The following is a 72,089-nucleotide window of genomic DNA, read 5'->3' on the forward strand; positions in this document are numbered from 1 at the left end:
ATGCCACCTTGCAGTCCCTCAATTATAGCGGTGGCTAGGGCCCAGTTCTGGCTCTATCATAAGTTAAAGCAGCCTCAAGGCTGCTTAGACTTACACCTGGCTGCTAGCAACCAAAAGGGGCTATTACAATAACCAGTAACAGTATGAGCAGAGAGACTGTAGCCACACCACCTTTCCCTTGGCCATGCTCCTTACGCTGGCAGCTGTGAATGGAAGTGGTGTGGAGCCCTCTGTACACTACCCAGGGATTCTCCTACATGGTGCAATTTACAGATTCACTAGCTTTATGGCCAGCTTGTACTGGCAGAGGGTCTATAGTCTGATGGAAAAATCAGGGCCTGAATTTTCGACCAAGCTCTGGTTCACTCCTCCAGCCAGGTCAGATATGATGGAACTATAGAGCTGGATGTCAGTTAGCATACTGTATGCACTGCAACTCGTGGCTCTCTACTAATCTTCCCAATGGGCTCATATCTTCATTGCAAAAGAGGAGTGACATTATAGGCACCCACAGGAGAGAGCAATCAGAGCAAGGCAAAGACATAATTGCTATTTCAGTTCTCTCCACTCCTGCTTAGGTCTAAAATATTATGATCAGCCCTCTCAAAAGCTGCTGACAAATCTAAAATATTCATTTATTGGTAGAGGAGATCATCAGCTAGTGCTGTTTCTAGCCTACAACCAGGTGTATAATCCAAATGACTAAAGTCATGGAAATGTAAGGATATTAAGTGTAGTGAGCCCAAGGGTAGAAGGGACTATTTAGCATAATAATAGGGGTGGAAAATACAGGCTGAAACCAAGATCTAGTGTGAGGCTGGCCCTGCATGAATGCACAAAGTGGAGAGAAGAGGTTCTTTATTTCCATACCCCTTCACCATCCCTGTTCTGGGATCAGCCACAGCATGTTTCGGGAGTGCAGGTAAAGCACTGGGCTCCCTGCAAAGGGAGTGAGGAGGAGAACCCCACATTTCCCAGTAGCCAGCACAGCGGCCTGGGTGCAGGCAGGTGAGGAGTTCATCCTGTATCCATTTAACAAGTGACAGAGCCTCTCTCTAATGTGCATTCACAACACAATGCTATGTCTTAAAAGCACAGTCTAATCCTATCAAAGGGGGAAATTAGGCTGAATTAGAGAAAAATCCTTCCTGATAATGAGTGTAATCACCCATGGGGAAATGGTGGGAAGATATATCATTCAGAAAATATAAAAGAAAGCAGGATTTGGGAGCTCTTTGGGGCAGGGACCATCTGTGTGTTCTGTGTTTGTGCGGCACAAAGTCCTGGGCTATGACTGGGACTCCATGGTGCTACAGCAATAGAAATAAATTATAGTAATTAGCTTTTTAGGAATTCTCATTCTGACAAATGAGGGGAGTCATCCTACGCTTTGCGAGGAAAAAGCTAGGGCCCAGATCCACAAAGGCACTTAGGTTCCAGTTTTGGCTCCACTGCGGTGCACAAAACTTCAGCCAAACCCAGTTGGTGCCTAAACTCACTCAGTGCCTGTTTTCAGGGCAAAAGATCCCTCAGCAGTTATGTTTCTGCCTCTGGGCACTTGCACTGCTGGCTCCCTCTAGGCATCCAGACACTTATCTCCAGTCTACACCACAGAGCAATTCACAAGCCAGGGGAAGACAGGCATTCAGCTGCCTAAGTCACATGTGAGGCCAGATCCAGGAAGCGTGCTCAGAAGCCACATATTGAACTGGATCCCTTTCAAAATTTCACCAGAGAAGGCAATAGTGCCAACCTTCTAACTTTGAGCCAAATGGCTCGACTACTCACCTGGGATGTGGGAGACCTCAGTTCCTCCCTCTCTGCCAGAAAGGGTGAACAGATATGAATAGGGCTTTCACATTTCTCAGGGGCATGCTCTAACCACTGAACTATGGGATAGTCTGAGATGGAGGCTCCCTCCATCTTGCCTGTTGAAGCTGTTTCACTATGGATAACTAACCAAGGAGTGATTAGAGCAAGAAGACTAGATCTGGGGGTTTCTCTCACCTCGCAAGTGGGTGCTCTAACCACTGGACTAGAAAGTAATTCTCATTCTCTGGCCCAATGACTGTTCCAGTGTGGCTAAATGCTTAAATGTGGTTATGGCACCCCAGGTCCAGCCACCTGCTCCAGTCATGCATTCATTATATATCCACACTGGAACAGTTTCAACAGGAGTGATAGAGCGAGCCCCACAAAATAAGTGAACTATATACATTTCACTAATGAAAATATCATTCATCTCACTGTCTAGGCTAATCAATTTTTAAATGTGTTGTATTGTCTCTGGAATTCTGTTCACACAGTTAATGGTTGTCTCTATCTTTGTTAAAACAATAGGTAACTCACTGAGGAGGAGTAATCTAGGAGACCAATTTACAGGAGTCTACCTGAATAATTTAATTACTATCATTAGATGATATCCTTGCAACTCCACCAGGTCCCAATAGCTCAGGAGGCTGCAAAGCCAGCTTTCCTAGCTTCAATAGCCCAGTGCCAGACCCCTCACTTGCCTATCTTATCTTTTCTCTTTCCACTCCACTTCGTCCTTCTGCTCTCATGACCTCCACCTCTCCTTTTCTTCCATTCTCACTTACCTTCTTCATCTCACTGCTGTTTAGTTCTCCTCTTCATAGCTGCAAATGACAACTATGCTACTTTTGGTCCCAAACATCCCTCTTTACCTCTTTCTTACACTAGTCATACTAACCCTGTTACTTTTCACTGCACCATCCTATCTCTTCTGGAAACTCCATTCCATTCATAACAGCTTGTTTAATCTTCCATGGCCTTTTAATGTCTTACAAAACTCCTTTTCGTCACCTGACTTGAAACCTTGGAGAGGATAAGGGTAGAAATGATTACATCTGTTTGAGAGAGAATTGAAGGTAAAGGACTGGCTGACAATGAGTCAAGCAGTTAGAGTGACAGGAAAAATGTGCTGGAATAAAATAATTAATAGATGTTTTTAAATATTATAGGAAGCAAGTAACTACTCACAGTCTGCTCTCATCACTGAGAAAAACTGGCAAGCCAGAAGAGACTTCTAACTGCTTAATTGTCTCACTAAATACCGGAGCAAGCTACTCTAGTTTAACTTAAAAAGGTAATCACCGCCAGACATGGACTCGAGCCACAAAACTCAGATTTGGATTTCAAATGCCCCCAAGTTTGGATCTAGGGTTTCAGATAGATGCAAAATACAAATTTAGCTTTCAAAATAACATCCCCAATGTTCCTAGACATTCAGAGTTTGATTTAGGCTCATCTCTAAGGATTACAAGTCTAAAATAATTTTCCTCTATCTTCTTGACTCACAATCAGCCTCTCACTTTTTTTATTAAACCTCTCCTAAACATATCTTGTAGCCTAGTGGATGGCATTTTAAAAAGTTCCAAAAGATTTTTATTTTAATACATTCTAGATAGCTTGTGATAAATAATAAATTACATGGTGCAGCATAAAAGTTTTATTGACTTTGGTTTGTGGTATTTGATTTCCTCACACATAAAGCAATGAGGGGGGGCATGTAGGTCATCCCAAATGTGCACCAGTAAAACCTTAATGCAATGCTATAATGATTCTATGTATGGCACATGATTTATAGGGAAACCAATATAAAAATGCTTTACATTTTTTTTTTTGTTAGTATATGTAAGCGGGGTCTGAATGAGCTTTCCCATGACATCTAGTAATGAACTAGGGGAAAAGACTTCGGACAGACCATATTTGCATGGACACACCTACTCTGCCTGGGTGTGTAACAGACTGAGCTGCTTTGCCAAAGTGATCAATTTGGGAAGATTTTGGGTTACAATTCACTTTAATATTGAATGCAGGGGTGATGAAATGTTGTTATCCTTATTGTATGTATAAAGAGCTGCAGAAGTGTACTTAGTCTGCCCTGATTGAGGGGGGGTCACCCAGGGATAGCAATACCCAAATCTAATGAAAAAAAGATGGGGTGAAGATGGATGTTTCTATGTAGTGGTGTAGACTTCGCTTAAAGAATCCTGGATGCTCTCCTCAGTGTTTAAACACACGCTGACACAGACTCAAGGGACAATCCTTGTTTCTGTTCTGTGATCACTGGAGCTAAACTTACTGATGATTAGATCTAGGGGCTAAGCCTTGGAGTTGGTGTCGGGCAGTGAAAGACACTACAGAAATTGCACTAGCAGTGTGGTTTCCAGCTGCCCAGTGAAATCACTGAGATGATCTAAGTGGCAGAACCTCAGAACATGACATTGCAGAAGCAGCAGTGATCAGCAAGAAGCAGCAGTGATGACTAGGGCCCTATCAAATTCTCGGTCCATTTTAGTCAATTTCAGTCATAAGATATAAAAAATCATAAATTTCATGATTTCAGCTACTTAAAATTGAAATGTCATGGTGTTGTAATTGTAGGGGTCCTGACCCAAAAAAGGAGTTGTGGGGTTGGGAGGGGTTGCAAAGTTATTGTTGAGGTCAGGTTGTGGTACTGCTACCCTTACTTCTGTGCTGCTGTTGATAGTGGTGCTGCCTTCAGAGCTGGTCAGCTGGAGAGCAGTGACTGCTGGCTGGGAGCCCAGGCCTGAAGACAGACCAACAGCCACTGCTTTCCAGCCGCCCAGCTCTGAAGGCAGCGCCAAAGTAACCTTGTGAACCCCTGCAGCTCTCTTTTGGGTCCGGACTCCCAGTTTGAGAAACACCAGTCTCCCCCGTGAAATATGCATAGTATTGGGTAAAAGCACACAAAAGAAAAGATTTCGCAGGCCGTGACGCATTTTTCGTGGCCATGAATTTGGTAGGGCCCTAGTGATGACAGAGGCAGAGCTGAGCAGCAGCAGAGGTGGCAGTGAGTAGTAAGTAGTGGCAGAGATAACAGCCATAGAAAGCAGCCAACAGTGGCAAAGAAAATAGCAGCTGCCCAAGGCACCAGAGTACAGCAGCAACAGAGGCATTGCTCGATACCCCTTTTCTCCTTTTTCAGGGATGGGAGGTGAAACCATGCGAAAGCACCTTTGAACTCTGGGTCTTCAGTGACCCAGGACAACTAGCTGTGAGTGGAGTTCAGCTCATGGAAAAGGGAGTGGGGTGTTAAAGGGATGTTCGTTCATCCAACTTTCACAAGGCAAAGTGGGAAACTGAAGGACACTGCCCAACGCACTATGGGGTGGGTGTTTGCTTGTGGTTACGTGCTTTTGAAAGTGGTTGTGGTGTTTTCCCAGATTAATGCCAGGTTCCCTTTCCCTTTTAATAAAAATTTTCTTTTGCTATAAACAGACTTTGGGGAGTGCTTGCGTGTGGGGAAGTATTGCCTCTTAGAGACACTCTGGGATGTTTAATTTTCCCAGATTAGTGGGTGCAGGCTCAAGCCAGTTCTGTTTTGTATTGTTAAGAGAAACCCTACATATTGAACAGTCCTTGCTGCTGCTGACACCACCTGGCAGAAGGATTACCTATATAAATACTATGTAAACTTTTACATCTGTGTCAAGATGTACTTTGGGCCAACATGTAATTTTAAAAGTGCATACATGTACTGTGTTCTACTGGTATTATGACAGTGTAAATATAATACAGGTGCATTCTAAAGTTCTATTTTGATCTTAGTTCTATTAACAGGAAATCATTCATTTTGCGGGCATTATTTCAATGATTTCAAAAAACCTTCACTAAAAATGCATTATATCACATAGCTGAAGCTAGTTCTGTGAGCAGTTCCTATATTAGCAATGCTAAGACTATTCAATTACTAGTTGCCCTTAAAACATTCTCCTCCTCACCTTCTTCTGTTAGGCAGGTGTCCTCCCAGTACAGTTAATCAGAAAGTCTCATTCTGGACTGGAGCTTTTCCTCATCCATGTATTCCTTAAACGCTAAAACAGGCTTCTGAGGGTGGGGAATCACTTCTGGCATGTTGTCTCTGCAAATGTGGCAAACAGTCTCCTTTGATTAAATGGCTAGGGCTGCATGCTGAGGTAGGAGAACTGTATGTCCCATCTGATCACTTGGAGGAGAGAGGGAAAAATGTACTTTACTAACAGAAATCAAAGGAGTCTGGAAATGCTTGATTTCATAGGGCCTGGTGCTCATGTGTAAATCAACCATGCTGTAGGCCTGCAAGGGCCAGCCTGTCACAAACCGAGCCTGGGTGTGAATGTTGATGACTCATACAAGTGCTGACAGTCACTTACCAAGACATATCTAGACATCACCGTAGAGCAGTGGCCTGCTGTTTATATATGCAAGGCACACATTGCATGCCCTGCATGCTCAGTCAGCTGGGTGCTGTCCAACTGGTGGCCCGTGGGACAATTCTGACTTGACCCTGTGATAAATGAAGGGGGTGGGGAGTAACTTCTTTTTATGGACACCCAGCCAGCCAGTTAGCTATGAAATCCCTATTGGTGGCTGTTCTCTACTTGCTTTGCCTGTAAAGGGTTAAAGAAGTCCACAAGTAAAGGAAGGGAGTGGGCACCTGACCAAAAGAACCAATGGGAGGGCTAGAACTTTTTAAAATTGGGGAAAAACATTCCCTTTGTCAGTTGTTGTTCTCTGTTGAAGAGGGGAACAGGGCAGAAGTTATGCTATGAGAAGCTTTAAGCCAGGTATGAAAAACCAGCAGCTTATACCTAGAACTACTTATTTGAAACCCCCCAGATGTGTTAGTAGATCAGGAATGTTTAGAAAGACACGATTAGGTTTATTTCTGTTTATTTCTTATGGCTAGCATGTTACCAGATTTGCCTGTTACTTTGGGGAATGCTCATTTATTCGGGTCACTTTTCTGGGGAAGGGGATTCTGTAAGTCTATCAATGTACTGCTTGTGTCATGGGTGTTTTCATATGGAGCTCTACTTCTCCCTTCCCGCAAGTCCCCTCCCAATGGAGCTATCCTGCAGGACCTAGGTTCCCGAGGGCTGGGTTTCTCCAGCTCCAAAACCGGATGAGCACACACCCACGCACACACACATTAACAGAGCAAGTCTGAGTGGACCAGGTCAATCAGCACTGTCAAGCTGACCCCTTATATGTCCCTGGACTCACTGGGCTGGATAAAGCAGCACTGTCAAGCTGACTCTCCTTATATGCCCCTGGGCTCCATGGACTGGGTCAAGCAGCACTTTCAAGCTGCTACCCTCATGTGTCCCAGATTCAGCACATTCCTATCCCCACCTGCACAACACAATTGTACTGGCACTAACCTACTTGATAAGCAAACCCTACAGTATTCTGGGCGCTGCAGGGATCTCTAGCTTAGGTAAAAGAAGTGTTGCTGCAGAGTGAATGGGGGAAGCTAAAAACACAAAAGAGTAAGGTTCAGCAAGAGAGACAGAAGCAACCAGCTTAGCCATATAAGTTATTTATTGAATACTAGTGATAACTACACAAGGAGGGCTAAACTAGCATAACGTACATTATTAAAGGTTAATACCTAAGGTAGAAAGGAAAAATGAAAAGAGAGAGAGAAGGAGATCTCACCGCTCCCTGAAGCTTGAACTCGTCAGGGTTCCCAGATGATGCTGGTAGCTAAGGGTCCTGAGGGTAGGAGGCAGGCAGAGTCCCCAGCACGATCAGTCAGGACAGTATGGAGTCCCAGTGGAATTGATGCAGAGTTTGGATCTGAGCATCAGAACACTGACTGGAGGGTGAGTAGGGATTTTTGTAGAGAAAATACAATTGTTCAAGGGAGAACAATAGATTTGTTTATAGGTAAGGCTGATAACTCAAGGGTTTTCTTTAGACTAGACAAAAGGAGCTGATCACTCTTGGCTATGGGTGGTGTTTTTTTCCAGGGAGCTCACAATGCAACTAGGTGGCTTCACTATTTGGATATCAGTTAAGGATTCATTACGAGAATTGATCTGATAATTGCTGAGCTAGGTGTGTGCAGACATTGGTTCATTAGCATCTGGAGCAGAGAGTCCCATGATGCAGTGCTTCCCTGCTTTTTCTGGTCCCAGAGTTCAGTGTGGTTCTTGGTTCTCCATTCTGTATGCTAATGGGGATATCTTAATCTTGTCACTCTTGTCAGGAGGGGTCTAGGTGTGTCTCCCAACGCCCTTCACTGCACTCTGCAAGTTTTTTCTTTTTTTCCTCTGATGGGTTTCGGTTTAAGCAGAGACTGGGGGCAGGGATGTCTTTCATGAGTCAGGCTGGATACTGCACCCTGGTTCCCCAAGAACACAGAGCGGTCTGGTATCAAGTAGACTCCCAAATGCTTTTGTTTTGCTTGTAACCTTTAAGCTGGGCCTCAAGAAGGTTATTCTTGATGTTTAACTTTTGTAAGTGGGATTTTTAAATCTAGCAAAAGCCTAAGATCCAGATGTATTTCCTTTCTTTTTGTTTTTAATAAAATTTGTCCTTTTTAAGAACAGGATTGGAATTTTGGTATCCTAAGAAGTTTGTGCATATGTTAAGTAGCTGGTGGCAACAGCTGATTTCCTTTGTTTTCTTTCTCAGCTCTTCCCTGGAGGGGGAGTGAAGGGGCTTAAGGGTACCCCACAGAAAGGAATTCCCAAGTGCGCCTTCCTGGATCCAAGGGGGGTTTTTTAGCACTTGGGTGGTGGCAACATCTACCCATCCAAGTTCAGAGAAAAGTTGTAACCTTGAGAGTTTAATACAAGCCTGGAGTGGCCAGTATTAATTTTTAGAATCCTTGCAGGCCCCCACCTGCACTCGAAGTGCCAGAGTGGGGAATCAGCCTTGACAGACTGCATGGAGGATGCCATTTTGTAAACCTTGTGCTACGTGCAAGGTCACACTGCATGGAGGATACCATTTTGAGTGAGTGGGTGCATGCCTTACTAAAATTGTCATGTGACTGTTGTAGAACTTTCCAGACCTTCGTATTTCCTCCTGTTCAGACAACCAAAGCAGAAAGATACGGTTCCTAAACATACCAGAGACAGCAACAACTGAGGTCTGTGACACTTCTATGAAGAGGGAGGATGATGTTCTCAAGACAACTGTACTGTGTTCAGCTCCAATCCAGGAAGTAGTTGAACTCCAGTCAGTCTTTAAGTGTCTTCTCCTAGGGTGGGATCCGCAAAGGAACGTAAGTATTGCTGTGCTCAGCATCTCAGCACTGTAGACGCATGGGAAGAGACAGACACCCTACAATGTAACCCACAAAAGCCAGTACGCTAGGCAGCACCACACCTATGTTAGCAGATGGGATATGCTGATGAGGTGTGTGCTAAACCCTACCTAACTCTTGGAGATAGGCCTAAGTCTAGGCTGCAGAGACACTTACTTCTGCTTAGCAATCCATGAACAGGAACCATTGGCACCAGAATAGGGGGGGGGTCAGGGAGCCATGGACCTTCCATTTTTTAAAGTGGGCAAGCCTGGCCCATCCACTTTTCACCACAGGGGACAGGTATCCCCACCTCTGCCCCTCTGCATCTCCCCAAGGCCCTGGCCAGCTGGCAACTGGAACCATGCTACAGACCCTCCACCTGCCTGAGGTGGGGAAGCCAAGAGCAGCCTCTGGCCTGTATACTCACCCCTGGAACCCCTCACCAGGGCAGGTGGAGGGGCTATGGCTCCTCACAGCTGCCTGGCCACAAGACTCTTACCCTGGCTGGGCTGTGGCTCCGGCTCCAAGGCCCCATTCCCTGGCTGGAGCCAGGTGGGGTAAGAACTGCACAGGCAGCTGTGAACCCTCCACCTGTCCCATGCAGGGGGGTCTACAGGGGAGGGACACAGGCAGGGGGCTGCTGTCAGCCCACCCCCTACCCACATCCTAGGCAGCTGGAGGGTCCACGGCTCCTGGCCTGCTGCAGCTTGGCCAGGGACAGGGCCTTGGGTGTAAGGGGTAGGGCCACAGGGTGGGACCTAGCCCCTAGCCCCCCCACTTTTGGGAAGGTTCTGCTGGGGCTGACAGGAACTAGGCATCTTAGGTACCTAAGCTTGTTTCTCTTGCTCTCTGGCCCAATCTCTATTTACATATTTATCCAATTGAATGGTCGTTAAGAATGTTTCTGCAATCCAGTAGTTAGGTCCCCCAACTGGGAGAATGGAGACCCTGGGTCCAGATCCCCTCCTCCAATGACTTTCATTATTAATCCAGTGGAACAGATTCAACACAAGAAACTGAGGGAGCCCCCTATGAGAATATCCCATAGCTCACTAGTTAGAGCACTTTTCTGAGAAGTAAGAGACCCCTTTTTAAATCATCTCCCTCTCTGATAAAGAGGGAAGAATTAAACCTGAGTCTCCCACAGCCCAGGGAAATACTCTAATCCCCACTCTACAAGTTCCAAGGTCACCATCCTCCTCTGGCAGTTGGCTTTTGGAGGGCTCCCAATCCAGTAGTGTAGCTGCAGCAACAGCAACACAGTTTAGCTATGCTGAGTACAGACCCAGTGACTTCAGGTGAGATTGTACTCCACCCACTAAAGCTATGGCACCACTGCCTGCTACTACAGCTACACTATTGTTTGTACACATGCTAGTTCTCAAACTACCAGGAGCACATGTACAGTAGCAAGAGAATAACCCCTCTACCTCACAGAAGTCAACTGCTTCAGAAATATACTTACACAAAGGGTTTCTGGAGACACACAAGAATTGTCATACTCAGGCTAATAGTCCATCTAGTCTAGTATATCCTGCCCTTTGACAGAGACCACTCAGTTATTTAACTGTAGGCAGTTTGAGATAATGTACATGTAAGGTAAGTTTTGAGTTTACCCATTGTTAACTGGATGCTGGCTTACACACCAGTTGGAGGGCTTAAAATGCCTTCCAAGCTTTAAGTGTTATCCATAAGCACAATGCTTTTCTGCACGCTGCTAAACTCAAATTGTCCCTGGCTTGCAAGGTAAAACATTCCACTTTAACTGAATTTCATGCAGCAGAAGTATTTCCATTTACTGGTTAGATTTTGAATTTGGCCTTGCACAGTTTCATTGAGTTTTCTTAGACTGGTAACTGCTATTAGTATTAATATTGCAATAATGCTAGTTACCCTAACTGTAAGCTTTAATTGTACAGCAGCAATTACTGAAGTGAGGGGTCTTTGTTCATTCTAGTTTGAGTTATGTATTTAAAGTTGTATGTTACACATTTAAAGAAGGGTTAGGAATGTTAGAGACAACATGAAAGGAATCTGTACCAAAAGTAATTTGAGTTCCTGCTTCAAAGCTAGGGCTTGAGGTGTTTCCTCTACATTGGAATGTGATAGTAACGCGAGACAAGTCAAAGACTTGGAAAGCATTACAGACAGACACTGAAGAGGAGTTCCATGTTTGTCGTCCCAAAGAAGTATACTATAAGTCAATTGATTCATTGGTGGGACAGCATTCAGATCTGAAGCCAATCAGCACCACCTTTCTTCCTAAGGCCATGTCTACATCTAAAATTTGGCAGCGTTGGTTGTTACAGCTGTATTAGTACAGCTGTATAGGGCCAGCGCTGCAGAGTGGCCACACTTACAGCAACCAGCGCTGCAAGTGGTGTTAGATGTGGCCACACTGCAGCGCTGTTGGGCGGCTTCAAGGGGGGTTCCGGGAACGCGAGAGCAAACCGGGAAAGGAGACCAGCTTCGCCACGGTTTGCTCTCGTGTTCCCGGAGCCACCCTGCAAACCGCAGGGAAGGAGACCTGCTTGCTCGGGGTTCCGGGAACAAGAGAGCAAACCGGGAAAGGAGACCAGCTTCGCCGCAGTTTGCTCTCGCGTTCCCAGAGTCACCCTGCAAACCGCAGGGAAGGAGACCTGCTTGCTCGGGGTTCCAGGAACGAGAGAGCAAGCCGGGGAAGGAGACCAGCTTCGCCGCGGTTTGCTCTCGCGTTCCCGGAGCCACCCTGCAAACCGCAGGGAAGGAGAACCGCTTGCTCGGGGTCCCGGGAACAAGAGAGCAAGCTGGGGAAGGAGACCAGCTTCGCCGCGGTTTGCTCTCGCGTTCCCGGAGCCACCCTGCAAACCGCAGGGAAGGAGAACCGCTTGCTCGGCGGTTCGGGGAACGAGAGAGCAAACCGGGAAAGGAGACCAGCTTCGCTGCGGTTTGCTCTCGCGTTCCCGGAGCCACCCTGCAAACCGCAGGGAAGGAGAACCGCTTGCTCGGCGGTTCGGGGAACGAGAGAGCAAACCGGGAAAGGAGACCAGCTTCGCCGCGGTTTGCTCTCGCGTTCCCGGAGCCACCCTGCAAACCGCAGGGAAGGAGACCTGCTTGCTCGGGGTTCCGGGAACGAGAGAGCAAACCGGGAAAGTGAGACCAGCTTGATTACCAGAGGCTTCCTCCTTCCACGGAGGTCAAGAAAAGCGCTGGTAAGTGTCTACATTGGATCACCAGCGCTGGATCACCAGCGCTGGATCCTCTACACCCGAGACAAAACGGGAGTACGGCCAGCGCTGCAAACAGGGAGTTGCAGCGCTGGTGATGCCCTGCAGATGTGTACACCTTCAAAGTTGCAGCGCTGGTGAGGGAGTTACAGCGCTGCAACTTTCTGATGTAGACAAGCCCTAAGAAAAGGAAAAGATGCTGCAGTCAGAACTGAGCTGCAGTCATATTACACAGCTATGTTCTCTGGTATGTTTATTTATGGAACTGAAGCAAGATGCAGAAAGAAAGCAAGCACTAGGGAGTTTAAAAGTTGCTATTTTTAAATGATCCACAAGTTAACCTGTTAAATTTATTCCCAACTTGAGGAAAGAACAGTGACAGACCTAGAGAGACACGTGTACTGGTATCAAGAGGTAACTCAGTATTTTGAGTTGCTGATATAGAATTATGTACATTTCAACACAGTAATAGTTCTGCATTGCAGCTAGTTTACATGGTCTTAACAGAATATTTGAGTCTTGTGATTAGACTTTTCATTAATATTTTCCACAGTTATTTACAGAGGCCAAGCAATAGCATGCTGTGTTTTCTTGCCAGTTAAGTTGTATAAGCCATTTACACAATGTTTGAAAAGTTACTTAATTGGATGTATCTGTCAGGTTTAAGCCCAAGGTTGCCAAGACTGGATTGCAGAAATGTAGATTCCTGCTGTTTTTTTTTTTTTTACCATGAAGTACTTAAGCTAAAATTCTATCATTTTGAGGCAGGGGGGAAAAAAAAAAAAAAAAAAGGAATACACTGAGGATATTCAGCATGTTCTTGTTGTAGTACAAATGGATTTGCCACCACATATACTGTATAATAGACTTCCCACAGCTTTCAGTATATTTGCAATTGCTTAAGTAATCCTGATTCTGCCCTTCAGAAAAAGGAAAGCCAAAGAATATTCTATTTTGTCAGACAACACTTTTACTGTTTTTCCAAACATGACAAATCATGTAAAAAAAAAAAAGTCAGAGCACAACAGTTTAAGTTTTAATTGCCACCATGTGTTCCTGCTGCAGATAATTTTTAAACACACTTTAATATTTTCAAAAAATGTCTGCCCAAAACCTTAAAGTAGGCTTCACCAAGCTTTACAAAAGCAGCAAAGCATGAATATAATTTAGTCCTTTCTAGTGTTCCTATAGTTACACTGCATCTTGTAAGTTTTTACATCTTACATTTCTAGTCAAACCACTCAAACTCAAAAGTAATTCAAGAAAAAGTTAAATTTCATTTACTTGTTCACTCCAGCTTTGTAGTATGAACAACTAATGCTCATTAAAGTTTAAAATGCTGTCTTAGGAGGCAAGGATACTAATACAACTTTTCACAAACATTGTTTAGTGGCTACCAGATGGACAAGGGCTAAATTTATTTAAGATTAAGCTTCCTTGGAGACTAGAAGAGGATGAAACAATTGCAGACTTGAGATGGCAGTGTGCCCCACTGTTCACCTGGGACTCAAGTCCCTCTGGGTTAACTGAAGTTTAAGGAAGCACTCCCACCCTGTCACTAGAGGTGCTCTGTAGCATATTGCTACTTGCCAGGAAGAGACTTAAAGAGCTCTGTGTAACTGAATACACCAAAAAAACACCTGTTAGGAGTCTGCAGGAAGAGCAGGTGAAGAAACAAGCAGTCTGACAAAGTACAAATGAAAAACCTGCATCTTTTCACCCATTGTTATTCACTTGACAATCACTGACAAGGATGATGTATGTATTTCTGCACCTGCACTTGTAAAAGCAGATAAAATATTTAATATGTAATTTACAATGTATTTTACCAGCTTAGCATACAGAATGAATACACAGTATATCAAAGTAGTTGACAGTTATGGACTTGTGTAAGCCCTGCAAAAATAGTAGTTCAGTTATCTGCTAATTTAAAAAAAAAGTTTGCAGTTTAGAAGTGATACAGTTGAATCTACCACAAAATACAAACAGCTGCAAAAATGTATACCATTCCAACAATGTATATAAGTTATTAAATAATGATCTGATTTAAAAGAATATAAATGAAGCCTTTAAGTAGGTCTTTTCTACATGCATATTATTCCTCATTAAAGAAAAATATGTAAAAAGGCCATTGGTAATTGCTTTGATAACCACTGTAGAAAATGCCAATTCTCTGGTCTCAGACTCCACTAGTTTAGCACTTGAGGTCTCTGCAGTGTTATAAGTGATTATTTTTCAATACTGTTAATTCTATTACTCCACTGGTAAAGAATGCATGACATGAAATATGGCAGTCTTCATGTTGAGGGGCAATAATCCACAGTTTTATACAGTTATCCAGAAGAACAGCACCCTCCACTGCTCTGTGCTTGTGGCTCATCATCAATAATTTGTACACCCCGCCTTCCAGTTCCTGACTGGCTGGAACCATTGCCTCTTGCTCTTTCATCTACTTGAGCAGTTTCTATCATTCCTGGAAAATAAGAACTCAAATCAGAATGACATTCCATTACAATTTTAAGGTATTTCGAGGCTCTGAATTCAACAAGCTATTTAATCTCAATGCACACAGCGCTGTTAACATGATTACATTTAGCAACACAAGCAAACTGAAATTTTCCAACATACCAAAAAAAATCCACTTTTATTTAAAGTGATCCACAGCTGATACCACAGATGAACATTTTAAAACAAGTTGCTACATTTAAAGTCCTAATCCATACTTAGATCCCAAAAATTCAGAAAACTCAGCAGCTCTAACTGGACTTCAACAGGACCATTTGGGTGCTTGGTAGTTGAGTTAGTAAGGCTATTTGGGCCTAAATAAATGACCTCTCAACCATATTAACTACTGCATTAGGGCTAGTACATAGGAACAAAACAATTATCGCTGAAAATTCTACAAATAAAGGAAAGCAACAGCAGACAGCTGAATGATGCTAGATCCGTTTCCTTCCTAATTTGGCTCCTTTGAAGGTTTAAGACACAGGTGTTCAAAGAATTTATAGATGCAGGGAATAAGGCACCTATATTCCAATCCAGACCATTTGGAATGTGGTTTAAAATCTGTGCAATAAACTCCAAGTTGACTCTGGACAGCAAGTGAAGAGAGAACATCAAATCAAGAATTCTGAAGCTAAGTTTCTGGGGGATGGAGGATTAGAAGGAGAAAATAGTCATAGGGAAAATGGAAGAGGAAAGTGCGTTTATGTACTTTCCTGTTTTCAACCAACCAGTGCTCAGATAGGGTGAAGGAGAAACCTTGGACAGAGTGCAGCAGTACAAGAATGAAATTTTGAACAAATACACTTTGAAACACTATATTCCAAATAGCCTGAACAAGCCTTAAACTTGGTTTTCATTTTTTACTTTGGACACTAGAGCCCCTGTTTTATTAACCAATTGAGGATTGAGTTCACAGTTGAAGGTCTCAAAATTACAACAGGTACAGTGCATAAGATAACATTAATCATGCTATAATATGCACATATCAAGTGTATGCAGTGTGCCTGATTCTCATCTTGGCACCTAATCTTAGTCTTTTCAATCCTGCAGCAGCTTGAATGTTGGCTCAAAGACTGAAGACATTCAACTATAGAAAGTTTGGCATCAAAAGATTCATAAGACTGATCAATTACTAAATTAAACTATAGTAGATTAGGTATCTGCGAAACCCAGTCTTCAAATCTATTATCTAAAAGGACTTTATTCTGATGAGGGCTTTTTCCATCAACTTGTACCAATGTAAGCTCACCACAGCAAATGCAATACCTACTTTTACAGAGGTCAAGGAAGAGTTCTTCAATTCCTTTGTTTTGTTTGGCTGAAGTATGATAGTGTTTTGCTCCCACTGATTCTGCATATCTGTATATAGTGCAAATACAGAAAAAGATTTTACTTATGAGACCACATGGAATGTTAAAGAAATCAAAAATTCTTTCAAGCCTTCATACTTTGAAGTGTATAATATTCTCTGTAAGACAAATATCCTCCGTACTTTGATTTGTATATTTACCACATTAAAAAAAAAACTTTGCTATTTCAATTTGATACCACTCCTGTATACTGTGTGCAAACAACCCAAGCCCACCTTTTAGCAAACAGATAACAGAAGCTTGGAATGATGACAGGGGACTTGATTACCTGTCCTGATCACTTCCCCTGAGGCACCTGACATCGGCCATTGTTGGAAGACAGGATACCAGGCTAGAGGGTCTGACTTGGTATGGCCATTCTTATGTTCTTTTCAATTACATAAAAAGGTTGTTACAAGGAAGAAAAATTGTTCTCCTTAACCTTTGAGGATAGGACAAGAAGCAGTGGACTTAAGTTGCAGGAAGGGTGGTTTAGACTGGACATGAGAAAATTCTTCTTGTCAGGATGGTAGTTAAGCACTGGAATAAATTGCCTAGGGAGGTTATAGAATCTTCATCATCATTGGAGATTTTTTTTAAGAGCAAATTATACAAACACCTAGTCAGGGATAGTCTAGATAATACTTAGTCCTGCCATGCATGCAGGGGATTGAACTAGATGACCTCTCAAAGTCCCTTCCAATCCTATGATTCTATGAATAGTGTAGATTCAGAAGCATCACTGAAAGCAATAAAGGGAGCATCTACTATTTTAAAAATGCTTCAGAAGCTAACTTCACTACAGAATATACTGCAAATTTAAGAGTGCTCTGTATAATTTTGAAGCTTTGTAAAATCCTTGAATACATACATGGAGTAGAACATGGATGGAATGTTAGCTATAGCAGTAATTCTGGCTGATAAAACAAAAGCTATAGTAATTAGCTACAACTGTTAAAAAAAGCAGTAGTGCTTTTAATGGTCTTGTGATGAAGGCACTAGTTACAGCAGAATTGATTAACTAAATTTAAAGTTAGTCAAAGTTTAACAAGGAGGAAAAAAAAAAAACTTACGTTTCTGCTTCTTGAACTGAAACATGCCTCTCTTTTTCCAAGTCTATTTTGTTACCTGTCAGAGAGAGAGACCAGTCTTCAGATCTTTGCAGTGTGTGCAGAACAGACTAAAGAAAAAAAAGTCTAGAAAGTATGGATTTCTTCCTATCACTTTCCAAAGACCACCTTCAAACATAACCTAACATCAAGCTGCTGTTCCTTAAAAAGGTTTTACATGTTAAGAGTTAACAGTATTTAAAGATTTTCCCCTTTCACCCAGATACTTAGGATAGGATCCAAAAAAGGTACACTAGCACCTTTAAGTCCCAATTTTAGGCTCCACTGTTAACCACAAAACTCCTGCTAAACCCTATAGGCACCAAATAAGTTTAAGTACTTAAGTTTTCAGGGTAAAAAAGTTTTTCCAGTGTCTATTTTCCTGCCTTTGGTCATGCACACTGGCTTTCCTCTAGGTGTCCAGATACCCATCTCCAGCCTGAGCTCCAGAGTGTCCATGAACTGAGGAAGATCATTTTCCTGCCCATCTCATATGCAGGGCCTGATCCAGGAGACATGCTCAGAGCTGCCTGCTGGATCACAGTCCATTCAAAGTGTGACCACCAGAGGAGGGGGTGCCCATCTTCTGACTTTTAGCCCAGTGGTTATAGCACTCATCTGAGAGATGAGACTCAGTGAGGGTAATTGAAGCTGCTTAGTGACAATAAGATACTAACAGGGAAGGGGGGGGGGGTCTCCAACCTCTCAGGAGAGAGAGTGCTCTCACATGAGTGGCTCACAGCTCAGTCACTGGGAGACAAGAATGGAGTCTGTTGAAGATGTTCCACTGTGGATAAGTAATGAAAGCAAATGGAACAGGGGAACTAAACCCTGGGACTCCCACCTCTCAGACAAGCATCCTAACCACCAGGCTACAGATTCATTCCCATTCTCACTTTAATTTATTCACAATGGAATGCTCCAACAGGAGAGATGGGGGAGCCCCACATCTGAAAATCCCATAGCTTAGTGGTTAGAGCACACAGAAGTGGGAGATCCAGATTAAAGTCCCTCCCTCTGCCAGAGGGGGAGAGGATTTGAACAGGGGTCTCCCACATGCTAGGCAAGTGCTCTAACCTCTAGGAAAAAAGTTAAGGCAGCACCACCACCTCCAGACATTTTATGTGGGTTAGACAGGCACCTAACTCATTCCCACAAGAAACACCTGATGTACTTAAGCCACATGACTCCAAGGCCATGGCTACACTAGAGAGTTGCAGTGCTGGTGAGGGGGTTACAGCGCTGCAACGTAGGATGTGGCCACACTTGCAAAGCATGGCCAGCGCTGCAACTCCCTGATTGCAGTGCTGGCTGTACACCCAGTCGAGCCTCGGGTGTAGCGATTCCAGCGCTGGTCAGCAAGTGTGGACCCCACCAGCGCTTTTATTGACCTCTGGGGTATAAGGAGGTATCCCAGAATTCCTGTCCACAACAAACCGGAAGAAAGGGGGAGCTCAGAGTTCAGCCAAACTGCTTATTTAAAAAACAAACAGCTCCTGTTTGCTGAGCAAGCAGAGGCAGGCAGGCAGGGGAATTACTTTGGAATGTTCATAGCTGTTTGCTTGAAGAGAGAAACAACACGCTCACACGGCAGAGGGGGAGGGGGAAGTCCATGTTGAGCAGATGCTTATCTGGTCTGACGGCTATTTAGGAGTGCATATTTTGCATTTAGTGAATGAGAGAGGGGTGGGGGAAGGGGTCAGAACTTTTAAAATGATTGAAGGTAGGCACTGTGTGTCTTCCAGTCCTCAGAACTTGCAAGGCAGGGAGCTGAGAACAGTGTCAGCTCCAAAAATCCAATCTCTGTCTCTCCCATGCTCCCTATCACATTCCACTCCACCCCCCTCTTTTGAAAAGCACGTTGCAGCCACTTGAATGCTGGAATAGCTGCCCACAATGCACCACTCCCAACAGCGCTGGCAGCTGTCAGTGTGGCCACACTGCAGCGCTGGCCCTACACAGCTGTACGAACACAGCTGTAACTACCAGCACTGCAGAACTGTAAGTGTAGCCATGGCCCAAGAGACAGGTTCAGGTTTACCAATCATTAAGTAGAGGTAAGTACTTGCCAATGGCCTCAGCTTAGGTTGCTATCTCCAAGAGGGGCAATGCTTAGAACAACCTCCTCTCTTAAGCTGGCCAATGTGAGATGCTAAAGTGGCTCCTCACCTAGCGAGGTAGCTTTGTGGATTGCTTTCTAAGGCACTCATCTCCTCATTCAATTTATAGGGAGCCTAGGCACCTAACTCAAGGTTCTGAATTGCAGAGTTGTTCCTGTAATCTTTTAAGTGCCTAAATGTTATGCACCAATGCTCAGTGTGTGACACCCAAGTCCATTTAATACATACTGAGGAAGCTAAAGTTAATTTATCTTTCCACACCAAATCTTGCATATACTTAAGAGTTTAGGTATCAATATACAGTATCTGTTGAGTTCACATTTGGTAGGAAGCTGATCTGTACTGTAAGACTGTTCCATTATCACAAAAGCAAGTAATCATGGCAATGTTTAAATTGCACATTTACAATAAATCAAACAAGTCTCATCCATTCAAAACAGACTGCTTTAAAAAAAAATAATAGCCTTACCAACTATACATAAACAGATTTCGTTTCCCAACATTTTTCTTAATTCCTTGACCCAGTTTTTTACCTGCATACAAATATTAGAGTTAGGTGTTTCTTAAAATGAGAATACATGTTATCACCACTTTAAGGTCATGGATCCAACTATACAGCTTTAAGACTAAGACAGATATCTATGCAAGTGTCTTTATAGACTAAAAAGGATGAAGTCAGAGCAGGTGATCTGGAATCCAGAGAAGCTATGCACCTCAATTATACTAAAGGTAATCCAGCATCGGATATCCCAGTCCCAAAGAGCAAGCTGCATATCACATATGTGATGTAAATGCACATGAGGTTGTCTTTTAGGTCAAATCTGAATTCTGTATTGACTGCTACATAGATGGATCAGTGATGGTTAGTGTGCATGGTATTCTACCAGAAGAACTGGGGCCTGCTCTGTTTATCCAATTTAAACATAATGGAGGACTGTTTTGGGAGGAACAGAAGCAGAAAAGATTACTACTTTTGCATGTATGGTGGGAGATGGACCAATAGAAAATATTTTGTCCACACAGACTAAATGGAGTGTATAAGCTTATGAATTTCTATTTTATTATGGTTAATGAAGGATGGGAGGAAGTTAACTGCAAGAAAGTAAAAAAAATTAGATCCCATGATACAGAAGTGAAAACATACAAAAAACCCCAAACAAATACAAGACACATGTTTCTCTTTAGACAGAATACATGATGGAAAAAACTTGATTAAAATGAAAATCCTTCAGAATCTTACCAATATTCTAATAAGTAGATCATTTAGATTTATGGACTGAACTCTGGAATATATAAGCAGCTCTATATAGACATAGAAGCTCCAAAACCTTACCTCTACTTACTGTTACAAGATATTAGTAACCAAGGGGCACATAGTGTAGTAACTTTAAAATTATGGTAAAGTAGTGCATTCCACAAGCAAGGCATGTTACATTTCAAATAATTGAGACCTATGCAATAGGCACATAGTACTTAATGTTATTGTTCCATCACTACCACATTAAGCACTGTAATTGTAACTATGTAGTAGAGTAGTTCTGACCTAATTACTTCAGAAAATAAGCAGTTAAACTCTAGTGACAGTGTCATAACAGCATTAATCTTAACTGTTTTACCAGGAGCAAAGAGGGGGAAGGAGGAAGAAAAAAGTTCCTGTTTCGGTAAAGTTGGAAGATTTTCTATTAGAAAGAAAAACAAAAATTTAGATCTTTCAAATTGATCAGTTATAAAAATTGACTGTACTGCAGTTTTTGTAAATAAGTTAAGGCAGTAATTATCTAAATTAGAAAGTATATTTAGTTACTGATGAAATAGAAACTTTGAAGTTGCACACATACTGTAGGGAAGCTTTGAACCTGTTTACTTTGAGGAGATGGATGAATTTGTCACAGTACCTTTTGAAAAGAATCTTCATCTGTTATATCATATACTAAAATAGCTCCATTAGAATCTCTGTAGTAAATTGGACCCAGTGCATGGAATCTTTCTTGACCTGCTGTATCCTGCATGTGGTAGACATTTGTGTTAGTGTTCATTAAGACAAAACTGACAACAGTCAAGGAAATCCAACTATTGAACAAGAGTAACACTAGAAATAAGTAAACTTAGTTCTTGGCAAGAATCCAGCCGGAATCTCAAATGTGTATTCATGTTATTTGTGCTTAGTATTTTAAACAGACTTGAATTCCATTTTAAAAGTGAAAAGCTGAAGTTTATAAAAAGGAGAGTGAATAGATAAGAGGCAGATATAAAACGTACCCATATTGCAAGGTTTACTCTTTTTCCTCCAATGTTTAGCTTCTTTGTTAGAAAAGATGCCTAGAACAGACATTAAAATATGTATGAAACAGTTTAGAGACAAGAGTCAGTTAATTTTTACATTTATGACTAATCCAGAGAGTTGTTTATATTTGAATTACTTTTGTACTTCTGGGTTTTAAAAAGGAAAAAATCCTGAAGCAAAAAAATCTGTTCAGACCACCATTAATCAAGCCAAGGTAACCATCAGAAGATGTGTGGAGGTGATAGACTCAAACATATAATATTGTCCAAGGCTGGGGATTAGCCTAGCTCCAAGAAACCACACTTTCAGCTTGCCTTTCAGAGTATCTCCAGGCAAGTCTAGAAGAATTTTATAACATCTCAATATTGCCTCACCATTGGGCAGCATTTAAGTAGTAACTGCCATTTATTCAGTTTGGAGTGAAGGCAGGTAAGATAAATTCAGGAATTTTGCATTATGTTACAAATGACCTAGCATCCCAAGCAAATTATGTAAGATTTAATGATAAAATCTAGTTTAATAAGAACAAGTAGTTAGGTCTTAACCCATAAACAATGGATAAAGATTTGAACATTAAACAAGTTACATCAAAAAAAACACACTAATCAGTCCTAATTAGTTTGACTATTAGCTAGCTATTATCCTTTGGCATCCATGCTGTCATAATATAATTCCCAATTCTGGACCTTAGCATCCAAAATATGGGTATTAGCATGAATTTCCCTAAGCTTAATTACCAGCTTAGATCTGATAGGCTGCCACCACCCAAAAATATAGTGTTTTGGGGCACTCCCCAACCTTCCCTGGGGACCCCAAGACCCAAATTCCCTGAGTCTCACAACAAAGGGGGATAAACCATTTCCTTCCCCCTCCCTCCTTCCTCCCCAGCTCCTTCCCACCCTGGGAACACTAGGAGATCACCCGATTCAACTCCGTGAATCTAACACAAAGAGGAACTTTACCATTCCCTCCCTCAGGCAATACAGACTCAAGCTTCTTTGAGCCTTAACTACGAGAAAACACTCAAATAGGTCTTAAAGCAAAGCTTTTAGTAAAAAAAAAAAAAAAAAAAAAAAAAAAGTAACAGGTTTATCTCTGCACTTTACATGGTAAAAGTTACAGGGTCTTTCAACTTATAAACAATAGAAAAAATTTTTCCAGCAGAAACACAATTTAAGCTACTTCTAGCACGTACACATATGCAAATGAAAAAGAAAACAAATTAAAAAAGACTATGACCGCCTTTTCTACTTACAATTCTGAACAGATAAGAGACTGTAGCAGGGAGATTGGCAGAAACCTGGTTACACCTCTAGCCCCGTCCAGGACTCAGAACAAAACCAAACCCAAAACCCACAAACAAAGGCTTCCCTCCCATGAGATTTTAAACTATCTTGTCTCCTGATTGGTCTTCTGGTCAGGTGTTTGGGGTCCCTGTTTGTTAACCCTTTACAGGTAAGGGAGACATTAACCCTTAACTATCTGTTTATGACACATGCCCACTTCTGATCCTCCATGAGAACACCCTTGCCTTCAGAGTTGTCTGTTTCCCTTGGTCTGAATCCTAGGGGTCTGATGAAGTGAATATTCACCCATGAAAGCTTATGCTCGAATAGGTCTGTTAGTCTATAAAGGTTCCACAGGACTCTGTTGCTTTTTACAGATCCAGACTAACAGCTACCCCTCTGTTAGTTATACCATAAGTCAAGTTTTTTTGTTTTGTTTTTTTTACCATTAATACTAGCCCCCCCCCCCCCCCATTTGGAACATACCAGGGCAACTGAGCCTGGGACAGATGTAGGCCAATGTAAAGAGTTAAGAGCTCAAGGCATGACAAGTTGTGGCACAGTGGCCTTAGCTACCATAGTGACTGAAATCTTACTTTGAGGGGGATCTTTTTGATCACTGGTTCTCAAACCTTTGTTCTGGTTACCCCTTTCACATAGCATGCCTGAGTGCGACTCCCTGCCTTACATAGGAACGGCTATACTGGGTCTGTCCAGCCCACCATCCTGTCTGCCAGCAGTGGGCAATGCCAGGTGCCCCAGAAGGAGTGAACCTAACAGGCAATGATCAAGTGATCTCTTTCCTGCCATCCACCTCCACACACTGACAGAGAGTAGGGACCCCAAGCTAACATGGACTTAACCACCATGTTTTAAAAGAACTAGATAAATTCCTGTTATAGTCCTAGCCTTCACAACCTCCTTAGGCAAGCAGTTCCACACGTTGACTGTGCACATATAAATAAATTAAAAACACTTTTTTTATATAACACCATTATAAGTGCTGGAGGCAAAGCAGAGTTTGGGGTGGAGGCTGACAGCTTGCAACACCTCACATAACCTCATGAGCCCCTGAAGGGTCCTGACCCCCCGTTTGAGAACCCCTGTTTTTGAGGTTTGGCAGAAAGAAATACTGTGTTGCAACTTTCCCCACATGAAATAGACTGGCCCTTCTCTTTGAAGAAAGACGTTTGTGGGCAAGAAAACAGGAAACTCCCATCAGTGGCAGCTTCTTTCATAGAAAAGCTACAGAATCCAGATTCAGACTACAGCAACCAATTCACATGGTTAAAATACTACAACGCCAGACTGCAGCCATATAAAATAATCTGGAAACCATACGTACTGTGAATCTACCAGATCACTTTAGATACTATGAGGAGGTAAAGGTACCCAACATTTAGATTTCAAACCAGATGGACATTCTTCAGATTCTTTTGAATTTGAAGTAATTTATTAGTCTTGGTTCTTGTCGTACCTCAGACTGGTAGAAATAGCATTTTAAGTTTGCATCAAAGCTAGGGACAGAAACTAAGCTAAAGTTAAAGCCTGAAACATTCCAAAAAAAAGAAAAAGAAAAAGAAAAAGAAACAGACAAGCAGCAATGTTGACAGTCACAGGAGCAAATATTTCATATAATTTACTTGTGACTATAAACCAAAAATTGGGACAGGAATATTTTCTTTGATCAAACGTAAAGTCTTAGCTACTCAATAACAAGATTTTCCCCCAGTCTGAAGCTAAGTGAAAGCAGGCTTCAAGTTATATTTTTATGATGTATTAGACAATATGCTAGAGTTACAATGCAATGCACAACTGCTTTACCCATGTAGTATAAGGAGTCAGGCAGCAGAGGTAACTCCCTTGGTTGGTAGGCTTCATTATTGGTTAACAGTGTTTAAGTAAATTTCTCAAGCAATGTCCCCTAGTCACTTAACATTTCTAGCATTTGTGACTATAAATATGCTAGTATATTCAGTGTAAGGGTATGTTCTTAGAATGTATACACCAGTGCATTTTAGTCTTTGATTCTTAAGAAAGAAGCTCAACTTTAATCTGTTAGGTTTCCAGTTGCAAGAAGTCACTTCACTTCTGTTTCATTTAACATTAAGAGCTGCAGTTATGAGAATTCTGCAGTGTAACTTGGAAAATAATAGATCCTTATTCATTTCAGTCCTTTTGTAGTTTTATGTTCGGTAAAGCTTTCGTGGACTAAGACTAGTTTAAATCTGAAAGTCATGAGTTTTAACTTCCAGTCATTCCTTTCAACTTTTTATTTCTACGGCAATTTTTTGGGTGTGGTTTCCAAAACATGAGATGAGCAGAAGTTATTGCCAAATAATCTCAAGCATCTCTGAAATAAACTGCAACAAATACTGTTATATTGAGTCTTGTGATACCTTATGACTTTAGTTCTTTATGCATTAAGAGCCTTTGATCTCCAGTGAATGCTTCAACCTATAAATTTACACTAAGTTCAGTTATGCTTAACTCATTAATCGCCTACAATTGTTAAGAAACGGTCTTCCATCTATGGGCACACTGAAGTGTTAAATATCATTCCCTTAAAGAGCAAGAGCCTCATCCCTGCTCCAGCACAAAGGGGCTGGATAAGAGTCTAAGCAGCATAAAAGAGGCTCTAAAATCCCCAGATCCAGTTAGGAGAGGATTCTCTCAAGCCCTGATGTAGGGGGAACGCCAGGGGCATGTTGGGTGCAGGGTGTCACTGTGTGCAGCACTGGAAATTCCAGATAGTGCTGCAACCTATATGGCAATCTAGGGACATGGTCATAACTTAGACAAGCCCCCAAATCCACTTAAATTACATCAGGGCTGCTCCAGCCCTGAGAGGAACCCAGAATCTGGAGGGTGCAAAGTTTACTTAAAGCTGTGTTGCCCCTCTTCATCTGGACTCTGTGTGCCATGCCTCTTTGTATTTACTGTAGTTTAGATTTGAGAAAATTCCTGAAGACCAAAAAAACAAACAAACTATTTCAGACAATAGTTTATCACTTCAGCTCAAGGTGGCAGATTAGCAACTTCCACCACTTCAGTGCTTTTTTTCAGATTTTCAGTGCTTATCACTTTAGCAATAGACATGCATTATTAAACTATTTAAGAGCTAACATGAAATCAAATATGGCTGACATGACTAATTAGTACAGGCCTGCACAACATGCAGCCAGCATGGGCTCACTGTGCAGCCCGGGGGGGGGGGAACTCAATAGGCAAGTGGCAGGTGAGGGAGGGGGGCTGATGAGGTGAGCAGGTGGGTAGTGGGGGGGGGGCAGGTGAGCCAGCAGCTGGCCCCAGCTTACCTCCACTCTGCCTCCTCCCTGAATGCTCTGCCCCACTTCTCTCTCACCCTCCTCTGCTTCCCGTGAATCAGCGGTTCGTGCAGGAAGCCTGGGAGGCCTGAGAAGCAGTGTGGCAGCTTCGCACTCAGGCCCCGGGAGGTGAAGATGGAGCAGAGGGATGTGAGGAGAGCTGCCTGTGCTACAGCAAGTAACCTGTGAGGGGGCGCGCAAGGAAACTGCTCCCCGCTCCAGCTCATCTCCGCTCCACCTCCACAGGCCTAAGCATGAAGCTGTTGCTTGCTTGTCAGCCCTTCCAGGCTTCCCGTATGAACAGCTGATTTGTGGGAAGCTGGGGGCCTGTGAGCTTGGCCTGACCCAGTGCTCTAGGCACTGCGGGGCAGTGGCATGGCCCAGCTCCAGCCAAGCAGTGCAGCTGTAGTGCCGCCAGCCACCTCCAGGCAGCACAGTAAGGGGGGAATGGGGGTGGATACGGGTCAGGCAGGTCAGAGGGCAAGGAACAGGGGTGTTGAATGGAGGCAAGAGTCCCGGGGGGTCATCAGGAATGAGAGGAGGGCTTGGATGGAGTGGCAGGGGGGGTGTTTTGGCAGGATGGTGCTGGGGAAGCACGGTTTGTTTTTGTGGGGTGGGCGGCACTTGGGGGGTTGTTTTTGCAGAGCGGGTAGTGCTGGGCAGGTTGTGTTTTGGGGGTGCTGGGTAGTGCTGGGGGGGGTTGGCCCTCAGCTATTTTCTTTGGAGTAATATGGCCCTTGCTGCTTTACAAGTTGTGCAGGCCTGAATTAGCATATACCCATGTACTAGCAGCATCCTAATGCCAGAGTCCTGGGGAAGTTTCACCTAGAATGGACGTTTTGCCTATCAGTTCTCCCTGTGTTTTCCAATAAAAAAAAATTCCTTTCACAGTTTAAAAAAATCTTGCTAAATTCTGCTAGTACAGAAAGACTACACTGCAGTGAGTGAATCCGTGTATACAGTAGCACTGAAAGATCAAACAGGTCTGAGGATTTTAGCTACAGGAAGAGTATTGCAATATGTTAGTTCATACTGATGAATTTATAATAGCTGAACTAGACTCATATACTTTAGGGTCAGAAGGGACCAGTGTGATCATCTAGTCTGACCTCCTGCACAAAGCAGGCCACAGAACCCCACCCATTCACTTCTATAACAAACCCCTAACCTATGTCCGAGTTACTGAAGTCTTCAAATTGTGGTTTGAAGACCTCAAGCTGCAGAGAATCCATCAGCAAGTGACCCATGCCCCACACTGCAGAGGAAGGCGAAAAACCTCCAGGGCCTCTGCCAATCTGCCCCCAGAGGAAAATTCCTTCCCGACCCCAAATATGGCAATCAGCTAAACCCTGAGCATGTGGGCAAGACTCACCAGCCAGCACTCAGAAAAGAATTCTCTGCAGTAACTCAGATTCCATCCCATCACCGACCACTGGGCATACTAGGTTTATTCCTTGTCTGGGAAGCACTAGGTAAGGAAAATTTAAGAAGCCTGTCTCCATCCATAAAGAGTGGGCACAGCCCATCTTCCAATGCTAGGGAGGGAGCCAGTTCTGCAAACAGGGCTAGCTGGCCCCATTGAAGGCATTTCTGGACAGGGCTAATGCCTCACCAACCTCCTGCATGCTAGAATGGCTCTATCTTTTCAAGAGAGAGTTTAGCAAGAGCCACATTGCACGGTGCTTCTCCCCTCTTATCCCATGGCAAAGGGTAATTTTTAAAGAAAGCAACAGTGCTTCCTGGCTCATCCCCTCTCCTTCACATGGCTCATCATCAACTTCAGAGGGAACTACCCATATGCTTAGGTACCTTGCTGACTGGAGCCATAATGCAGAACTGAGTCCTTACTGAATTAAATTAGACTATAAACATGATTTGTTACTAACAAAAACTCTGCCTAAGCACAATTTAAACCACACCATTTCATTGCTTGATATGTTTCAGGATAAATGAGAATACATTCTTAAAGTCTCTGCCAGTTTCACTGTCAAGTCATAACCGGCTCAGCTTATGACACCTTGTTGTCTAATGTGGTAACTGATCTGATGCACCATTCAAAAAATTCATAAGGTTTCAGAGAATGTTCTAGGCATCAGTGACTAGAACTCTATTGGGGGGGTGGGAGCAGAAAAGATCAGAAAATGACGAGTGGAAAAAATAGGACATATGGAGCCCTGCCATCTATTTCATGCAGTCACAGCTTCAAGCACTTTTCCAACTGTCTTTAAAAACAAACTGTTTGACAGCACCCATTAATATCCCTATCTCATCTTGCTTATCCTTCCAACAACATTTAACATATTGACACGCTGAATAATGAAGGACTCATCTACACTTAAATTTTATATCAGCATACCTATGTCAGAGGTCTGAAAAAACCCACACCTCAAACCAACGTAACTATGCCAATAAGATATCTGATGCAGATGAAGCTATGCCAGCATGAATGTTTCTATTGGCACAGATAATATCAGGGAGGTGTTGTTCCTATATTGGGCAGAGGCTCTGCAGTATAGATATAGCCTTCCCTGCCAGACAAATATGATCAGACCAATGGTCCACCTAACCCAGTATCCTGACTGACAGTGACCAGTGCCCTATGCTTCTGAGAGAGTGAACAGAAGAGGGCAATTTACTGAGGATTCTAATGTGTTGTCCACTCCCAGCTTCTAGCAGTCAGAGGTTTAGAGACACCCAGACTGTGGGGTTGCCTCTCAGACCATCTTGGCTAACAGGCACATCAATGGCTATCCTCCATGAATTTATGTAATTTTTTTGAGCCCAGTTATAATTTTGACCTTCACAATGAGTTCCACAGGTTGATTGTGTTGGGTCAAGTACTTCTTTATGTTTTAAGCCAGCTGCCTATTAATTTCATTGTGTGCCCCTTGGTTTGTGTGTAACGTTAAGCAGTAAACAACACTTCCTTATTCACTTTCTCCACACCATTCAGGATTTTTTAGATTTCCATCATATCCTCTGTCGCCTCTTTTCTCAGATGAACAATCCCAGTCTTTTTAAATCTCTCCTCATATGGAAGTTGTTCTATACTACTAATCACGTGTGTTCCCCTTTTCTGTATCTTTACCAATTCCAACAGATTTGATTTTATTTATCAGTATTTTTAGAGGGGTCAAAAAGAACTGCACAGTATCAAGGTGTGGACATATAGATTTGCATACAGACATGATATTTTCTGTCTTATCTACCTCTTTCCTAATCCTAGGAGCCATTGTTAACTTTGACTGCTACTGCACACTGAGCAGATGTTTTCAGAGAACTATCCACAAAGATCTCTTAAACAGATGCTGTGTGCCACTTAAGACTAAATTAAGAATTCTCTCCCCTCCACCCCCCTGGGTTCCAGGACTAGCTGCTCCAAGAAGCAGTCATTAATGGTGTCTAGAAATTCTATCTCTGCATCTGATGCTGAAGGGTCAGGTCCAGAAATGTACCTCTACCTTCAGTCAATCCTACTATATATCCTCTCTCTGCAGTGAGGTTCTTCTCTCTTTCCAACATATTGACCCCTAAGTTCTAAAAACACTGAGCTGCAGGGTCAGTTGGTGTTGAAACTTACTGTGTGAACAGTTCACATTTCAAAACTACTTCTCTTATTATAGTTGCTTTCCTGTATCCTATTTTAAAGTATATTTTACTACCATATATGGTCAGCATGTGGATTAAACTAAGGGGTCGCACACTTCCTGCTTTCTGAAGACTAAACTTGTTGCCTATACCAGGGGCTCATGTCCCTCCATTTTTCCCCCAGAAACTCCCTGCATGCCACCCTTGCATCCTCTAGTTCAAGGATGCTCTGCAATGCCCTCCATTTTCCTCCTGCCAGGGATTCTGTGTCTCCATTCTGTCTCCTCCCATTCCAGCATTTTCTATTCTCCCACATGGCAGGGGCTCTGTTCCTGTTTCCCATGCCTCCCTCCACAGACTAGCATCCCTCAGCTTCTCTTGTGCTCCTATCCCTGTACTGCATGCCTACATGGACCCAGTTCTGCTTCCCCCACTGTTATAGGAATGACTGAGTAGGTTGCACGGGGGGGAGAGTGTTGTAAATGTGAAAGTGTAGAGTCATAGTACAAGTTTGATTCATAGAATTTTTTTATCTTAAAATTTCTAGGGATACAAATTCCATGCTTGAATAATCATGTAGTAGAAGGAACAATCTCAGTCACCATCCAGGTCAGTAAAGGCTCAGGGAGACCAGAGAAGCTACAGAAAACCCAGTAAATTGGGATTTTAGTAACCTATATAGTTGGGGACATGCCACCTGAGGACAGGATGCAGAGAGAATTTCTTGACACCATTAATGACTGCTTATTGGAGCAGCTAGGCCTGAAATCACAAGGAGACAATTCTTGATTTTAGTCCTAAATGCTGCATGAGATTGGATTGAAGAGATTATTATAGCTGAATCACTCAGTAACAGTGATCATAATGTAACTTAAACTTAATGTCCTGGGGGCAGGGGAGAATATCAAAGAAGCCCATCACAGTAGAATTTAACTTTAAAAAGGGAACTACACAAAGGAGGAGGCTTGTTAAATGGAAATTAAAAGGAACAGTCACAAGAAGGAAATGCCTGCAAGCTGCATGGAAATACTTGAGTCTTTTTTTTTTTAAAGTGTGTGTATGTACACACACACACACACACCCCAAAATTAAAAATATAAGGGGACCAAAAATCACCACTGTGGCTAAACAGAGTAGAAGATTCACTATTAATGACTGCTTCTTGGAGCAGCTAGTCCTGGAACCCACTGGGGGAGTGGGGGGGGGGGAGAGAGAGAATTAATTTAGTCTTAAGTGGCACACAGCATCTGTTTAAGAGATGACAATATCAAAACCTATAAGTGAGTCAGCTAAGTCTAGTGATGTTACAGCCCTATAAAGATATTTTTGTATATCCAAGGACTAAGGATAGAGTGCCATCCCTTTTCATGTGAAAAGGAAGTGCATTCTCCCCAGTAAGTCCCTACTCCAAAAAGATTGTTTACAGGAGGTAAAAAAAGTTTCCTTTAAAAGCAATAAATCCACAGAGGAAAATATTCACTTTTTTTTTAAATTGAATTGTGATGGACCTGTAGCTTCCCTCATTCTGTTTCCCCAATATCCACAGAGTATTGATTCAATTCACTTTAAACCTTAAGAAGTGCCTGAATTTCAATTTCCAACTACAAATTACACTAACATGCTTGGCTGAAACTGATACACATCAGATGACAAGACTATTAATAGTCTTAATGTCACAGCCTTTAGTGGGTAACTAAGTTCTGATATTAATGCAAAACTAGAGGCACAGGGCTTGTTTACATTTGCAGTGCTACCATGGGGCAGCTGTAGTGCTTGGGGAGACCCTACCAATGCTGCTGAGAGAGCTTCTCCCATTGGCATAGGTAAACCACTTCCCCAAGTGTTCGTAGCTATGCAGACAAGAGAAGTCCTCCCATTGACATAACACTGTCCACACCAGGGATTAGGTTGGTATAACTACATTTTGGGGGGGGTGGGGGGGAAGGAGGGGGGCGTGGCACAGATTTTCCAAGACAGTCTGGATCAGGGCTGCCCTGGGGCAAAGCGAGGTAGCTGCGGTACTTGTACCCATCTGGCGGCGGTCCAGGTCTTCGGCAGTATTTTGGTGCCACAAAGACCTGAACCGCCACCAGGCCAGGGCTCGTGGGGCCTCTGCGGGACCTGGGGCAAATTGCCCTACTTGCACCCCCTGCCCTCCAGCAGTCCTGGTCTGGATTGGGCTAGTTCTAAAGTAGTGTCACACACTTTATCCTTATTACATCTGAAGTGATGCTATCATGGTTCTGCTACAACTGACTCCATTGCAGACATCTGCTGTCAGCAAGCACAGGAGTATTTAGTCACAGTTCAAACTCTTCATTAACACCTCTCTAGAGCTGAAAAGCTTGGGAAGAAAGGTTCATTAAAGAATCAACCCCAAGCCATGCACCTTCAATTAAGGTGAGCAAGCTCACAACTTGACTCTCAGGAAGTCCTCCAGGAAAAAAAAAAAAATACAGAAGATCAGACTATTTTCACGGTTATGAAGGCTTTAAAAATACTTCAAGCCCTTATGATAAAGGAAATACCTAAATACTTAACACTTTACAGTTACCATTCTGGTCTCCACTCCTGTAATATCATAAACACCTCTAAATATTTAGAGGTGTAAATTTTCTTCAGACCTGATTGAGAAAGAAATTTAAGTTTTTCTTGAAACACATAATGCACAACTTGCTTGCATTTCTACTCTATGTTGTCATCCCTAATAGTTTGTTCTCACTCCGGAACAGTATATCTGGAACTGTGGTTCACAGAGCAGTCGGACACACAAGACAAATTAAAAAGTGGTTCCAGACTCTTAGGGTATGTCCGCACAGCAACTAGCCACTCGCAGCTAGCGTAGGTCAACCAACTCAGGCTTGCACGGTTGTTTCATTACTGTGTAGACTTCCAGGCTTGGGCTCCAGCACAGGCTCTAAGACCTTGTGAGGTTGGAGGGTACCAGAATTCAGGTTCCAGCCAGAGCCTAGATGTCAAGGCATCACCAACCAACCCCGCAGCCCACGCCCTGTGAGCCCAAGTTGGCTGGCATGGGCCAGCCACAGGTGTCTAGTTGGTGTGTAGACACACCCAAGAAGTCTGAGGGTATGTCTACATCTAAAATTTTGCAGCGCTGGTTGTTACAGCTGTATTAGTACAGCTGTATAGGGCCAGCGCTGCAGAGTGGCCACACTTACAGCAACCAGCGCTGCAAGTGGTGTTAGATGTGGCCATAGTGCAGCGCTGTTGGGCGGCTTCAAGGGGGGTTCGGGGAACGCAAGAGCAAACCGGGGAAGGAGACCAGCTTCGCCGCGGTTTGCTCTCGCGTTCCCCGAACCCCCCTGCAAACCGCAGGGAAGGAGACCTGCTTGCACAGGGGTTTGGGGAACACGAGAGCAAACCGGGGAAGGAGACCAGCTTCGCCGCGGTTTGCTCTCGCGTTCCCCGAGCCACTCTGCAAACCGCAGGGAAGGAGACCTGCTTGCTCGGGGAACGCAAGAGCAAACCAGGGAAGGAGACCAGCTTCGCCGCGGTTTGCTCTCGCGTTCCCCGAACCACCCTGCAAACCGCAGGGAAGGAGACCTGCTTGCTCGGGGTTCGGGGAACGCGAGAGCAAACCGGGGAAGGAGACCAGCTTGATTACCAGAGCTTCCTCAGGTATGCTGGGATACCTGCTTATTCCACAGAGGTCAAGAAAAGTGCTGGTAAGTGCCTACACTTGATTACCAGCGCTGGATCACCAGCGCTGGATCCTCTACACCCGAGACAAAACGGGAGTACGGCCAGCGCTGCAAACAGGGAGTTGCAGCGCTGGTGATGCCCTGCAGATGTGTACACCTCCTAAGTTGCAGCGCTGTAACCCCCTCACCAGCACTGCAACTTTGTGATGTAGACAAGCCCTGAGAGTTTATACACAATACATAAGCTTGTACATGCACTTCAATACAGGTCAAATAAATTTACAGTGAATTACAGGATTTTGGTGTTGCAAATCTGGGGCCAATAATTTAGACAGGATTTATTTTCGAACATTTTAGCTGTCAAGAACAATTACATGGAGTGGCTCTTTCAATAATTGGGATGTTACCCAAAACTGGCTTAGTCCTCATATTGCAAAAAGGCTAAAGTAGAAAGTTTGGAGAATTTAGCACATTTCAGCAGTAATATTTATTAGAAGTTGTACTCAAAATTCTTGATGTTTGTTTACACTGAGGTTTTCAAAAACCTAAAGACAAAATCAGAAGGCACTCACAATTTCTTTGAAGATATTGGCTTTCCTCAATACTTAGCAGCTTAACTTTCACCACTCAGAACATTAACCACAGCAACTAAAGCTGGAATTTGCACATAACACTTAGTCATCAGGCCACTCATGTTGCCTGGTTAGTGAGCAGGAATTAACACTTTCAGATCATGTTTCCCCATACCAGGCTTACAAAGGCCCACATGCAGAAAGCTAAGAGCCTGAACAGGTCATGGAAATCAGAGAAGATAGATAAGTATTTACACCCAAACCCCTGCCATTTCAGGTATAAACGGAACTACTGAACTCCCTTAAACCGGGAAGTAACCAAAAAGGAACAAGCCTAGCCACTTAACACCAACAATCAAGAAGGCAGGAAGAGGGAGAAATAATTAATACACGCATGCCAGTCTTCACCCAAGGAAGGAGATGATAGTACCAGGCTGGACCTCACAACAGCAGCAACGACAGTATCAGAAAGTGACAGAGCCATCTGAACAGGACTCAGCCCGGAGACGAGACCAGAGACACAGATGTGGACTGACACCAAAGGGGCGGCATATAAGAAGTACGCTGGGAGCAGACAGCTCAACAGCCAGACTGTCCTCCCTATATCCACAGGCAGACACACACCTCGGCCCCCCGGCACCGCCCCCCGCCCGGCCTCGGGGCCCGTCCCCCCCGCACCTGCAGGGTGGTGATGTGCTTGTCGTTGAACTTGTTCTCGCAGTAGCGCAGCACCAGGGAGGTTTTCCCCACGCAGCCCTCCCCGAGCAGCACCACCTTGAAGGAGAAGCTCCGGCCGCCTCCCCCCGCGCCGGAACCCGCCGCCGCCATCCGCAGCGAACCCGCCCGCTCGCCGGGCCGCGGCCTCACATCAGCGACGCAGCGGCCGCAGGGCGCAGCCGGACACCGAGCCCGCCCGGGAGCCGCCGCGTGGAGAGCCCGGGGATGCGGGGACCGAGGGGGGAAGCCGCGTGGAGAGCCCGGGATGGAACCAGGGCACTTGTCACGGCGCTGGCCCCGCTCCCTCTAATGGCGTCTTCTTCCTCCTACGTCACGCTCCGCTCGGTCACGCGACATCTTGGCGGCCAACGGGAGGGGCAGAAGCTGCGGGTGCCGAGGCCCCGCCCAGAGCCCCAGGAGGGGTGGGGGAGGGGGAGGGGGAGGGCGGGGCCTAGCGAGCTTCCCAAGGGGCGGGGCTAGATGAGATTCCGGAGGGGGAGGGGAGGAGTCTGACCCTCCGTGTCCGTGACCTCCTCAGACTATTGTGCCCGCGCCCCCGGGGCGATAGTCAGCGCCGGCCCGGGCCAGGGCTCGTGTCTGTAGACGCGGGCAGCAGCTGGGCCGGGGCGGCCTGGCTCCTTCCCCTGTAGCAGGGAGCTCAGGCTGGGAAGGGTTGTCTGGAGGGGTCGGGGTGACAGCAGGGACAGCCCCAGGGCAAGGCACAGCCCGCCTGGTATCCAGCAGGGAGCCTCAGCCGGCCTGGCGGGGGGGTGCCCTCCACGGTAGTGGAACAGCCTGGCACTGGAAGGTGTCCTGTCCTATGGCGTTGGCCAACTAATAGCTCTCTGATCGTTAGTATTTGTGAGTGGTGTAGGGCCGTGGTGGGCACTGGGGATTAGAAATCCATGCTGGACGTGTGGCTAAAGTGTGTGCAAAGCAGGTGTGCAAAGCAAGTGTTCCCTCACTTTACATCTAAGCAGCACGCAGCCCCATCAGGCCAGCAAAGGGTGGAGGCAAAGGTCACACTGACAAGTGGGGGAAGAGACAGCGAGGAGTCTATGCCCAACAGGAGAGAGATGCTTGGTCTAGGTTTTATTCTTCAGAAGGATCCATATCAAAGGTGTACTGGTCTATGAAGACAGGAGGCTGAACCTCAGATGATAAGCTGCTAAAGCAACTGATTGCATACAATATTGTGGTATTACAAAATTGTACAGAGTGAGGTCTTTTCTGAAAGCTAGTGAGAAAGTGGTGATTACACTCATTGTGAGATGTATGTATTAACACTATGTAAGGAATTATGAATACTCATTGATATTAGACTCTGCAGTAGGCCCAGACAGGAGGGAATGTCATGGCTACCTACCTGTCACCTATGTAAATCAAGCATAGTGGAATCAGAAACAATGGAAGTGCCATTTACATTTAAATCATACAGAGGATGGAAAGCACACAGGAAGGAACAAATAAGCAAGGACAAAAACCATTGTTGGCATCCATTGCTAGATAGACATAGAAGGCCAGAGTTCTTGCAAGCTGAGAAAGGTGAGGCCTTCAACCAAAAGTGTGGGGTGGGGGTTGAAGTCTCGAGCTGAATATAAGTGAGAAACCTGCCTAGGCAAATATTTTCTCCTAAGAAGACAAGGGAAGCCAGCACCTTCTACTTTTGTGGAAAGTTCGACTGAAGGAAAGTCAGCCATGGCTGGGGAGAAGAATGGCTGGGGAGAGAAACCATCTTAAGCAAAACTTGTAGCTGGTTAAGTCTTAGCCATTAGAAGCATATTTTGTTTTGCTTTACTTGTAATTCTGTCTTCAATCCTTTTACTTGAACTCACTTAATCTATGCTCTTTTTTAATACAATTATTTATATTTACTATAAACCAACTCAGTGCTGTGTTTAAGGGGAAGGATGTATGTATCCTTGCTGAGCTGATAAGTAGTAATGTGTTTTTCTCTCTTTACAGGAACAATGAACCTTATTTCTCTGAGCTGTTCTGGAGTGTGCTGGACACTTCATGGCACACAGTTTTGGGAAAATTTGGGACTGGGAATGGTTGGGGGTCACCTTGCTGGTTGTAACCAAAGTTGGTAGAGACCAGGGAATCTGACTTGCTGGCAGGCTGCTGGGGTCAGAGTTGCTGGATCAGGACTGCAGTTATACACGGACACTCAGAGTGTGACCTGCCTTCTTGTTGCTGACCGTGACTGTCCCAGGCAAGAAGTTACAATAGCAAAGAATTTGAGGCACCCAGGGATACAGGGCCGGCAGTGGTCTTAATTGCCCCCGAAAGCACGACACATGAGCATTATTTTTCTTGCTTCGAACTGATCGCTGAGAGTAGTTATACTACTATAGTTCTAAGCAGTTAGTATAGATCAGTGATTCTCAAACCTTTGTACTGGTGACCCCTTTCACATAGGAAGCTTCTGAGTGTGACCCCCCTTATAAATTAAAAACACTTTTTTACGTATTTCACACCATTATAAATGCTGGAGGCAAAGCGGGGTTGGGGTGGAGGCTGACAGCTCACGATCCCTCACATAATAACCTCATGCATGATCCCCTGAGAGGTCCCGACCCCCAATTTGAGAACCCCTGGTATAGATAATTTTTTAATTAAGGGATGATTTTACAATGCAGTAATTTAGTTCCTGAGTGTATAAATGCTCTGTCAAAGAAAGAGGAATAATATTAAGGAACTCTGTAAAAGAAACTTGCTACCATTTTCTCTTGCCCTCACTCATCCCCCGTTTGAAATCCTCCCACAAGGGCCTGATCTTGCAAATACTTAAGCATGTGCATAATTTTACCTACCTGAGCAATCCCATTAAATTTAAGGGTATTGGTGCTTGTGGAATCAGGGCCATGTTTATTATTTTTGTATGAATTCCTTAGACACTGAGCCCCTGATCCTACAATGAGTTGTATGTAAGTCCTTTATTGTAGGTTGATTTGGAACAAGAAAATCCTGCTGCTGTTCCCTTCTGTGGCTGAGAGGCTGGGACAGGCAGGCTGGGGGCTGTAGTGCACCTAAGACCCACGGGCTGGAGCTACGCCGTGCCGCCCGTCCTCCCGGCACTGGAACTATGCTGCTGTCCGCACCGCCCGCCCGGTGCTCTGGGGCTGTTGATGCTCCGTCTGCACTGCCTGCCCGGCACACTGGGATTGGGGACATGCAGGGGAGCCTGTGGCTGTGGTGGGGGAGGTGCTCTGGGCTCCAGCGGGAGAGCGGGGACAGAAGGGGAAGGGCCTCAGGTAGAGGGGGAGGGTCCGGGGACTAGCCTCCCCTAAGGGCGTGTTCACCCACTGCCTATGTGTGCAGTTTTGTCATAATGCCATTGTTAGGCAAGTTCTGAAGCATACATAAAATGTACATGTATATTTGTTTCCACTGATGTTTTGTTCCAGACATGAGGCAGTTAGCTGTTAAAATTAGGCCCCAGACATTGCTCCAATATATTAGGATAGGTTGCAATGTGTTGTCAAATAATTTTATTTGTGGCTTTTATTGATGAAAAGGTGTTTTCTATAGGGGGCCTTATTCTTCTAATAAGGCTTCCTGTTGTTGCAATGAGCTTTTTGCGGACAGATCCCCTGTGCCCACACAGAGCCCCCTTGGGGGCACGGCTCTGTTTGTGCAAGCACATTACAAGATTGGGTCCTAAGTGTGTAGCCAGCTCAAAGCTCTCAGATGCATTTATTGTAATACCTAGAGATGAACAGCTGGACGGGGAGGGACGGGACGTTCTAGGCCTACTGTGACAGTCTGGGAAGGGTTGGGGATGCAGTCTGGACCAGTGAGGGGTTGTCACTACATACCCTGTAACCCTGGGTACCTTGCTACTGTAGGTCCCATCCTGCAATGTTCACAGTCAGCAAGAAGCATGCACGTCAGACCCTGAGTGTCTGTGTGCTTAGACTGGCCTGGTTCAGCAGCTCTTACTCCAGCAGCCTGTTTACAGCTTCACAGCCCCACTTCGATTTCCACAAGCCTTGGTTACAACCAGCAAGATGACCGCAGAACACTACTGGTCCTCATATCTCCTAATAATGCAGGGTTGGGCAGGGCTGGCTCAGTCACAGGGAGTTATTACTTGCTTGTTTTGTCGCTTCTTCATAGACTTCAGAATTGCTGTTTCAGTTAGCTCGCATAGCTGATGCTATTGGGTAAAATTTCATGAAACATTCAATAAATTATTTAGACTTCACACACATACATACACACACACACCCCTGGCATGAGACCCCAAGTGGTTCCTCTGGTTGCAACACCTACTTCCCTTTGTGGATCCCACCCAAAGCAATCAGAAAGTCAGGGAAAAAGTCAGGGAAAGCAAGCAGACAGCCGGAGAAGTAGACACACCTGTGTCCCTGAGAGGGAGCAGAGACTGAGCTCCTTGGGGCGCAGGACAGTGTGAAAAGGCAGGCTTGGAAATTATCAGCAAGAAAATTGCCTGCTGTTGTTTGTTTCTACTGTGTTTAGCGGAACAGACTTTGTAAATAAACGTGATTTCACCAAAGACATACCTGACTCATATTATCAATATCTCTTCCTAACAGAAACAACCTAGTAAGGCCCTGATTATTGGCTAAATCATTCAGGCCAAGGAGCAACAATATTTATAAACAGGGAGATTGTCTCCCAGTTTCATGTGCCCCTTCCCGTGCACAAGTGCTGAGGAGAAGAGCTATTAGTTACAGGAGAGGGAGAAGTAATATAATGTCTGTGAGAGGATCATATGTTCTGAGTGGACCTACATTTAAAACTGTTTATAGCATAGTCATGTGGATTATTTTAGCGAACTGTATATTCTCATAAGAAACTTTGCCTGCATCAGTGTTGGATGATACATGGGGATATAGCTCAATGGTAGAGTGTTTGCCTGCAGATCAAGTGGGTCTTGGTTCAAATCCAAGTGCCCCATTACAAATCAAATTAGGAGGAGGGATTGGCCTGCTGAACTCAGGATTGTAAGTTCAATCTTTGAGGGGGTCATTTAGGGATCTGGGGCAAAAATCTGTCTGGAGATTGGTCCTGCTTTGAGCAAGCAGTAGGACTAGATGGTTTTCTGAGGTCTCTTCCAAACCTGATAGTCTATATTGCTACAAAAGACAACAGTATTTTACCATTTCCTTTTGCCCTTTCTTGCTGTTTCATGGACTCAGTAATGATTACTTATCTTGCGTGGGAAATCTAATATACCACTGTACTGTCCAAATCCTTAAATATCAATGTTAAATGAAACCAGAAGAATGGTCTTGTTGAGAGCAATTTTCTGTCTGAAACAGCTATAAAAATATCTCTCTTCTGCAGTATTTTTGTATGAGTAACTACAACATGCCAAACTCTGTATAACTATCTGTGATAAATGAAGTGAAGTGTAGAATGACCAATCACTTCATCAAAAAGTCATTTTCCAGGTTCCAGTCATTTTATTAATATCACTGATCTCATCTGGCAACTTTTTGGCTCATTTTGTTGCCAGCTTATTCCAAAGACAGAATTAATTCATCTTTCACTAATGGTCTGTTTAATTTGGTGTGCTTCGAGTTTTGATGTTGAATGATTAACAAATATCTTTAGAAATAACTAATATTGCTTTTCTCTTCATTTTTGAATTCTTGAGCACTTGATCACTTTACATGGCAGAGACAACTCTGGGTCTGGCCAGGCTTTAGGCCCGGCCGGGCTTTAGGCCCCTGCCCGCCCCCCTGCAACTTCTTCAAAAATATAGGGATTGTAGTGATAAAGAAAGAAAACCCTGAACTTGGAACAGAAGATCATTTAACTAATGTTATTAAAAGTGGACAGATTTAGTTATGGTACAAAACAACTCGTTAAAGTGATATTCCACAACTATTGTTTTATTATTTTTTAACTTTAGCCCCCCACCCATAAAGCTGGGTCATACACAACACTTTATATTCATAGTTTAAAACAAAACAAACAAAAACAACTAGTCAAGACAATCTAGCCCTGTATTTTCCAAACAAGCCTACTACAGGATCCGCTTTGTAATTATAGTCCCTAATCCTCTCTCTCATCTTGGGCTTTCAGAATCACCATGTTTTCTGTTGCAGAGTGCTGGCACCAAATAGGTTAATTAAGAATACTGCACTCCTTGTAACTAACCACTATTGAGACAGCATGTTGCAGTAACATAATCTTGACAGAAAGGATCAAAGGGGAGTCACAAGTACCATTTTTGCACCATAAATTCTGGAACCATAAACATCTTGCACAGTAAACGTAGACAACTGGGCACAAACACCGGAGTCTTTAATGTCTACTCCTGAGGGCATTCTGCGCCAAAATTTTTAAAAAATTATGTGCCAAAAAAATTATGTGCATAAGATTTTAAAATTCTGCAAATTTTATTTATCAGACAAATGTGGTGACTCCAGCATGGCATTTGGGAGCACAGGCTACTGGCTGCACAGAGGTGGGAGATCACTGTGCAGCTGACCCCACCCCAGACATGGATTCAGTGGTGAGGCTGTACCCAACCCTGACACAGTGCAAGAACTGGGCATGCCCCAGGAGCAACCCCCCACTCCCCGTGCCAAGTGCACCAGGTGTGGGCAGGCAGGCTCAGCAAGGCAGGATCCAAGTGTGGAGGGGCTTAGTGTGGGGGGATCCCGGTGTGGGTTGAGAGGGTGCTGTCTGGGGCAATCTGGTTGCAGGTGGCTCAGTAGGGGATCTGGGTAGGGGGTGGATCCGGATGCACAGCGGCTTGTTGGGTGGTTCTGGATGCAACAGTAATGGGACTCTGCAGGAGGGTCCAGGTGAAGGTGGTTGGGACTCAGCTGGGGGGTATGGATGTTGGGAGGATAGAGCTCAGCAGGGGGGGTCTGGGTGTGAGGAGCACAAGGTGGGGTCCAGATGCTCGGGTAGTAGGGCTCAGTAGGGTGGGAATTTGGGTGCAGGTGGCTCGTGAGGTAGTTCAGCTGCAGGGGGAGTGTGGCTCATTGAGGGGGGGAGGATCGGTGGGAGGGTCTGGATATGAGGGGATCTGGATGCATGGGGATTGGGTGGGTGGGGAGCAGCTCCCTGTACAGCTGAGGAGATTGGGTGGGTGGGGAGCTGCTCCCCCTGAAGCTGAGGAGCAATGGATGCAGGAAGCTGGGGGGAGGGTAGTTTGCAGAGCTTCCTGGAGCTGGGGGAGAAATCTGATGCCGTGCAGGGGAAGAGGAAGTCCCATCCTCCCCAGCCCAGTCAGGACTAGCAGCTGAGCCTGGCACAGGGTAGGGAGCCAGGTCTTCCCCAGTCCAATCCCTGCCCCATATTAGGGGTGGCCCTAGTCTAGCTGTCAGCAACTGGTGCCCTAGGCGAACCATGCAATCAACGTCCCCCACCCCCAAATCCCAAGGGCACATCTAGGCGGAGATTTTTGGTAAACTGAGAAACATTTTGCCCCTTTTTTCCTTTTAATATTTTTTAAGCTTTTTTTCTTTTTGAAACAGAGGCGTAATTATTCAGTTTGTCCGTCTGTCCATCCAATGTTTCTGAGATCAGATAAAGTAGAGACATGAACTTTTCAGAACAGTTTTGTACACAACAGCTAGATGATATTTCAGTCCGATTTCAAATAAAAATGCATTAAAAATGTTAATTATAATTTTTATTATTACAAATCCAAAATCATTCATTACACTATTCTGCTTTAACTGCCATTACCACCACATCCAATACAGTAAGAAATAACAAAACTCTTTAATGAATTTTAACCTGTATTACAAAACACTCCGGAGAAAAAACACTCTGTGCTCTTAAAACATGACTTTTCTTGCTTTAAGTTTTGAAAATTCAGTCGCTAGTTCTTTTAGCTCCAGTTTCCCAGCTATTTCATGCTCTATTCATTCACATTGTGGCAAGTCTTAACAAGTCTCTCTTGCACCATTGTTGAACGCAGATATGTTTGTATTAATTTTAACTTTGAGAAGCTACGTTCCCCACTAGCTACGGTAACTGGCAAAGTTAAAAGAATGTGTAGTGCTATAAAAATGTTTGGAAAACTGTCTGAGAGTTTATTTTCACAAACAAACTTCAGTACTTCAGGAGTGGAATGTTTCTTAAGTTGTCTTGAAAAAGCATGAAGCTCACTACACAAATCTGTAGCATCTATGTCTTTTGAATTTTCATGAGTCAATGCCAACTCCAGTTTTATACAAAATTCTCTTATCTGTTTTGCTGTTTTCTATGTGGATATCACATAGAAAGCCAACTGCTGACTCTGTCTGCTGCATCTGTTGAAATCTTTTGTCGACCAAGTGAACAGTAGTATCAAGGACTGCAAAGTAGAAATTCACTTTGAACTTTTGTTTTGGGTTCTGAATGGGTTATGTCTTTTCCTTCATATGACAACTCCTGTTTCTTTTGCTGAATGTAAACTGGCTCTGGTTCAAATTCCGATGGAAAGTCTATTTCTTCAGCAAGCTCAAGAGACTCTACCAGTGTTCTTTCGAACCCTTCATCACTTCTGAATTCCTCCAGAATATTTTTAGTTTGCTGCAATTTTTGAATAGCAGAATGTATGTTCAAGTTCTTTTCCTAAAGCTGTTTACTAGTGAGGTTAATCTTGAAAAGGATATTATATCACAAAATGAGTGAAGTCACAAATTTGAACTCGGAAAGGCCATTTGCAAGAGCTTCTGCATCTGAACGTACCGTATTGCCAGATGATCCAGTAAAGGTAGTATCATCAGAAATTTCAATTAGGGCATCATAAATGTTTCCAATTTCATAGCGAAGAGGCTTTAAAGCATCAGTGCGACTCTCCCGTCTTGTCTAAGTGGTTTCACAGTTGGAGAATTCACGTGGCAAGTCAGAATCTCCCAACGGTGTGCTGATCCTGAGAAAAACACATAAACACATTGCACCAGGTCAAAAACTGCTTGTCTCCAAACAGCATCTTGAAGCATCATTGACAACCCAATTCAGAGAATGCGCACTGCAGGGAACGAAAAAGGCTGTAAGATTGGTTTCCATCATTCTCCTTTGCACACCATTGTCTTTACCTTTCATATTACTCCCATTATCATAGCTTTGGCTATGTTTTCAACAGATAAGGACATTGTTTCAAGCTCTTGTAGAAAAGTTTCAGTCATAAATGCTCCAGTCATCTCCTTTAATGGTACAAAACCCAAAAAGTGTTCCTTTATGAGCACTTCAACATTATCTTCATCGGCAGACTTTTCCATATCCACAATTCTGCGTATGCACAGTGGCACAGAATTCCCCCAGGAGTACAGTAGATTTGAAAATGGAATGTTCTCTGTGTTACTGACTTCATCATACATGAAAACTGCTTTTTAAAATCAGTTTCCTACTTCATAAAATGCCATTTAAAATTGATTGAGATGGTTATTCTGCAGCTAGTACACTGCAAGCAACATTGCATCCACTGCCATTTCTTTTCATTGGTCTTTTTTTAGGACTCTGCTCATGCACTAACAGTTGGTATTGACTACACTGGTGCCATTTCTGAAGGCTGCAAATTGTTCAACTCTGAAGTTTTGCAACTTTTTTTTTTTGGCATGCATTCTTTGAGCTCCTTATCAAAAAGTGTTTGAAGTCTTAGTTCCATCTTAAACAGGACTTCTCATCATGGTTGTGAAACTCTTTCAGTAATCCTGTATTTGTTAATTTCTTCACATGGTCTTTCCAAACTTTTCAGGTCATCTTTTCCCTACCTTATCCTAATGGCTATATCTGTCATAGCATTACTTGTGTAGTAACTTTTGGGGATTTAGGGAAATGTGTTTGTAGAGGCACCAGAATGCCCTTGCACTGTTAATCATAGGCACCGACTCCATGCGTGCTCTGGGGCTGGAGCACCCACAGAAAAACATAGTGGGTGCTGGCAGCCCCCCCAATTAGCTGGTCCTCCTTTTAGCACCTCCTGTCCACTGTGGATCAGCTATTCAGCAGCGTGCAGGAGGGGGAGGAGCAAGGGTGGGGTGCGCTTGGAGGAAGACGCAGGAAGAGGCAGGGTGGGGGTGGGACTTGGGGGAAGGGGTAGAGTTGGAGCAGAGTCTGGGGCGGAGTGGAGCCTAGTACTCCCCGGCAACTCAGAAAGATAGTGCGTTGGCTGTTGATGATCTGTGGAATATGTGTGATCTTCTAACTCATTTATAGTTTCACACAAATCTTGATGGGCAGAGGTACATTTCTTTTTATGAAGTTGAAAAACCCTTGAAGATAGAGTTGCAGTCAGAGTAAAGGTTCTTATTATAGGCTGGGACATGCCGATTTTTGCCAGGTTAAATATTGCATCATATGATAGGAGCTGGCTCAAAGGTGTATTTTGATTGAACAAAGCCATAACAGCATCATCTTCTTTCATGACATGTGATGACCACGTGAAACTGTTATATTTTATAAGCATGTAAGCATGTCAGATGTAAGAGTGGCTGCCATTTTGAAGATGCTGACAATTTGACAATTTCATCTTTGAAGATGTGTGTGTGTGTGAGAGAGAGAGAGAGAGAGATTGGAGGGAGTGTTTCCTTTTCTTTCTGGGAAATATTTTGCACCTGTTTCAGGTTCACTGGATGATCATCACATACATGCTTATCAGTACCATGCAGAGAATCTATGCCTTACAAATAATTATTTTTATACATAAACTTGCATGGGATCTTTGGAATACCCCAGCATCTTCCATTTCTCTGACAGCATTTTTCATAGTTACATTTCAAGATAATTGAAACTGGTGTGATTATATAGTGTTATTTTGACAAATAAAATGTGCAGAATTTTAAATCTTGTGCACAGAATTTTTAATGTTTTGGCACAGAATTCCCCTAGAAATAGTATTTCTATCTGTACTGGTCAAGGTGAAAGTCAAGCTTAGGAGAGGGGACAGTAAACAAACACTTCTCCAACTTCAGGTAGTCACAGGTAATACCATTGTTTTACTTTAATGATCCAAGTCTATTTATCAAAAAAGTAGTAGGCACTTTATCCAGAGATCACTACTTTGGATTGTTTAAAGAAGTTATAATTCAGCAAAGCATGAAATTTTCTTTGCAACAAATATGGATTAATTTAAAAGATACAGTCTGTTCCCAAGAGAAGAAAAGGTGCTCAGATACCACAGGGATGAGCATTGCATAAGCTCCTGAACAGAAAAGAACCAGTTGTTCAGACAGGACATTCACCTCCAAGGGACTTCTCTGAACAGTTTGTACCACTCATGCAAAACTAAGAGCCGCAAGGAACACTTTGGGACTTATTCTTCAGGTTTTGTATTACATTTTATGGGAGAAATTGTTCACAATTTACAAATTGAAGATGGAAACTGCTTTTAGTGAGGAAATAATATTGGCAGGTAAAGAATTTTTTTAATGCTTTTCCTTATAGAAGGAAAAACAATTGGAAAACTTTATCTCCAAGCTGAAGAGCAGACTTTTTATAAGCTTATTATACCCTCTAAGATGAGCAGTTCTGACTCCTTTGCCACTCTGTATCATCGCTCCTACATCCAGTGACACACACAAGGCTGCATTTCAAGTTTTACAGCTTAAGACTCTGAAGCCCTTTCCCTCGGTTTCCTAGCAGCCACCATATTTGACAGGGGGTTTCCTGAGAAACTGATAAAACAAGGAACTTTTACCACAGCACAGTTTCTCACCCCCAACCGTCTGCATTTACAGTTCAAGCCCCTGCAGGGGTGGAAGACATTGCTCAGGGTTGCCTTCTCTCAAGCTGCCCCCAGGATGGTAAAGACGTCTCAAATCTTGTACTTCAGGGGTCTGAAAAGAGGCTGCTGGGGGAAAGGGAAATTTGAAAGCCATGTGTGTGATGGAGGGGAACAGAGGGAGAAGGATAGAAAATACAGTAAAGGGGATTAGCAGAAAAGACTAACAGGAAGTATCTGGGTAAACACTGTTTTCTGCCATTCGTTTATTGTAACGTGTCCCAGTTTTATTGTGAGAGGAGGGAAGAGGGAAGCAAGTGAGTATAGGGTGCTCTCAGCTAAGAATAGGAAGGGGCAGGCTAGGCACCACTTTTTCCTCAGCTACCAAGGCCTTTCCCTTCTCCTCCAACACTCCCAGCCTCCCTAAACTGTTCCCCTGACAACCATCTCAGTTTTTCACTTTGAAAATGTGCTCAAATTCTTAGAAAAGTTCCCTTGGCCAGTGCTTGTAAAAGCACTTTGCCCTTCTATAGCCTCTCACCCAAAGATCTACTCTAGCTAGGTACTTCTATCATGCTTAGCACTGTGGTATCTGAGCTCTTTCCAGCAGTGCTCTAAGAAACAGGACTACGCATCTGTCACATGTATGATCTCCAATTCTTATTGTATTATTATTAATAATTATTACCACTTGTGCCCCACAGTGGTGTTACTCAAGACAGCACTCTGGCCTGTCTTATTTATTACATGAAATAAAGTATTTCAAAAGATGACTCTTAAATTAGATAATTATTGCCTTATGTAAGAAGGTACTTGGTTGGGATTTGCATAACTCAATTTGCAATTTAGTCACCCCAAAGTCATATTAAATATAACTATACATATACACCAATTTTTATAGACCATTGGTATGGTGTTCCACATTATTAACATGCAACCTGGATAGTTACATCTGCTTACTAGAAGACACTGCCCAACCAATAATTGACCTATCCTAAAGCAGTTTTAAAAACCAGGAGGAAATGGGCAGATTAGAAATCCATTTTCAATCAGAGTTCTGAAGCATGTGAGTAGAGATATTGTTTAGGTAACAACAACATTTGGAACATAATTGAATCCAGTTTACTGTGTTTTCTTTTCCAGTCCACATTTCCAAAAGTGCTTTACAAAGCAATGAGTTGTAGCAGATGCTGGTGTTGCAATGAGCGTGTGGACAAATGAAAGCAACCATTATGTGCACACTGATAGCTCATGTACAGTCTTGGGCTCTAAAATATTATGTTGAGAGAGGGAAGGCTGGACACTAAGGTTATCATCTACTCTTTTCAAAAAGGACTTTATCTTCTGCTGGAAGCGCCACTAAAATGGAATCAACCAATCTTGTGAACCAGTTAGCCTTTTTCTTTTCTTTCATGAGTCATATTTTGAGCAAAATTTTGCTCTTAGTAACCCATTTTCAATGGAGCTGCATGGATGTGACTAAGAATGGCCCATTAAGAACAATTACACCTTCCTGTCAAAGGGACAGCATCAATTAAAAAAAAAATCACATTGTCTACTGTTTTTAGAAGGAATGCCTACCATTACGAGAACTAGAGAGCAGTAGAGAATAATATTGTCTCTGTTTTTTTCAGTTTGTTTACTTTGTGCATAGGGCCAGCACTTTCTGAATAGTCAGTTCCATTCTTCTCCTGCTTAGTCAGTCAGTTTCTCTGTATGGGGTACGTTTTTCTCATAGTATAACATAAGGGGGAAAGTTTTTTTTGTTTTTTTTTTTAAACAGAAAACCCTAGTTATAAAAGCACAAACTTTTGTAGGAACAGTCAGGCCAGGCGTAATACCTGACATAGACTAAGATTCAAGTTGTTGGTGACCCTTTTATAAAGGGGGAGCATAGGCAATCACCGTAATGAGATAAGTGTCCTAAATTTTGCATAGTTTAACTTCAGGTAAAAGTAATTACAGAGACGAGTCATTTTGACCCATGACTTGATAAATTATGGAAGGGCTCTTTATACAGATATGCTCTGTCCTCAAATATTTTTAAATTAATTTAGCACAGCACTCTTTTGTGCAACCTCTTTATTTCCTTGTGTCCCTCACCCACCGTTTCAACACATTTTTTTTTAAGCAAAGAAATAAAATCACATTCAAGTGCTTTGAACATTAAAATTGAGATCTAAGTGGCAACTGCTATTATTACTGTTAGTTTCTCTGTATCTTCCTTGCAGTATTAAAGATCAGTTGAGTGAGTGCAAGTTTTCATTTCCCCTTTTACAGCACCATCACGTGCATCTTAACTTTCAAGTGTTCCCTTTCATGACTCTGCTGGCAATGTGGAGTCACTATCTTTCTTTTGTGGCCTAAACTTGATTTATCTTATTTTAACTTATGGAATGTGTAGCAAGGCAGAGTGGCCTCCCTCAGAACTGGAAAGCAAGGGACCACTACACTCTGCCTGTTGGGCGCAGCCAAATCCATCCTGTCCCCCTTGCCGAAAGTATGAGGGCAAAACGGGAAGTATAAAAGGAGAGCCCTGGAGCTCAGTTGGGGCTGGGCCATGTGCAGAGCGGACATCTCTTCCAGGGAGTGGAATTAGGGTTGCCAGGTGTCCATTTTTTGACAGGAACATCCAGTCGAAAAGGGACCCTGGCCGCTCCAGTCAGCACTGCTGACCAGGCTGTTAAAAGTCTGGTCGGTGGCACAGCAGGGCTAAGGCAGTATCCCTGCCTGGCATAGCTCCACACGGCTCCCGGAAGCAGCAGCATGTCGCCCGACCAACACCTATGTGTAGGGGCAGCCAGAGGGCTCTGCACACTGCCCCTGCCCCAAGTGCCAGCTCTCCAGCTCCCATTGCGGTGGGGCAATAGACAGAACACATGTCCCTATCTTGGCACCAGACCACCTTGCCAAAGAGTACATAAACTGAAAGGGATATTTCTCAATGGTGTTGCAAGCGCTGGTGGATCACAGGGCCATTTCACTGACATCGACGTGGTCTGGTTGGGAAAGGTGCATGACACACACATCTTTAGGAACACAGGTCTGTTCAGAAAGCTGCAAGCAGGGACTTTCTTTCCAGACTGCAAAATAATCATTGGTGATGTTGAAATGCCAATTGTGATCCTGGGAGACACAGTCTACCCCTTGCTACCATGGCTCATAAAGCTGTACACAGGCAGCCTGCACAGCAGTAAGGACCAGTTCAGCTATAGGCCGAGCAAGTGCAGAATCATGGTGGAATGTGCCTTTGGACATTTTAAAGGTCGCTGGCATTGTTTTCTCACTATGTTAGACCTCAGTGAAAGAAATATCCCTATTGTTATTGCTGCCTGCTGTGTGGGTGTAGGGAGGTTTGGCTGGGGCTCGTCCCTCTCCGGGATGGCGGGGTACCAGACCACCTTGTTACTTCAGTCAGGTGTATCGGGGAACTAGCCTGACTGTGCGGCAAACAGTCAGCAGTTCAGGCCCTCAGGCAGGACTGAGCAAACAGTTCACTAGCAAACCCGAGCAGCCTGGGAGAAGGGGAGACTGCCACCTGCAGGGTGGGTGGCAGGGGGGACGCAGGCCCACCCACTCCACTGCATCCCACCGGGGCCCTAGCAGCAGCAGAAGATCCACTGCTGTGTCAATGGGGATTCTGGCTGCAACACACTGACATTGGCTCTGGCACTGTTGCAGCCTGACTAGGGTCGACTGCCCCGGGCTATTTCCTACCTCCCCCTCTAGAGGTACCTGGATCCAGATGGTGTCCTCCAAGGGGTCACACACCATGGGCTCCTTGGGGTAATTGGTGCACAGTTGGCTTAGCAGCTCCTCGGGGTAACTGGCGAGTGGCAAGTTTGGCAGCATCTCTGAGCTCGGGCTAGCATCAGGCATTGGGTGGTCTGGCCAGTCCTCCAGCCGGCCACCTATTTCTGTGGTCTCCCAACTGGGAGGTACAGCACAGGCGTCTGGCCTCTCTGATGGCAGTGTTTCAAGTTAGCTCTGGGGTCGGGCTTTAATACTTCCTGTCCTGCACCTTGACCTCTGAGGGGTGGGTGCAGGGTTTGCTCACTCCGCTTTGGCATCCAGAGAGACTTGTCCTCCTCCGGGGCATCAGGGAACCAGACTGCCTCGCTACAGTGCACCGTAATATCTGTGAAACAAACAAAGGGAGAAAAGTTTCCGCCAGGATGGGGGGTTCAGGTAGATCACCTAGCAGCCAATTTTGAGCAGCCAGACTCCAGGGCAATAAGAAGAGCACACTGAGGGCTCTGTGTCTCTGTGAGGCTTTGAAAACCAGTTTCAGCAATGAGCCAGAATCATGTGACACTTATCTGTGTTGTTCCTTGCCAAACTGTCCCCTCCATTGCATTTTCTCCCCTTAAAACTCCACCCCCACCAATCACCATGTGTTGAATGAATAAAATGCCTTTTCTCCTCAATCTGTTCAGTTTTATTATGCACACAAACATGCAGAGACTGCAAAGAAAAGTAAAATAACCTGGGCCAGAAGGGCTGATAACACTGTGGGGAGAGAAACAAGGAAAGCTTGCTTACAGATGCACTGCAACAACAATCAAAGGTGTAGGAATGGATGCCTTCTAGTCCTTGTACCCTCCCCTGGTGTTGAGTGCAAGGGATAGTGAGCTCCCCTCACACACACATAGGAGGTTTGTGGGAGAAGGATGTAGAACTGGGCAATGATGGCAGCAGGTTCAGCCTATGCTACAGAGGGACTCCAGCATCCAGCTGCCTTTTCTGAATCTCGGCCAGACATCTCAACATGTCTGATTGCTCCTTCATAATCAGCATCTCCCAGCATGGCATGCTCTTGTTCCCTGCATGATCTCCTGTCCTCCCTGTCGATGTCCAAGTTCTCAGACAGTATAATCCTTCATGCTCTGAGCTCTGTCTTGTCACTCTCAGAGGTGCGTATTAACTCATTGAACGTGTCCTCCCCAGTCTTCTTTTTCTGCCTTCTAAGCTGGGAAGGTCTCTATCCCGGTGTGGAGGATGCATCGATAGAAAAAGTTTCAACTGCAAGGAATGCAAAGGGTAGCCTTGACTGTGCATACATTGTTTCTGGTACACAGTTAATTTTTTTAATTAAAAACCCCTCAATACACTTCACTGCAAGCCACAATGTAATCACAACTGCTGGCTACTACAAGTCGGTTTGCTGCTCCAGCCATGGTGAATAAGGCCACGAGGCATGGGAGAGAGGTCTTATGCTGCTGCTTTTGTGAAGACATCCTCAGGATCACAGGTTGGAACTTGAGAAAAGGCCCGTTTCCCCTAGCAACCTGGATGGTGCTTGAGGACAGCACCAGTGTAAAGCCCCCCTATTAGTTTGGTTTTTTAGAACAGCGGCACCAGGTTGTGGGGAAGGGAGACAAACAGGAAACTGTACAGGGAGACTTTGGCAAACCACTAAAGTGCCTAAAACCACTATGCCTTATTGTTAAAGGTAACCTAGTCAGCAAGCTGTAAATTGACCATTCAGCAGTCTCAGCCTGACCAAGGCAGGAGGAGAGGGAGGTTGGGGTGCCACAGAAAGGGCAGCTTGACCCCGTAGTCTTCCTGATAAGAATTGTATGGAAGTTGCTGATACATTCATTTTAAAAGAGCAGGATGTGCCCCAGGAATGTCTACTGGGGTCTCAAGGCTGCACACTCTGGAAAAACCCACACCTGGTTAATCAATAATTAGAAGGAACCTCTTGCTTGCCCATTGGAACTGCTTGCTTAACATGTTTTCTTTAAGGGACATGTCATTCTATTACTAATGTATAAATAAGGGGAAAAAGTTTGAGATAGTTGGATGGTGTGGGGACTCTTCTGGACTCTTCCTCTGGATATCTCTCACGGTCCCCATGGGCAGATGGAAGATTTGGCCACCGGAAGCCTGCCACTGTTTCACTCAAGAGCCACACTCAGCTTTGGTAATTATCAAAAATTAGGGGTGTTTTACTAATCTGTTATGGGTGTATATAAGTACTTGAGACAAAGTAAAGCATAGCTTTAAGTGAAAGCACTCTTGTGTTGTCCTGTTCATGCCAGCCATCTATCAGTTGGACGGCTGTGTCTACTTGATTTATTTCCTGACACAACTTCACACAGAGTAAAAAGTTACCAAGAGCTTTGGGTTGAAAGAACCCTGGGTAACAAAGCCCCCCCCCTTTTTTTTAAATGCTGCTTGCCATACATGGTGATCTCTTCCAACCACAGCCATGGCACATTTGAAAAGCATGATTGTGTGACTCAGATTTCACTAAACAGGAGGCAGATTACTTGTTGAATTGTTAGTGGTTGAAGGCCTAGCATTAAAAACTTCCCCCGTTTCCCCTAGGTGACCCTACATGATATCACTTTCCCAACAGTAACAGAGGTGGTAAGGGAGCAGATGCTGCAAGTATCTAGGTACAGACCTGGTCCTTATGCTGCAATGCTATTTTCCGCAATGATGCCAGCAGAGTTAATACTGGAGTGGCGTGGGAAAGTGTCCCATCATGGTGGACGAAATAAGGCAGCCCTTCCTAGAAACCTTCTGCAAAGGATTGCAGAGTACCTCCATGAATGCTTCCTAGAGATCTCCATGGAGGATTCCCGGGCCATCCCCATGCACATAAACAGTCTTTTTTTGCAAGCACCCTCTGCATAGCTGGAGTGGCCACCAATACCCACTACACCTACTTTTTTGTTCAGATTAAACATAAAAAATAGCAGCATGTAACCCCTACAGTTTGATTGGAAATGTGTACTCATCAGAGGTGCCTTCCCTGGCATCATGCTCCGCTGCCAACTGGTCCTGAGAAGGGATGGGCTCCAGCGTTAAAACAGTTCATGGCTGTCGGGAAGAATGGATCTTCCACTTGCCTGCCTCACATTCTGTTCCTCCTCCTCCTCCTCATCAACAATATCCTCCTCATTGTTGCTGGAGGTCACCCAGGGCTCCTGGGAGGTATCTACGGAGCGTTTTGGGGCAGTGGTGGAATTGCCCCGAGAACAGCTCCTCATAGAAGCGGCATGTCTGTGGGGCAGAACCAGAGTGACTGTTCGCCTCCCCTTGTCTTCTGATACACATACCAGAGCTCCTTTATTTTCACGTGGCACTGCTGCGTGTCCCTGGTGTAGCCCTTCTCCTCCATTCCCTGCACAATCTTGGCATAGATGTTAGCATTTCTTCTGCTGGATCAGAAACTCTGCCTGCACTAGTTCTTCTCCCCACACAGCAATAAGGTCCACCACCTCCTGTGTACTCTATGCTGGAGCACATTTGCAGCCTTGAGTCTCCATGATCAGCTGTGCTGGCAAGGTCTCCATGCTGATCAAACAGGAAATGAAAATTCAAAACTTCCCAGGGCTGACATGCAGGGAAGTTGAAAGTGCTCTCCACAGCGGTCACAACAGAGCACTGTGGGACACTTCCTGGAGGCCAATTCATTTGAATTACACAATGCAGTGTCAACACTAGCTCCATGTCGACCTGTGGATGTTGAATCAAGCACTACACCCTCTCACGAAGGTGGAGTACAGAAGTTGACCTTACAGGTCACTTAAGTTGGCAGAAGGGACTCGGTAGTATAGACACATACATTATTAAATAGACAACACAGCTTACATTGACCTATGTTAGTAGCGTAGACTAGGCTTAAGAGTGCCACAAAGCTATGGCAGGCATGGCAAAAATTATGAAGTTATGCATAGGGATAATTTGATTGCTACAAACCTAAGTCTCTGTATTATTTTTTTAGATAATTATTTGACTGTAGAAGTGTGCTGCTATTGGGGGCTGGTGAGAGGAAGGTACTGGAGAACTGTGCGAAGGCACTGGGCCCCAGCCCTCCAGGATCAAAGCTCTGTCCAAGAAAGCTGCTTGGGATGTAAGTCAGGGGAGTGTATTACTCAAGATGTGTATATTTATTTAGATAGAAGACCTTCAAGAAAATGCAAGATGCTGCAGGAAGTGATATGAGTGATTACATAGGGTTTGGATCCTTTGGATCATTACAGAACTGACACCCATACATAATATTAGCAGTCGTTCTGTAAGATGTAACATGTCACTTCTGTAGGATAAGACATAAAACTGATGTCTTGACCTCTGTACTCATTACAGATTCTGAGCAATTTTCACACGAGTAGCCATGCTAAACATCAGTAGTCTGGCTAAATTCCAATGTGGCTAAGTACATTCTTCCTGTCTAAACTTCTTTGATTTGGAGGCATCTTTCTCCATCTAAGGAAGTGTTGGGTTAGGTTGTTATTGTGTTAGTGACAGCATATCCAGCGTATTATTGCCTAGGCCAGCAAGGCCTAAGCCTAGGGCGGCAAATTTGAAGCGGCAGCAAATTTGCTCACGCCCCCTCCCCAACTCCGCCCCTTCTCCAAATCCCTGGCCCAACTCCTCCCCCAGGCATGCCGCGCTTCCCTCCTTCCACCTCTCTCCCGGGCTTGCCGTGCAAAAGTAACCCACGGGGCAGGGGGGCCGGCAACTGCTCCCCGCCCCAGCTCACTTTCACTCCACTGCTGCCATCCCCCAAGCGCCACAACTCCCCTTCTCCCCCCTCCCTCCCAGGCTTGCTGCGCAAAAGTGCAGGGAGGGAGACGCAAGTAGCAGTGTGCTCAGGGGATAGCGGAGGTGACCTGGGGCCGGCGGGCGCAGGGAGTAACTCTTCGGGGGGGGGCAAGGAACCACTCCCTGCCCCAGCTCACCATCACTCTACCTCCTCCATCCCCCCGATCATGCCACTACTCCCCTTCTCCCCACTCCCTCCCAGGCTTGCCGTGGGGAAGCAGGGGTGAGCTGGCATGTGGGGGGGGGCAGCAATTTTTTGAGGGCCTACGGGCAGCAAATTTGTTAATCTGCCACTGAGCATATCAACGGTAAGTGAAGTGACCTGTGGACAATACATACAGTTTGTATATGTACTGACTACAGCAGTGGTACACAGGGTGCAAGTCAAGGCAGAATTTAGCTCACTGTTTGTTTAAACAACAAACATTTAATGAGAGATCCATCTGGATAGTTATTAGCTAAGAGAATTCTTGGTGCAAATAATTTATGAAAACAAATATGTTGGCAGTTTTCCACATACAGTTGGCAGGAATCTTTCTCTGCTAGGCAGGATATTTTTTGACAGCTGCTCTTCCACTTCTTGAGTATTTTTTCCAAACAGCTGTAGCCCATGACCTGGCTAGAAATCAGAATCAACAAGGTTGGACTGGAGCAGAGGCAGTTCTAAGGAGCAGCACAGAGATGACCTTTCTAGCTGTAGCATGAAAATCAAAACAAATTCTAGTACCTAATGAGAGAAATTTAAATTATTACTCAGTAAAACTCCCATTGACTTCAATGGGAACAGAATTAGACCAATACCAAGTGCCTTTGCAAATCCACTCTTTATTCCAAATTACCCAGGGTCAAATTCTGAACATTTACTCATGCTAAATAGTATCTTACTCCACAAGTAGTCCCAGTGAATTCAGTGGGAAAGTACGTGGAATGATGAGTTACCCATTGTGAGTAAGAACCTCAGAATCTGGCCCATGGAGATCAAAGGGGCCACCACCACTTAGAACTTCAGTGCAGTAGTTGAAATGCAGGCTATGGTTCAGGGGACTGCAGGAGACAAAGCACCTAATAGATTGGCTGCAGTGTTTATGCCTATCATTGCTGCCCTCTGCTGGACAGGATCAGTTAATGCAAGTTTAAATTCTCTTCTAGAGCAGGGATCAGCAACCTTTGGCACGTGGCCCGCCAGGGTAAGTACCGGGGCTGGGCTTGTTTGTTTACCTGCGGCGTTCGCAGGTTCAGCCGATTATTGCTCCCACTGGCCACGGTTTGCCGCTCCAGGCCAATGGGGGCGATGGGAAGTGGCGGCCAGTACATCCCTCGGCTCATGCTGCTTCCCACAGTCCCCCTTGGCCTGGAGTGTCAAACTGCGGCCAGCGGGAGCTGCGATCAGCCGAATCTGCGGAAGTGGCAGGTAAACAAACCGGCCTGGCCCACCAGGATACTTACCCTGGTGGGACTGCGTTCCAAAGGTTGCCGATCCTTGTTCTAGAGGAATGGCCTACACAGAATATGCAAGTCCCTAACTAAAGTAATAAAGGACTGGGTTTGGATCTGTCAAGGTTTTTTTCCCACTTTGAACTTTAGAGTACAAGAAGTGGGGACCTGCATGAACACTTCTAAGCTTAATTACTAGCTTAGGTCTGGTACGCTGCCACCAGCCAGAATTTAGTGTCTGGCACACTTTCTGTTCCCCCAAAACCTTCCCTGGGGAACCCAGACCCAAACCCCTTGGGTCTTAAAACAAGGAGAAATGAACCATCCCTCTCCTTTTCCCCCCAGACTTTCCCCTCCCTGGGTTGCCTTGAGAGGCTTCACACTGATCCAAACTCCTTGGATCTTAAAACAAGGAAAAAATCAATCAGGTTCTTAAAAAGAAAGCTTTTAATTAAAGAAAGAAAAAGTAAAAATTATCTCTGTAAAATCAGGATGGAAAATGCTTTACAGGGTACTCAGATTTATATAGACTAGAGGGACCCCCACCTCTAGCCTTAGATTCAAAGTCACAGCAAACAGAGGTAAAAATCCTTCCAGCAAAAAGACACATTTACGAATTGAGAAAACAAACATAAGCCTAATCTGCCTTGCCTGGCTATTACTTACAATTTTGAAACATGAAAGACTGATTCAGAAAGATTGGGAAAGCCTGGAATGATGTCTTGTCCCTCTCAGTCCCGAGAGCGAACAACAAAAAGCACAACAAAGACTTCCCTCCACCAAGATTTGAAAGTATCTTGTCCCCCTATTGGTCCTCTGGTCAGGTGTCAGCCAGGTTTACTGAGCTTCTTAACCCTTTACAGGTAAAAGAGACATTAACCCTTAACTATCTGTTTATGACACGCCCCCCAAATCGCAGACAGTGGGGAAATCACACTGGCGGTGATTTCTTTCTAGAACTTTAGAATAAACAGGTTAATAAAACACATGCACCTTTACATATACTACTAATGATGTAAACTACAAGACTTTTCATATTTTAAGGACAATTTTTAACCAGTTGATTCTGGGAAACTTTCACAGAGAGTGCATCAGCTACCTTGTTAGAAGCTCCTGAAATGTGTTGAATTTCAAAATCAAAATCTTGGAAAGCTAAACTCCATCGAAGCAGTTTTTTGTTGTCTCCCTTGGCAGTATGAAGCCACTTTAGCGCAGCATGGTCAGTTTGTAGTTAGAAACACCATCCCCAAACGTATGGGCATAGCTTTTCCAAGGCATACACAATGGCGTAGCATTCTTTTTCACTGATCGACCGGTGGCTTCCCTCTCAGACAGTTTCTTGCTGAGAAACATGACATGATGGAAGTTTTGATCCGGTCCTTCCTGCATTAAAACTGCTCCTACACCATGTTCATATGCATCTGTGGTTATTAGGAATGGTTTGTCAAAGTCTGGGGCCCTTAGCACAGGGTCAGACATGAGTGTCGCCTTAAGCTGGGTAAAGGCCTTCTGACACTCATTAGTCCACTTAACTGCATTTGGCTGGGTCTTTTTGGTCAGGTCTGTTAGTGGGGCAGCGATTTGGCTGTAGTGTGGTACAAATCGCCTGTAATATCTGGCCAAGCCTAAGAAGGATTGGACCTGTTTCTTTGACTTCGGGACAGGCCACTTTTGGATAGCATCCACCTTGGCCTGTAGGAGGTTTATTGTTTCTTGACCCACCTGGTGTCCAAGGTAACTCACTCTGTTTTGGCCTATTTGACACTTTTTTGCCTTAACAGTTAGTCCTGCCTGCCTGATGTGCTCAAAGACTTTTTCCAGGTGTTTTGCCCATGAATCAGAAAAAAACAGCCACATCCTCAAGGTAGGCAACTGCATATTCTCCCAATCCTGCTAGGAGACCATCTACAAGTCTTTGGAAGGTGGCGGGTGCATTTCTCAGCCCGAAAGGAAACACATTAAATTCATACAACCCTGCATGGGTGATGAAGGCGGACCTTTCTTTGGGGGGTTCATCTAGCGGTACTTGCCAGTACGCCTTGGTTAAGTCTATTATAGAGATGAACTGGGCACGTCCCAATTTCTCCAGTAGCTCATCGGTGCGTGGCATTGGATAGTTGTCGGGACGAGTTACAACATTTAGCTTTCGTTAGTCCACGCAAAAGCATATTTCCCCATCTGGTTTGGGTACTAGAACCACTGGAGATGCCCATGCCCTGGTAGATGAGCGGATTATACACATCTGTAGCATGTTTTGGCTCTCCCGTTCTATAGCAACTTGGGCATGAGGAGACACTCGGTAGGGTAGGGTTCTAATTGGATGAGCATTACCTGTGTCAATGGAGTGGTATGCCCGTTCAGTCCGTCCTGGGGTGGCTGAGAACAATGGGATGAAGCTAGTGCACAGCTTCTTGATCTGTTGCTGCTGCAGATGTTCCAAGGTTGTGGAGAGGCTTACCTCTTCCACACCACCGTCACTTTTTCCTTCGTAGTAGACACCTTCAGGTCACTCAGCATCATCTTTTCCCTGGGCTGTAAACTGACAAACCTTTAAGTCTCTGGAATAAAAGGGATTGAGAGAATTAACATGGTACACTTTAGGCTTTAGGGTTGAGGTGGGAAATGCTATGAGATAATTAACAGCTCCCAGGTGCTCTTGGACTGTGAATGGCCCTTCCCATGATGCTTCCATCTTATGGGCCTGTTGCGCCTTCAAGACCATAACCTGGTCTCCTACTCTGAAGGAACGCTTTCTGGTACGTTTATCATACCAGGCCTTTTGCTCTTCCTGAGCATTCTTTAGGTTTTCTTTAGCAAGGGCTAAAGAGTGTTGGAGGGTGCTTTGTAGGTTGCTTACAAAGTCTAGAATGTTAGTTCCTGGAGAAGGTGTAAACCCCTCCCTTAACCTCGTGGCCATATACAAGTTCGAATGGTGAAAACCCTAAACTGGGATGTGGTACAGCCCTGCAGGCAAAAAGCAACTGCTGCAACACTAGGTCCCAATCACTGGCGTGTTCATTTACGAATTTACGTATCATGGCCCCCAAAGTTCCATTAAACCTCTCCACCAGGCCATTGGTTTGATGGTGGTAAGGGATGGCAACCAAGTGATTCACCCTATGAGTTTCCCACAGATTTTTCATGGTCCCTGCCAGGAAATTAGTTCCTGAATCTGTAAGGATGTCGGAGGGCCAACCTACCCTGGCAAAAATGTCTGTTAAGGCCTGGCACACAGTTTTAGCCCTGGTGTTGCTTAGAGCTACTGCTTCCAGCCATCGGGTAGCAAAGTCCACGAAAGTCAGTATGTACTACTTTCCTCTGGGTGTCTTTTTTGGGAAAGGACCCAGAATATCCACAGCTACTCGCTGAAATGGGACCTCAATTATGGGGAGTGGCTGGAGAGGGCCTTTGACCTGGTCTTGGGGCTTTCCCGCTCTTTGGCACAGCTCACAAGACCGGACATAATTAGCAGCGTCCTTGCCCATCCCCTCCCAGTGGAAGGACTTCTCCAACCTGTCTTTGGTTCCGTTCACCCTAGAATAGCCACTGGGATGATCATGAGCTAAGCTTAAGAGCTTTCCCCGGTACTTAGTTGGAACTACCAACTGTTTTTGAGAATTCCAGTCTTCCTGGTGTCCACCAGAAAGAGTCTCCTTGTATAAAAGTCCTTGTTCTACAACAAACCGGTATCGGTTAGAAGAGCTGAGAGGCGGTGGGGTGCCCCGTGCTGCCGCCCAAACTTTCTGAAGGCTATTATCTGCTTCCTGCTCAGTCTGGAACTGTTCCCTTAAGGCTGGAGACACCAGTTCCTCCTTAGACTGTGGACTTTGGCTTGGTCCCTCTGGAAGCGATGTAGGTGATGGGGTTGTTTTCGCTGATGGTGAACAGCTTTCCGTTGGTACACTATGCAACATTTCAGGCTCTGCCAGAGCCTCTTGGGTAGGGTTGTCTGCTGCTTCTGCCAGTCCAGGCCCGCTGGTGCCCTCTGGCATTGGGGTTGGAGATGGGTTTGCAAGCGCTGGCGTCAGTGCTGGCAACGGTTCTAGTGCTGGTTGCTTTTCCAGTTCTGGTTCTGGGACTGGATGCACTATGGCTGTTGCAGTCGTTGGCAGGGGATCTGGGTCCACCACCTCTCTCTGGGTCTCTGGTAACACAGATGGGGCCCTTGTGGATGGCTCAGGAACAGGGATGGGTCTGGAAGCTTGCCTGGCTTGGCTGCGTGTAACCATTCCCACCCTCTTGGCCCGCTTCACCTAGTTGGCCAAGTCTTCCCCCAGTAGCATGAGGATGGGATAATTGTCATAGACTGCAAAAGTCCACATTCCTGACCAGCCCTTGTACTGGACAGGCAGTTCAGCTGTAGGCAAGTTTACAGATTTTGACATGAATGGATAAATTGCCACTTGGGCCTCTGGGCTGATGAATTTGGGGTCCACTAAGGATTGGTGGATAGCTGACACTTGTGTCATCGTGTCTTTCCATGCGATAACCTTCTTTCCGCCCACTGTCAAGGTTTCCCTTCGCTCCGAGGGTATTTGAGAGGCATCTGGGCCTGGGGATCTTTGGTGTGATGGTGGTGTAATGAACTGCACTCGGTTGGGGTTCTTGGGGCAGTGGGCCTTTATATGTCCCAGTTCATTACATTTAAAACATCGCCAAGCTGACTGGTCACTGGGCCGAGGTGGGTTGCTGGAGACTGGTGAGGTGGGACAATAGAGTGTCTGGGGTTTTCCTTGGGTTGTAGGTGAAGTTTTGGGTTGCCCTCTGTGATATTCGCTCCCCTTGCTAGTAGCTTTTTTCTTTTCTGCCACTTCCACCCATCTGGCTCCAATCTCCCCCACCTCGGTTACAGTTTTGGGTTTCCCATCTAGCATGTACCTTTCTATTTCCTCAGGAACACCCTCTAAGAACTGCTCCATTTGCATTAGGAGGGACAGCTCTTCCAGAGAGTTAACATTTGCTCCTGATATCCAGGCATTCCAATTCTTTCCAATGTTGTAGGTGTGCCGGGTAAATGACACATCTGGTTTCCACCTTAGGGCTCTGAACCGCCGACGGGCATGCTCAGGTGTTAGCCCCATTCTGATTCTGGCCCAAAATCCCTCAGCCCCACCCCCCCCAGCCTAGAGCCCCCTCCTGCACTCCAAACCCATCAGAGCCTGCCCCCACAGTTAGAACCCTCACCCCCTCCCGCACCTCAATCCCCTGCCCCAGTCCAGTGAAAGTGAGTGAAGGTGGGGGAGATCAAGCCACAGAAGAAGGGGGAATGTAGTGAGAGGGGGCAGGACCTCAAGGAAGGGGCAGGGCCAGGGTACTCAGTTTAGTGCAATTAGAAAGTTGGCAACCCTAGTCTAGATATTGATAAACAGTTAGAATTAGATTTTATATTTTCTGTTCAATACCCTGAAAACCAATGGCAATAATTATGACATCATTACAAAACATCGCTCAAAGAAAACCAACTCTATTAGTACAATCAAAACTGAAATGTGTCAGCATAGCTTCGATCTGGCCCCCCATGAGGTCTTGTCACAGAAGTCTTTAAGCTTCTCTTTTCTGGAGCACTGCTCAGTCTGAAACTTGTCATTCATTATGAGGATTGTCTTGTGGGAATTTCACTGAAAAGTGCCAAAAGCACAGCTGATGCAACTAGCCTCTTCCCTCTCACCTGATGCTTCAACCATTTTATAATCATGTCTCTGCCTGGCCTACGGGATGGTAATACCATCCTGTCAGCAAATTCAGTTCGGTTAATGTACAGCTTGTAGGCAAGTATGAGGAGTCATTTTTCTCTGATTTTACACTTGAAAACACCAGTTTGGGTTACAAAATGTTCTTGGGTTTCTTAAAATAATTATCCTGCAAGTCAGTAGTAAGTAACAAGATGATAAAGAAAACAGGTAACAAGAAGAGAGTGAATTCTTGTCACCAAGGGTAAACAAAGTGTTTCCTCACATAAGCTCCTTGGGGCAGGAACCATGTTTGCCCAGTGTCTAGACAACTGGACTTGGACTTCCAGGTTCAAATCCTGCCTTGACCACTGAGCTACTGGGTGATCTTGAGAAAGTCAAGCCACATTCTTGTGTCTCAGTTTCTCTGTCTCTAAAATCAGGATAGTAATGCTTCCCACTTTCATAAAATGCTTTGAGTTTTACTGCTGAAAAGAGGTAAGTATTACTATGTGTTTGTACAGCACTTATACAACAGTGGGGTTCCATTTCTTATTGAGGGTCTTTGAATGGGTACTGCTGTAACAGAGATGTTGGATTACATATCAAAAAATATGTATTAAAAGAGCCATCTTTAAGTTACAACATCACACAAGTGAAAGTTCAGCTTCCTTGCACATATGTATTACAATGCAGTCTTTAATCATGTACTTCCACCCCCCTGCCCCATATTTTTTTCATTAATCCTACACCTGGGTAGAATTACAATTCTTCAACCTCATGATTGGCATATATGTTTAAGAAATGACAAGACAAACAAGACACGCCATGCTGTGGGCAGAACTTATAGAGTACATGGGAAAAGTATAGCAAGAGTGGTGATGCAAAACTTGGAGTTAAATGAAAGGTATTTGTTATTACATGCTGAGTTCCTAGTTGCTAGGAGATGTGCTCATTAAAGTACATTTCCTGGGCAGTCTCCACTACTGTGACTTCCATGGAGCCTTGGCCAAAACTTAGGGTTGCCTCCCACAGTGGATCCCCTGGGGAAGGATGGCAGTGGGAGAAGCACCTGTTTAGCCCTAGGGGTGAATCTTGGGCTGGTACAACTGCAGAGAGTCTTACGAGACCTCCTTTAATAATAATGCCAAGCTCTTATGTCTCTTGACTGGTCTCAGATTATGAGGAATATGTGATGCAAGTATAATTATACTCTTTGGTAATTGGTGAATGTCTCAGTACTTCCTGGATTTAGTCCAGCCGCTTGCTTGGCTACATGATTTACACTGCTTTCACCAGCTGAAGAGGTGACAGGGTGGAGCTAACTTTTCATGATATAGGAAGTACCCTCAAACAATATGTTGTACTTGCCATTTGAAATTGCCCCTTAATAGTTATGGAAAAACAAATATATGTAAGACAATTGCACATTAGACTTTTTCTTTGTGCTCTAAAGATAACTATCAATAGTTATTAACAGCAGTTCTCCCTTTAATTGTAATTTTTAAACCATTGTGCATGGCAAAAGTGATTATGGATTCTTAGTGGTTGTTTCTATGGAGACCCTAATGACTGAAAGACATTACTGTGCTTATTAGAAAACAGTGACATTTGTAAACACATTTTTATCAAAACAACTATGTTTGCTAACTGGAACTGGGAAGCTGCAAGTCTAGCTGAGAAGATCTGTAGGAAGTTGGTTTTTTTCAAGTTCAGCCTTACAAGCTATAAAGTAGCACAGAATACTTTGTAAATATATTTGCTCCTTCTGATTCCATTAGATGCCCTGAAAACAGGCACACGTTTTGTAATTTCCAATAAACATTGCACAAGTAGAGATGTGGGAAAATGTTGCCCCACTGAAACTGACAGTAAGTGTTTTTGTTTTGCTGAGGTCAAAGGTGGTTTTAACTTTTCACTTAGTGGAGGAGTCATGCAAGATACAGATCAAAACTGAGGCTGCAGGTAATTCTGGTAGCCACAGAGCATAGGGGAGTCATCTTCATCCTAGGCATGGTACTAACCAAAGAGATACCATGGGATACCCTGCTAGCTAACTAGAGAAAACAAATGCCAAGGTTGGCCAACATTCCCCTGCCCAAGCCAGAAGGTTTTTTTTTTTTTAATTGTCTCTAGTTTGAGGCCAAAACAAGAGCTTTGCAAAGCAACATTAGACAATATCCTCCCCCTCCCCCCATCCTCCCAGGGTGCAACCGGGAACTGGGATACCATTGAGCCTTCTGTCTTATCAGCCTAGTTCCCGCTCACTCTGTGTTGCTGTCAGAAGCTGAAGACCACTCCCGATTCTGCACTCCCACTAGGATTCACACAGGCAGGGGCACAGCCAGCTGCAGTTACATGAATGCTTCTCCTAAGCCAGTCAAGAATTGACAAGAAAATGAAGCTCCAGCCAAAATACTCCAACTCTCCAACCTAGGACCCAGAGCTGTATTATCCCACCCTGGTCAAAAGCCTGACCAATATATGAGTTATTACCCAGTCCGCCACTTCTACAAAGGAAAGTGGATGTGCACCACCTCTTGTTCAGGAGCTCAGATTTTTCCCCTCAAAGCACTTCACTCAAACCACACTGTTTTAGGTAAAATATAAAACATTTATTAACTACAGAAAGATAGATTTTAAGTGATTATAAGTGATAGCAGACAGATCAAAGTAGATTACCTAGCAAATAAACAAAAAGCAATCTAAGCCTAATACACTAGACAGGATTTGAATTAAGCAGTGTCTCACCTTCCTTCTTTCCTGCCTGGAACCAGCACTTCTCCCAGTTTAGTTTCTGTTCCTCAGGTGCTCTCTTGTGTGCAGAGTGATGCTAATTGTAATGTCATGTCCCCCTTTTATAACTTCTTCCATATGGCAGGAACCTCTTTGTTCCAAGCAAAGTTTCCAGCCCAGTTTGTAGAAAAATACAGGTACCAAAATGGAGTTCAGTATCATGTGATCTAGTCACATGCCCTTGCATACTTTGATGAGTCATGGCAGCCATTATCCATAGGACAGTTCATCAGGTTAAGATAAGCTTTCCCCATTGTCTTTGCTGATGGGCCATTCAACTTCAATAGGCTATTGACAATGTGCTGGCAGGCTGTATGGAAAGCTTTGTGGGGGTTACCCAGGTGCAAGCACATTTGAAATACAGATACATAGGGCTTGTCTACACTGGCAGTTTACAGCACTACAATTTTCTCACTCAGGGAGTGAAAAAACACCCCCTTGAAAGCAGCAAGTTTCAGCACTGTAAAGCGTCAGTGTAGACAGTGCACCAGTACTGGCAGCTATGCCCCTCATGCAGATGTTTTTTTAGAGCGCTGGGAGAGCTCTCTACCAGCACTGTGCTGTGACCACACAAACCACGTTAAAGCCCTGCCTCAGCAGAGCTTTAGTGTTGCCAGTATAAACTAGCCTATAGTCAATATTCAAAACTCCAGATAAAAAAATGAGACATTCATACAAATAGGATAATCATATTCAGTAAACCATAACTTTTCCATTGACACCTCATATGACACATTTTGCAGAAAATGCATCATCCTTATGTCATATCATAATCCTACCGTTCTGATGAATGTGGGGGTACAGAGTGTCACAGGATGTTCACCTCCACCCTAGCCTGGAAAGGGTTAATGTGGCTCAGGAGGGGCTAAGTAACCTGATAACCACACCTGAAGGAGGATTAGTCTTGATAAACAATCCCTGATAGAGGATGGAGCCCAGATGAACAGGAGCAGACGGGGCTGATATAAGGCCAAGTAGTGAGAACAGGAGGATGTTGTAGGTAGGAGCTTTGCAGTTGCTCCCTGGAGAGAAAGGGAATTGGGTAGGGTACTAGGGAGGCAGTTTGCAGCTACCCTTTAGGGCAGAGACAGGTGGATAGGAAGAAACCTGAGGGGAGTGTGAGCCCCAGGAGCCTGTCCTGGCAGAAGGTGTTTACCCAGAGGAGGTGTAGGGAAGTGAGCCTGTAGAAGGCACAGTAGGAAGAAGCCCAGGGAAAGAGAAATGATAGTTGAGCCTGTGTAGACCTTGGCTACTGATAGGGTCCCTGGGCTTGGAGCTGGAGTAGTAAGTAGGTCTAGGTTCCCCTCCTGGCCCCTAAAGAAGTGGCACAGCATAGGAATTGGCATGGAGGACTGTCTGGCATGGTGGATGGATAGTTAGTCTTGAGAGACTAAATACCCTGGCAAGGGGAAACCATAATGACCTAGCTGGAGACTTAAGCCATGAAGAGAGGGCACCCAAGTCACAAAAGGGAAGCACTGCAACTCCTGGAGTGTGAGAGGTGCTACAACACAAACTGGAAAGGGAGTCAGACTAGGCAGAGCTATTCGCCAGATGCTGCCACCAAGAGTCACCCCAGCTGTGAGTAGATCTCCCTGTTACAGTATCATGAAGCTCTAGATCCTTTTATGCATGTCTACACTACAAGTACATTCTCCCTTTAAGGGGACCGGCAGAAGGGGTGTGTGTGAGAAGATTTATAATCCACATAAAATTTGCAATAGTGAAGGGCTTAGACTCCTACCCTGGTGAAATGAAAGGGAACTGTCATTCCTCTCAAAGGTAATGCATCAGCCACTAGGAATGGAGGCCCCAATTTGCAACAGGAATGCTCCCCTAGGTGAGGAAATACTGTCTTGCTATTAGGCAGATTGACTTAATCCAGCAGTCGTGCTTGGTGGGGATCCAAGTTGCTGAATTAATAACAAGTGTTGTGAGCCTGAAGGGTAATTTTTTATGTATTTCATCTTGCTCTACCTATTGTTTTATTTTCAGTCCATAAAAACCACCAGAAATACACTCAAAGCCTTGAACTTTTTTTGCACAGTAATTTTTTCTAACAGACAGAAAGCCAACCAGTTAATGGCTGTACGTGGTATTACAGACACACCTCTTCTGGTGTGCTTAAAGATGAGCCTATTAATAAAAGCTTTACTCCTAATGGTGCAGTCAAACTAGTTTTAAACTTGCTCAGCCAGTTATTTAAAATATGCGTGCTAGTCATGGGATAGAGTGTGCATCTTTCTAAATTAATACTTCCATATGTGAAGAACACCTTTGTTTTAAAGATACATTAGGTGGCCCTATTTCTTGGCTAAGACACTTGGATCCAAAATGGAATTGAGAAGTAGTTCATCAATAAAAGTAAAATTACCAATGAGTTCCGCTCTGCTACCCCTATTCACCTTGAGTAATATCTTGCATCATCAGCATTGGGACTGACAGCAATGACATTTTTCTCCAGCCAGATTCTTCTTCCAGATTTCATGTCTTTGGCTGACATGAGTTGAACTACTTGTGGAGTAAGGTACTACACTCCAGGGTGAGTAAGGGTGGCAAAACTGGCCCAAGGTGACTATAGATTTCCAAAGCTGCTCGTGTGATAGACACCATTTTAGCCATCATCAGAGATTGCCTTGGGGGGATCTCTAGAGCAAAAAGCATTAGTCTCTGCAGTTAGAGTGAGAGACCCAAGCTTTCAAGCTGAGATATAACAGACCCATCTCCTCTTGTGATCAGGCACAGGGGAGGATGGGTAACACACATTGACCAGTGGCAGCTCATCCTGACTATCTGAGATTCACAGCAGTTTGAATCCCTGACATATTTCCACGAGGGCTAGCCATAATTTTCTGTCAAAAAACAGTTTGGGGGTTTGACTAAAAGTCTTTCTGAAAAGTATCTGTTTTCCATGGAAAACTTTGATTAATGTATTGAAAAAATGAACACCCCAAAACCAAACTATTTCAACCAAAAAATATATTTCACTGGGGATATTTTGCTGTAATGCTGTGACATACCAGGGATACAGTTCAGACTAGTGCGGGGGGCTGTGTCACCCCTGCCCTGTAACCTTGGGTGCCTTACAATGTCTGGGCTGCTCACAATCTTCTAGCATACAAGCCACACCCTGAGTGTCTGTGTGTAACTGCAGCCTGCCAGCTACACCCTGGCTCTCACCAGTTTTGGTTATACTGAAGCGTGACTCTAACCAGGACTTGCGCTAGGGGTTTTAGTGCCCTAGGCGGATGGCAATTTCGCCGCCCCGCGCGCTGGTCCCGCGGCTCCGGTGGAGCTGCCGCAGTCGTGCCTGCGGAGGGTCCGGTGCTCCGCGGCTCCGGTGGAGCTGCCGCAGTGGTGTCTGCGGGAGGTCCACCGGAGCCATGTGAGCAGCTGACCGTCCGCAGGCACGACTGCGGCAGCTCCACGGGAGCTGTCTGCCGCCCCCTCCGGACACCCTGGACTGCCGGCTGCCATGGTGGCGCCCTGACCCATGGGACACCCTGGGCTGCCGGCTGCCGCTGGCAGCTCAGACTCCCTCTCTGTCCCAGCAGCAGCGGCTGCTCAACCATTTAAAAAAAAATTGGGGGGTGCTTTTTGGCACCTTCAAATCTCAGCGCCCTAGGCAACCGCCTAGTCCACCTAAATGGTTGTACCGGCCCTGACCCTAACACATCCCCAGTCCCAGATCTCCCCCTAGAAATGCATGTCCTGTACTGCCTACCCTTTCCTGGATGGGACCACTATATTAAGTCTATTATTCCTTTAAAGGAAAAACATGCCAAGTTATTACCTTAAATAATTACCCAGACATTTCTTTAAACACACTGGATTAGATCAAATGGTAAAATCAGTTTATTAACCACAGAGTTAATGAGTATAAATAATGAGATATAAATCAGAAATGTTTACAAGAACAGTAATGATGAAACGCTTACTAGAATCTACTTAACTAACTTACTTGCAAAGCAAACTTTCTCACTACATATTTCTAGCAAGGTTATTGACCAAATTTTTCAGGTCAGGACCCAGCCCCCCAAGTCCAGGGAAAGTTCCTTTTCTCCTTGGGTACAGAGACTGTAATGGGCAGGGAGAGAGTGGGGCACCTTGGGGGTGTTTGTCCTTCCTTTTTTTAGTTTGTTCTCCTCCTGAAAAATACTTGCAGCTGAGACCCAGGAGATAAAGTCTATGTGGAAGGCTGTTCCTTGTGGATTTCTTCAACCTGTTTGAACTTCCTTTGTTTTCCATTCCTGCTTGATGACTCTCTAAGCCACTTAAATGCAATATAAGGCAAGCACACTTTCCTTCCTTTGTGTAGGACAGACCTGACTTCTGCCTGGGCAGAGCTGTGGGATTTGGAACATGTGTTAATAACATCATCCAGGGAGATCTTATAACTTCACATACAACGTTGTCACACATTTTACCAGGACAATACTGATCAGCAAATTGTTTTCAAATGATATATTACAAGGCATACCTCGTACAAAGATTTATAATAAGTGTATAGGGTGGGAATATGGGGTGCATTCCATCACAAATGCCTCATGGGAAATTAATTTGCAGGAATGGTGCTAGGAGGGACTTTTGGGGGCTATCGCCTTATTCCCCTTATAGCATTGCCACCCTTACGTCTGCAGTTCTGTGCTGCTGGCAATGGCACTGCCTTCAGAGTTGGTTGCCTGGCCAGTAGCTGACGCTCTCCAACTGTCCAGCTCTGGCTGGCACCCAGCACTGCAGGCAATACTGGCTAGGGTTACCACCTTTTCAAAAGGCAAAAGTGGGACATGTGCAGGAGACCCATCCCCCTTTGAGGGCTTGTTCCTCCTCTTCCCCTGAAGCCCCACCTCCTGGCCAGGCCAGAAGCTGGAGTGGAGCATTAGTAAGAGCTGCCCAGGGATCCCAGGCCCTCCACCTGCCAGGATGCCTGAAAGTAGCCCCTGGCCCATTTCCACCCCCCACCCCCAAGATGTTGGGGATAGGGCAGATGCAGAGTCTGGGCTTCCCCACCATCCTATGATCCTTGGGTAGCTCTTACTACTGCCCAACTCTGGCTTCTCATCTGGCCAGAGTCAGGGCCTTGGGGGGGAAAGGAGGAGCAGGGGGAAGGGCTGCATGGCAAGGGGGAGGTCTAAAGCCAACCACAGCCCTCCCCATACACCAGGAAAGGACTGGCATTTCCCTGAGCAGGCATGGAGCTGCACCACAAGGAATCCAGGATGAATGCTGTCCTGGAGTCATTCAGCCCAGGACCGGGGCTTGAACTCTGCATTTTGGGACTATCCTGCCCAGTTCAGGAGGGATGGTCACCCTAGTGCCACCACTAGCAGCAGCAGAGGGGAGATAGTAAGAGCAGGGGCGGCTCCAGGCCCCAGCAAGCCAAGTGCATGCTTGGGGTGCCAAGCCGCAGGGGGCGCTCTGCCAGTGCCACGAGGGCAGCAGGCAGGCTGCCTTTGGCGGCTTGCCTGCAGAGAGTCCGCTAGTCTCGCGGCTTCGGCAGACCTCCCGCCTGCGGGAGGTCCGCTGGAGCCGTGGGATTAGTGGAGCCTCCGCAGGCAAGCTGCAGAAGGCAGCCTGCCTGCTGTGCTCGGGGTGGCAAAATGCCCAGAGCCACCCCTGAGTAAGAGGAAGTAAACTAAACCCAGTTCTGTGAAGAAGGCACTGAGGGAGCCTTGGGAGCAGCTGTGCTGCAAGTCCCATGCACGGAAGGGGGAAGTTTGCAACCACGCTCACAGGGCTGCAAAACTTCCTGGCACCTGGAGACTGGGTGGCATCTCGCCTCTGCTGCTCACAATGTCTGTGCCTAAGTGTGGGGGTTCCTGGGCTGTAGCCTGTCAGCTGACTTCAGTGGCTGCTCCAGGCCTCAGCACACCAAGCACGTGCTTGGGGCGGCATGCTGCAGGGGGCGCTCTGCCAGTCTCCGGGAGGGCAGCAGGCAGGCTATCTTCGGCGTCTTGCCTGCGGAGGGTCTGCTGGTCCTGTGGCTCCGATGGACCTCCCGCAGGCATGCCTGCAGAGAGTCTGCTGGTCCCATGGGTCCACCGAAGCCATGGGACCAGCAGATCCTCCGCAGGCACACCTGCAGGAGGTCCACCGGAGCCGCGGGACCGGCAACCGGCAGAGCGCCTCCGGCGGCATGCCACCATGCTTGGGGTTGCGATATGTCTAGAGTAGCCCCTGGCTGACACACAGAGGCTCTGGACTCAGAGATTTGCAGAGCACAGCAACTGATGGGAGAGCTATTGGAATCCTCATGGTAAAACACGCAGCCTGGCCCAGCTCCATTCCGCTCCATCCCCTTCGCAGTTCAGCCCTGACGGCTGGGTTTGTGCCCCTTTGCCGCCCCCCATCATCAAAGAACAGAGCTGGAAAGCAACGCTGAACAAGTGTTCAGAGAGTTGAGCTCTCCCTGAGACTGCAGTAGCCTTCCTCTGCATCCCTCTGCCCCCAATTTTCTGTGTAGCCCACCAGAGGTCCCCACCCCTGGGAACAGACTAGCACCACTTCTGTTTGTTCATTACCTCCTGTCCTCATTCTTCTAAGTGGATGCCCATGATGCACCATCTCCCCTCTCCTGAAGAGAGACCATGGGGGGGGGGGGGGGGAAATAGCTCAGTGGCTTCAGCATTGGCCTGCTAACCCCCGAGTTGTGAGCTCAATCCTTGAGGGGGCCATTTAGGGATCTGGGGGGAAAAAATGTCTGGGGATTGGTCCTGCTTTGAGTAGGACCTCCTGAGGTCCCTTCCAACCCTGATATTCTATGAATGTGCTACAGAAGATATAGCCTAACCAGGAAGCCCAGCCTACAGAGAAGATGAAGGGGGACACAAGATACCTTAACTATAAGGCCCGTGACACTACAGCTACATCTCTGAGCTGAAATTTTTCCTGAGCTTTTGCTGAAAAATTATCAAGATTTTCTATGAGTAATTAAAACAATTTTCCATTTCCTTCTAAATTTTCAATAGGGAAAAACCATTTTTTCAACCAGCTCTAGTTACCACTTGTGTGGCAGCCTCTATCCTGATCAGCAGCCAGTGGCTGAATTGGGAGCCTCCAGAGCTAAAAGTATTAGTCCCTACAGGTTGAGCTAAAGAATTGCACTCTCAGGGAGCCCATCATAGATCCACGTTCTCTGAGCACAGAAACAGATGCCCAATACACTGACCACTGGGTTACACTTGCAGAAAAGC

At 45.0% G+C, this 72,089-nt stretch overlaps 1 protein-coding gene and 1 long non-coding RNA gene across 2 annotated transcripts; one reads left to right on the top strand and one right to left on the bottom strand.

Moving 5' to 3' along the window:
- Positions 1–12,675: 12,675 nt before the first annotated feature.
- RAB21 (RAB21, member RAS oncogene family) lies at positions 12,676–35,127 on the bottom strand. The gene is made up of 7 exons (XM_030548729.1): positions 34,753–35,127; positions 21,616–21,675; positions 21,252–21,359; positions 19,826–19,889; positions 17,201–17,255; positions 16,049–16,137; positions 12,676–14,746 (listed from the first exon to the last, which is right to left on the bottom strand). The coding sequence occupies exons 1-7, from the start codon at positions 34,900–34,902 to the stop codon at positions 14,607–14,609; spliced, it is 666 nt and encodes a 221-aa protein (XP_030404589.1). The 5' UTR covers positions 34,903–35,127; the 3' UTR covers positions 12,676–14,606.
- On the top strand, positions 26,245–45,665 carry LOC115644418. The gene is made up of 3 exons (XR_003998491.1): positions 26,245–26,818; positions 29,688–29,693; positions 45,655–45,665. It is a non-coding gene; the product is annotated as an uncharacterized LOC115644418 (long non-coding RNA).
- The last annotated feature ends 26,424 nt before the right edge of the window (positions 45,666–72,089 follow it).

The sequence above is a fragment of the Gopherus evgoodei genome, chromosome 1 (genome assembly GCF_007399415.2).
Source record: "Gopherus evgoodei ecotype Sinaloan lineage chromosome 1, rGopEvg1_v1.p, whole genome shotgun sequence".
In the NCBI taxonomy this organism is placed as follows: domain Eukaryota; kingdom Metazoa; phylum Chordata; order Testudines; family Testudinidae; genus Gopherus; species Gopherus evgoodei.

Excerpts from the sequence above, each read along its gene's own strand:
- RAB21 (XM_030548729.1), bottom strand. The coding sequence starts at position 34,902 with ATGGCGGCGGCGGGTTCCGGCGCGGGGGGAGGCGGCCGGAGCTTCTCC. Across the intron at positions 16,138-17,200 it reads TCAGTTCAAGAAGCAGAAAC|ATATGCAGAATCAGTGGGAG; the intron begins GTAAGTTTTTTT and ends CACTATATACAG. Across the intron at positions 14,747-16,048 it reads CTTCCTTGACCTCTGTAAAA|GAATGATAGAAACTGCTCAA; the intron begins GTAGGTATTGCA and ends CTTATTTTCCAG.